General features: G+C 31.1%; 1 protein-coding gene across 1 annotated transcript; it reads left to right on the top strand.

Annotated features, from left to right (window-relative positions):
• The first annotated feature begins 26,834 nt into the window (after positions 1-26,834).
• On the top strand, positions 26,835-55,674 carry LOC115891562. The gene is made up of 2 exons (XM_030912049.1): positions 26,835-28,339; positions 55,617-55,674. Exons 1-2 carry the CDS (start codon positions 26,835-26,837, stop codon positions 55,672-55,674), a joined length of 1,563 nt encoding a protein of 520 aa, XP_030767909.1.
• Positions 55,675-72,089: the final 16,415 nt, after the last annotated feature.

Genomic DNA, 72,089 nt, shown 5'->3' with positions numbered 1-72,089 from the left:
CAGAATTTGGATGACTTGAGATTTGCATAACAATGAAAACTTTAACGAAACTTTCAAAATAAATTTTAATTTTAGTCCTTTCATGAACAATTGGTAATTAGCAGAAATGCTACTATTAATTATTTTCCAAATACTGCTGAATTTGGGTTTGTTTATAAAATACAGACAGCGTTAAACAAGTAAATATAGTGTGCATACATTTATAGCAGAATATATTTTTATTTGTGTAATTTTTTTTACTGACGAATGTTCTATTTTTACTGACAGTTCGACAAGCAAAACGATCCTTTAAGGTAGCCGTTTTCGAAACGCTTACCGCACTCAGTAAAGACGCTAAACGCATCAGATTAGAATACCCAAATCGGTAGATCAGTGCGCGCTAAGAGAAAATTAACGTCATATACGCTAAGCGTTACACAAACAGCGTTAGTATAAAATGTTATTGTGTTTTAGAATTTAGTATTAGGAAATCGCGGTAGATTGAAAATGGAACCAAGAGATTAAAAACTGCTCTCACGGCGAGGTTGATACTATTCTATTTTGGTTATAAATGATATGATTTATCTAACCAAGTTGGTAGATATTTTAAAGACAAATGGACTATTTTCCCGTAACATCAATTATTTTGGCCTCTATCTGAAGAAACGGCTGCTATTGTAGGTGACTGCTATACCAGGTGACTAAAAATTGTATCTTAAAAAATTTAAAAGGATCTTTTTAAATATTATTTTTTTGGAAAATTTATTTAGTAAATCCTAGAATAAATTTAGTTAATATTTTTTTTCATAGCAACTGTTAAAATTGCCTTATATCTATCAAAAATAGTAGATAAAATAGTACTTTAACGGCAAGGGTAGATTAAATGATACTTTAACAACGAGGATAGGTTAAACACTTTATTTCTTCTCGCACATTTTTTAATTGCTTTTCCATTTTTGAAACTTTTTGTATTCCTTTTCATAAGTTATTCGGGATTTAAATGGAAGTAGTTTGGATATGGCGTTTGTCGCCTCAGCCTGAATATTTGTTGGTAATTTACTTATTTCATTTTGAGCCATTTCTGACTCCAATCCAATCAGCAATCGACACGAAAGGGAATAAAAAAATATTGACTCAAAACTGACAACTACCGACACATCTTTATTTATTTGTCAAATTACAATAGAAACCAACGCCAACCCAGCACAATATTTTTTCTACTCGTAATAAATTCCTCGAAATAATAATTTCTGAATATTTTTTAAAAGGTAATTCGCTATGGAAAAAAAAATATTGTTTTATACACGACGATATATAAAATTGCATTATTGCCTCCCGAAATTAGTTCACTCATGATAATAGTTATTTCTCTTAAATATCTAATTTCAAAAAATTGTATTGAAGCTGATTTGATTTAACCGAAGATAATATGCCACTTTATAGAATAAAAAATATTATCATTTGATGCCGACTTATCACACACAATTTTTCATAATTTTGAGTTTTATGATTGTTACTTCTTACAACATATTAAATTTGTTTTTTGTCGAATGGGTAATTAACCTATTCCAGATAGGGTTGCCCTGTTTATAACTCACTTTTTCCAGTATATTACTCTTCTGTTATTCCCCCGTCGACCTAGTTTGAGGTTCAGACAAAATTCGTTTAAAATATACAGAAGTATCCGTACCACATGAACATAAGTTTAATTAGACCCTCGTTTAGACCTGTCATAACTTTATGCCTTTTGACCTACAGCTGAAATTTAATATTAATTAGAAGACCGAGCTTTAAATAATGACTTTTCTAGGGATATTTAGCATGTAATGGATATGTTAGTATTAATGAATAGGGATATTACACAAGTAAATATACAATATGTCTCCAGATTGTCTTAACAAGAGGAAAAACTTTTTTATTATTGACATTATGAGAAAAATACATGTTTATAGAAAATTTTACTTGTTTTAGAATGGTTAATTTCATTTATACTTTTCTAAATTTCCATACCGTTTTAGAGAAAATTAAAAAAACATGAAAACAGTTGAATTTTTTGAATGCCCAATCAATCCTAATTTATGGCAGATACCAACATACCAAATCTCGGTAATATATTTTGTTTTCCTTCTTTCATAGATTGTCGTTGATTGAATTTTAATTAACGTCATATTCAAACGTCATATTCCTTGCTGTTTTAAAATGTTAAAGGGTGATAATAGTTATCGAAAAATATGATACTTTAAAAATAGCAAAAAATATGACGTTAATCAAAATTAATAATAAATATCTATCAAGAATTAAATCGAATTTATATTACCATAGAAACGCCCTCTGATTTTTAGGACTTATTTAGTTATATCTAAATACAAAATTAAAAGCGGTCCTTTTAATTCTTCATCTATAAATGTTGTATCTATAGATGAAGAATTAAAAGGACCGCTTTTAATAATCTTTGATATGTCTCTGATTGGATAACAGAATGGCTATTAGTATATATCGGAAAAAATCACGGTAATAAAATTATTCAAAAATGAAATTAAATTTAGTTAGTATATGACAAATCGAATTGATTGAGATATTCAATTAGTCTCTCCTACTTCCGGTTTTACAGCAAATGATTACATTATTTTTTACCTTATTTGATATAAAATTATATGAATAGAATGACATCAATTAAAAAAATAATATTTTACGTTTCAATCTAGAGAGCTATGGCTGTGTTAAAACCACTCATTTTTAATCAAGGGGCCGAAAAAAATAGATCTGAGCGTCGTATGGATGGCACTGGTTTACATAAATAAAATTCTTTGTATAACAAAAAGGTATTTTGATACATAGAAGACGTGTATCAAGTTTCATAATGATATCTATAATAAAATCAGAGTTATTATGAAAAAGAGTTTTTTTAGAAAACTTTATCAGCTCAGCCTGTATCTCAGAAGTTAAGACGTTTAGGACATATATGAAGTTTTTCTATTAGAATAAGTCCAAGAATCATCTCCTTATCTATTAGAATGTCATTAACACCCTGTATAGAATGAAAAAGTAATCCGAATTATGAAGAACAAATAAAACAAAGTGAAGAAGAAAAGGACAATCGGAATTATCTAAATGTAATATAAATTAATAAATATTAATATAATTATCGTCTCTAATAAGAATCTAAAACTAATTATTTATAAAGTACTTATTAATGGTTTTAAACTTATTCGAATACAAAACCGAAGTTAATGTTTTCAGCACTGCCCTATTTCATTTCTTTTCCTGCCTTAATTGATAAAAACTGCATGCACGCTTGCACTGTATATCCCGCCGATAACTCCCTCCACCATTAATCACTTTAATGGTTTTGATTTACCTGGCGTTGCCGATATACGCGCAGGAATCGGTTTGCTTTCCTGCAACGGTAATTTATAACCGACCGTGCCTCTGTTTTATCTCTTGAGGAGCAAAAAGTGGATTTCAGCCCGGTTCAATATTTAATGAAGCGAAAAAATGTGGAGGACCGTCCCTTCGCCGGTTATCCTGCCGAGGTGAAAAAAGCACGTAAAGTTGATCTAACGGTTTAGTTTGGCAAGAAAAAATTTACGATCTTTTACATAGATCAATTTAAATGTAAAAATGTGAAAAAAATTGAATAATTGAAGATTTGAAAAAGGAAAGATATAGCTATAAAAGAATTTATAATATACTAGTAGTTTTGTGGTAAGGATGACTGATTGGCCAATTGGTCTGGTTAGGATCTGATTCAGATCATTCGATTTGACAGTTGTTGTTATGTGTTTTCTATAGTTTTGTTTACATTTCGATTCAAATACGAAAAACGGCCTTTTTAAAAAAAAATTATGTATTTCAAAGTTTTTTTATATATTTTCTTCTAGTGGACCGATTTTGATGATTTTTTCAGCAATTTGTAGCTAAGTAATTTGAATTTTTAATATCTCTTTCTAAATTAAAAATAAAAATTACCATCTTTGTCAATTATTCGAGGGAAAACAAAATGTTAGTATTTTGTTGAAAGTTTGAAACATTCTGGGGGGAGTATCTTAACAAAGCAAGGAATTTAAAAATAATTTTATCATCTACATATATCTTTTCTCGATAGTTTATTTTTTGGTTCATCTAAATAGCTATATTTTTTTGCAGATATTCGCTTTTGAAGAAGACACTGACATTTTTTTGTAATTTTTACATAAAAACTATGCCCTTGCTTTTGGTCGCAGTGAACAGACCTACTAGATAATGTTTATGATTTATGTAATGCCACCGTTATTGAAAATTCATATTATTATTGCCTGTTGGGCAGTTAGCAGAGATGGTTTTAAGTTCAGAAGTTTTAGGTTTGAAGATGATAGAGATCAAAATTATGTTGCTGACAGATTTAGCTGTGCACAAAGTACAGTGCAGTCGCTTCCTCGAGACAAGTTCATATACTAGACGTCCAGGAACCTACGTATAAGAACTTCGAACCTAGACGATCGACTTATTGTAAGTTTATCGCTAAAGATTCATTCAGAACCTCGAAATCAGTGGAATAAATTAATAGTTTCGATTAGCTGTAGAAGTTTTTTCATCTAATTTTAATGTAAGCATTCAGAACGTCATAATTAGTGGTAGCAATTTTCAATTAGTGGTAAAAGTTAACAAACTAATTATACTTTAAAATTTGCGAGGAATGTCATTTTGGTCTTTTTGGAAAGAAAAATTTTGGTTAGAAATCAAAAGTTTATTGTTTTATAAGCTAAATATTATGCATTCTCTATGGATACAACAGACTATCGGAAGCTGTTGCTAGGATATTCTATTAATCTTAATTGTGTTTTTTAGACATTGTGAAGGATCGTAAAACTAAAAAGTATAAAGTGTAATTGAAACCACTAATTTATTCCACAAATTGGGAGGTTCTGTATGAAGCTTAAGAACCGCCGCGGCCGATTGCCAGCTTTTCAAATTTATAATGAATTACACCTAAGGAACATACATTAACCGAACGGAGTGTAAGAAGAAGATTAAACGAAGCAAATGTTATATCAAGAAGGACTGATTCGGGTCCACAACTTGGTCTGTTAACTAGGACCAAAAGCAAAGGCATGGTTTGAAAGTAAATATTACTATAAAATGCTATGTTAAGCTTTTGAGATGAACTAAAAAATAAACCATCGAGAGAGGGGGATAAAATTTTAAAATAAGGGGATAAAATTTTAAAATAAGATTTTTAAATTTCTTACTGTCTTAACATATTCCACAGGGTGTTTCAAACTTTCCTATACAGACGGGAACTTTGATTTTTAATTTAGAAAGTAATACTAAAATGTGAAATAATTTAGCTACAAATTGCTTAAACAATCATAACAATTGGCCCAGTAGAACAAAAAATATTAAACTGTAAAATATATCAAAATTTTAATGTGTCCGTTTTGTGAGTGTATATCACAGGCAACATGAAGCAAAAACATACATTTTTGCGACTTACCTACAGCTTATACTAATGGGTATTCCAATAAGAGGTTTTGGATGTTGATAACGACCCAAGTAGCATTTTCACGACTTGCGACCACATGTTTACTAAACACAACGTTGGATTAGTTACAAAAAATAGTTAGCTGCGTACCTTGGGTATTAAAATAAATGTAAACGTTGTTGTAACGTTGTGCCGACGTTGAACTAGTACTACAACAAAGTAAAAGCTTCTGCGACGTCGAATAAACTTTGTCTTGTAACCTTTTTTGCTTAAGTGATCTTTAGGTGATTCGGACAACGTAGTTACAATGTTGGGCAATAAAGAGTTTTCCGACGTCACTTTCAGGACCTATTCCAACGTTATGCAAACGTCGTCTGTTTTACTAATTCCAACGTTCTTTAAATTTCCTTATTTTTACGTTGGTAGGACGTCGAGCCGATACCTTTTTGCAACTGTATTGAATCATAACCCTAAATCTTAAATTTTCACTTCATTGTTCTGTTCAATCAGACAGTTCAGTGCTGTTTTTGTTTTTATAAAAAAAAACTTAATCAAAATGGGACGTAAGAAAGGCACATATAAAACTAAATTTAAATATACATCGACATATTACCGATACTTTAGCGGCACAAGCTAGACTCTAGGATGACTAAATTAGGCAATCTTGCGACTAGTATACTACCTGTTAAGGCTGAACTGCGACTTTATTAGTCCAGGTATGCGACTACTCGAACTACTCCATCTTAATCTCCAAAACAACAAAGTGAAAGCCGCCATGTTGTTGAATAAAAAAATGTTTCGTTCCTAAAATAGCAATTCCTGCTTTTTGAATACATTAACTTGAAATATTTGACCCTAAACAACACGCGGAAACAATTTTTTTTCGACTGCGAATAAATTATTCTCATTTTACTAAAAAAAAATCAAGATTGTTTTAAAACTTCTTTAATTTTAAGGCCGATTAGTATTTTTCAAAGTAGAAACAATACATTTATCAAAAAAATGGTTTGCGTTTAACTTTTTTGCCTTGGGTAACGAGTTACAGAGTTGGTTAAAGTGTTTCAATAATTATGATCTTCAAACATCCTCCACACTTAAATACTTTTGTTTTATTTTATATGTCTCTAACTAAATCATAAAAATAATATTTTTACTATAATTATCCCACTTTAGGATTAGACGCCATATTATTATAGTTTTGTATTTCTGTGAATTAGAATTTTAAACAACGTTGCAGTTTGTACTAAATTAGGCTCCTAGCCAACGTAGGTATCCAAAGTCGTTTCGACCCAAAAATTATTCTCCAAACTAGTGCAGACTAGTGTTGGCACGAGGTTGTGCCGACGTTGCGCCCCGACGTTTGGTCGCGTGACACAACGTTGTCCCGACGTCCAAATGCTGCTTGGGGAACAAAATAAGAGTTTCATAACATACCTAAAAGTTATTTATGGCAGTACGTAGCTGAACACTAAGAAGAAACTAGCGAATAATTCGCGACATACCTCCAGAAATGTGTTTAGCAGTAATGGAAAATTTCAACAAAAGAATTGTATGCTGCCAGAGAAGTCGTAGTGGCTGTCGTGATTGCGAAGTCGCTGTCCAGCTACGCACTGCTATAAATAACTTTTAGGTATGTTATGAAACTTTTATTCTATTCGTTATCAACACCCGATACCTCTTATTGGAATACCCTTACAATAAAATGGTATCCTCCGCATATCAGATATTAAGTATGGACCTATCCTTGGCCTTAATTAATGCAATATTTACAAGCAAACGAAATCGTTTTGCCACATTAGAGCTGCGGTAAAGAGCGTATCTTGAAAGATTTCCGCCGCAGCGCCCGGCTCGCGGTTCGTTAGCGTCGGCCGGTCCAAATTGGAATCGTTATTTGGGGCGGCCGACCACCGCCCCCGGGGGCGGCTATGAGACTACCGCAGGGACCTGCGACGTAGCAATTAAGAAACGCGGGAAATAATTACTCGCTCGCTAAAATGTAAAATATCCGTCGGAAACGCGTTATTGCTGTAAGTGAGAGATAAAAGTAATTGAGACAATTAGTAGAAGGGGGGAAGGATATGGGTGTAAGAAAAGTGGGACTAATGGGAACTCAAATGGTGTGTTTGGATTTATAGCTTCGCTAAGAGTCATATATGTTTACGATGATAATTGTTCACAAAGTTTAGTTATCAACAAACAAAAATAATTTCTCATTTTTAGTGAAGGAAGCATTTAAAACATACAGGGTCCTGTAATGGTGCGTCAGGCTATCTGTAGGTCCTATAAAATAGAATTTAAACATTTTGTTTAAGTGCATACCTAAAGTATTGGGTCTATTTCAGGAAACTGAAATTGAACTTTTTAACTTTTGCAGGGTGGCTAAAAAGTGTCACTGGATGGGGATATTTATTTTAATGGAAGATTTCTGTATATTATTAAATTTTTGGTTGGAAACCAAAAATCTTAATCTCTTTCCATAGTGCTAAGGTATTATTAAGTTTGTTTTTATAACTTCAGATATATAAATAAATAATTTAAAAAATATATATTTTTCAGCGAAAGTATTTAAAAAATATTAAAAAATAAAATGTTACCTGAAATTAAAACTATATTATAGGTATTTACTACAGTTATAGACCGTACTTATTATAAAAGTAAATATTTTGATATCTTCAGAAGGTTTAACTTGTATAATAATTTATTATTGAAGCTAATAAAAGATGAGCTCAACTTCGGTAGTGAGCATAGTTTTGCGTATATCGGTTTTGCTAGTGGGGACATAACTTGGGCTATTTTGGCTATACCGAAATTGTTTGAAGCTACATAATTATAATTTTAGAAAATATTCATAAAAAAAATTAAGCACTAGTTAATTAAAAGAGTACCTATGGCTATTTAATTTTTTGATTATGTAATAGGCACTTTGTTTACTCACTTGTTTCGTCGAAAATGCTTGAATCCATTTTTGCTGCGGTTTGAGAGGATGCGAAACTATAAAATGTTGTTTCGGGATGGTTGAGTTATTGAATGTTATTAGATCCAACAACCACGTAATTACGCCTCCTTTTCGCGTTACCATATTTTCGGCAATTTTATTAACATTTTAAATTGTCAAAACACAACGCGATGCCCAGTTCGAGTTCGTTTTACTTAATTTTTACTACCCAAAACAACGTTACATCACACAAACCTCGTACCTGAGTGTTTTACAGTTTCAGTAACTGCACTAGCAAAAAACTAAAATAATTAAATATTATACAAAGCCACGATTTCAATATTATTTTAATGTGATCAATATGAACTGTAACCGGGACGGCGTACAATGGTTCAGATTTTGAAAAAGCTTTTTTTATTTAGTACATTTAACACATTTATTATTGATACCAGACCTTAATCTACCTTCACTTAAAATGGTTGTGACCAATAATGCATAAAAATATATTTACAGCGTTTTGCTTATCTTGTTTTGTGACCTATTTTAAAGATGTGTGAAATGCAGTGTTGAGAAGTGGATTAATTCGATAGTACCGCATTGGAAACAAAATACTTTTCTGTGTAGTATATACCAGTATGGTAAGTGTTCATTTTTATATTTTATTCTTTGCAATACATATGTACCGGCAATAATATATTGAATAAAAGAACATGTTATAATTTTTTCAAATTTTAAATTTAAATTCATAAAACTTTAGAGGTTTGCGAGGACCCACGTTAATTTTTTCACAGAAATATTCTGTTCACTAAAATTAATAATTATTAAAAGTAATAAAGTCAAGTATTTTATTTAGTAACTGTTCCAAAACTATTATGAAACTGTAAATACTCTGTGTTAAAATACCTACTATTCTCTTTGTTCCACTTCTAGGCTTACCTTTTTGACTTTCAGGTGTAATGACACGCCAAACCGTTTGCGCCAAGTTTCTAAAAAATGCATTTCAAAATAGAAAGGAAATCGATATAGCAAATAACATTTGTGTTTTTTTAAACGAACGAAAGAGTGGTTCGGCACAGCTAGGTAAGATCAAATCATTTTTAAGTGGTTGAGCACACAGATGGCGAAGCAGCAATTATTATTGGGATAAATTTTTGGCAAGAAATAATGTCTGTTATTATTACCTACCAAACCGACTATTGAAGAGGAAGTAGAGTTCATGGATTTTGAAGAGTCTGGTCCATCCGCAAAAAAACAATTTGTTGAGTTATCCGTTTCCCAAAAAACGAAAGCCTAACGAAACTCGTGAATACGAGGATACAATATAATATTTCAATATTGTAATTTTGAATATATAACTTCATAATAATTTATTTCGCACTTAATTACTATGAATTTTCTTGAGTACATGATTGTTTAATTATTAATTCTTATTAAATCCCTTTTTGTAAAATGTAAAATGAACGTTATGTAGTTCTTTATTTTTTTCAAAGGGTTTTATAATATTTCATGTATTACAAGTTGCCAAATTTATTAAAAATCTAACTTTTCGTTGTTTTGCCATAAGTCTGATTACACAAAAATTTTTTGTACGTAAAAAGTTGTTTTAAGAAAGTTTTGACAGATTTCAAAAATTTTCATAAATAATGAAATTACAGGGTGTTTTCAAAAATGCCTCTTTTGAGGTTTTACAAAATATCTCAAAAACCAAAAGTGATAGAAATAGGAACACAAACATAAAAATTACAAACAGACTTGTCTGAAAACGTTCCCTATTTAACCATTTTTTTACCTCTATCAGTTTTCGAGATCGCAATATATTAATCAATTTCGGACACTGTATAAATAAAAATTAGTTAAGTATAGGCTAAAATATCTTTTTGATACCTACTTTTATAATAAATTATAGTACCTAAATATTCATAAATTTGCATACTATCTTCAAAAATTCCCAATTTAATCAATAAAATATCCAATGAGCAGCTTTTTCAAATTCTGAACCACCGTGCGGCGTGAAATACAGAGCGAAAATTTTTTATTTCTGCCGTAGAGGGCGCTGCAGTCGGAGTTTTTTAAAAAATTTTGTTATACTTTAAATACAAAAAATGTTCATTTTTTAATTCATTTATTAAAGAGTAATATACAGAGTGTTTCCCTTAAAAAAGGTGTTTTATTGTTCTCTTCAAAATAAATACAGACCAACTATAGTTTTGATTTCAAGACATTTCTTGTATTTTTAATATTTTTTTAAATACTGCTGAAAAATATTTATTTATTTATTAATCCCTCTGAAACTATCAAAACATTTTCAGTAATATCTTAGGATTATGTAATGTAATCAGAAAGGAAGCCAACAATTCAATAATATAGGTACAGTGAGTTTTATTTAAAGAATAGTCCTTATCCACTTATACTTTTTTGAGCCACCCTCTAGAAGTTAAAATATTTTTTTTTCTGAAATAGGCGCTAGTACATACTTTATAGTACGATAGCTAGCAACGTCGGAAAAACAAGTATTTTAAGACGTCTGGCTCTTTGATATATCTTTTACTATGCTCTCTAGAACAGCATGCAGCCCGTCTGGCTGTCGGTACACGTTGCGTTCCCTACTGCACATTGAAAGAAGATCCTATATTTTTATTAGTCCATTAAATTCTAGTATTGAATATAAACCGACCAAATCTCCATAGCTCAGCGTGTATATGTGGGTTTCGCCTATCAAGCGAGGAGTCAGAGTTCGAATCCGGGTCAGGGCAAAACATTTTTTATTTTATTTTCGTTTATATTCTGATAGTAAAGTATTAAATATTTGTTTTTTTTTTAATCACCAGAATTATTTAATACTTTATTATCAGACTATAAACGAAAATAAAATAAAAAAAGTACCTATTTGCCCTGATTCGGATTCGAACTCTGAATCCTCGGTTCGTAGTCGAAAACTCTTCGCACTGCGCTATGGAGACATGTTCGGTTTATATTAAATACTAGAATTTATAGGCCTAATTTATTAAAAAAAGAATATAGGATCTTCTTCCGATGCGCAGTAGTGAACACAGCCAGGGGTGTCGGCAGCCAGACGGGCCGCATACTGTTCCAGAGAGCATAGTAAAAGATATATCAGCCCAAGGACTGTATATATTCTAAAGGACTGTTCGATCGCGTCAAATAGTCGCCGTGGATGCTTACGTCACGCAGGGACCAGTTCTAGCTGGACTAAATCTCAAGAGCGATGTTTGGGACTTAAAATCTAAGAACGTAGCAAATGGTCTAATAAATAGCAACCATATGGTTATATTTATTTATTTATTAACAACTTAATTTATTAATAAATAAATAAATAAATACAAGATAATAAAACTATGATATTATTCGTACATGACACACAAAAACCGTACTGTAAACTATTGCCAAATACATAAAATTATATCAGGTGAAATACTTACAAAAAACTCTTTAGCAGTTATTTTTTAATTACTTTGTAATCTTGTGACACCCTGTATATATTATTTTAAAAAATTCTATTTTATTTTGAAAATAGTAAATAAGATAGATATTTTAATTTTAACACTCGGTAATTGTAAATTCATATATAGTAAGTATCTAAGACATTTTTTTAAACTCAGTGCTTTTTGATGGAGTTGTTTTGTTTTTATACTATTCGATTGAAATGAAACTTTTTGGACATTCACCTGTTATCCTTGAACTCCCTGTGACTGTGACTACCTGTGTTGGTAACTGTTTGGTTTGGTAACTCAAAAAATCTACATTATTCAATATATCGATATTTGAAAAAAAGTGAAAGTTAAAAAAGGCACGAAGGGAGTTTAACAAATAATATACGTACAGTAGAAAAGTACATACCTTTGGCAATCTTCAACATAATTTGGCTTTGGAATAAAATGTATAAGCACTTGTAAATATTTTGTTTTCGTATGATCTCTGCCTTCCTGAGCAGAAAACGACCAAATTTGGTTGATAAAAATGTATCGAAATACAAAGAATATTCATGCATTTTTATATCAATTGGAATGTCTACTATTTATTCTTATCAGTACACATTTATTGGCTTATTTCTAACCAAACGCTTATGTCCCGCTAAATTTATCTTCCAACGCACTGTGTGCTCGTCCGTCAAATGCAAAAATAACTGTCACTGTCTAAAATCTTTAGCGCCAACTTCAACTCGGTCCCTAGATGACGTAAAAAAACTGACAGTGCAGGAAGATAGGAATCGAACTATCCTTATCTCTCCTTGATATCAGCCAGCTTTCTTAATAAAATACTTTCTCGAAAACGTTGCTAGCTCTTAGACTATTAGGGATGCACTTAAACGAAATTCTTTTTTATAGGAGCTACACCTGCTCGACTCACTCTTTCCAGGACCCTGTATAAAAATATAGATCTAAAATATCTGATTGAAATTAACCAGAGTATTTCGCAGAATTAATGGAACGCTGAAAAACTTTTCGAAAATAATTTGTAACGGCAAGTCTGGAAGGAACTGAAAAAATACAGCAGCGGCGGCTCGCCTTAAACTTTATCCATTTACGTTTAATTATTTTTCCTTTGGGAAAGATGGATGGGTCAGGCCGATAAAGCCATTTCAATTAGAAAAGCCAAATCCCCAATTATAGGTTGCTCGTCGAACGCGCGCCCTTGACGTAAAAAAGGAAAGTAGGTAATCTTTTTCTCATAAACACGGATATTTCATAATTTAATTTGGATGTCAATATACAAAGATAGAGAGAGGTAGAGAAAGCGGAGTAGAGAAAAAAGGAAAGGGAGAGTATTATGGATTATCAATCGAACAACTTTTAATTGTTTTTTGTGGTTGCTGGATTTTGTGACATTTTTTATTGTGCGAGATCGATTAAATGGAGGCAAAGTTGCGTAATTCGTTTATGTTGAAAATTCCACCTTAAGGTTGATTCTCACTATACCTTCCGTATCAACTACCTTCCGTTTACATAAAATATTATATCATGTAAATGAATAGGACAATGCACACTATCAAAGCTTCCTACAGTTATAAGCTATGAACTATGAAATCTGGCAACATGTCGTGTGGTTCGCGATTTTAGACTTTTAGGTTATGTTTAGTATTGATTATTTGTGTTTCCATGTCGGCATATTTCTGCATTTATTACTGTTTTCCACCTGTTTTGTTAGCGAATTGTTGGTTTAATATGGTTTAATAGAAACAGAACAGTTTTCGTGTACTTACTACAGTGGGAATTTCTTGAAATTCGAGGTAAGACAGTCGGTAAATGAAAGTTAATCAGTGTAGTCAACAGCATAAAAATCCAAGCGGATTTTGTTAATATTCATTCATTTAGTTTATGTTTATTAATAAAATTTCCATAATAATACATTTAGGTTTTATTTCAGATGCCAAGGCTATGCTGCGTACCTGGTTGTAAATCAAATTATCGAAGTACTCTGAAAAATGAAGAGCTTCAAACGACCTTATCGTTTCCCAGTAAAGCAGAGCTTCGCCAGATGTGGCTTAGAGCAATACATAGAGAATATTTCAACATTACCAAAAATTCTGTTGTGTGTTCCAAACACTTTGACGATAGTGAAATACAACGGGTTGAAGTGTATAAAAATAACGAGGGAGTTTTATGTGAATTTCCTATGAAGCGACCGAAATTAAAACCTGGAGCTGTGCCTCATATATTTGATAACCAACCAAAGTACTTTACCGCTCCTTTGCCACCTAGCCGGAAAAATCCTGAAGCATTTCTAATAGACTTTAGTGGAATTTCTCAGTGTGGGACACCTCTTAAAAAAATGTATACATTTGTAGCATTGATTATGGCTAATATACCGTATGATCGAATAAAAACGGCGCCAGCGATGGCTATGAAATGAAGATCGCTGTCATTTTATATGGGAAATGTCATCGATAGCCATTTCCAAGCCAACTGGACGCCGTTTTTTTCGATCATAAGCTAATAACTGTAAAAAAAGAAAACTTATGACATACCAATAATGGTAAAAAACGCCCCAGAATCTAATAATTTTGTTAAATTAGCTATCTTATTAGATAAAACTTATTTATTTGCCTCATTCCGTGAGTATAGTGCCATTACTACCTATATTATTTCAACTTGTTTTTTAAACTTGAATGTAATAGGTATAATAAAAATGTAACATGTAATTAATTTTCTTAATAAACTGTTTGTACCCGATTGAGTACCTGATGGATGTATGTATTAAAATTGAAAATAAATTCCTAATGTTACTTATCTAACACGTTTTTATTTCTTTTAAGTTAAAACTGCACTTGCTTCATGCCGTACATAATTATGCTAACAAAATAAGCAATAGAGAATAGACCCACTCGCGAGAAGAAATGCGGTGTTGCCTTTTTAACTTCACAGCTTATTACTGTAGGAAGCTTTGACACTATCCGTTCCCTTTCCCTTCCGTTCCATATCCTTTCCTTTCATACATTTTTTTGGTGGACGGACTGAAGCGTATCGGAAACAGCGTTGTCAAGTTCTCAGATTTGCACCAGCTCTGTTAACATTTTGCTGATATTTATTTATCCTTTCACCTTTTAATTAAATGCAATACCTTTTTCAAAAGATCCAAATTTTTAAAATAAAACTTTCGTAATGATAAAAATTGTACAGGGTGGTCGAAATTGGTCTGTTTTAACAGAGAAAACCTATTTCTTGACTAGATAGAGTAAAACCGACATACATGTCATGAGCTCGATTTCTGAGACACGTTTAATGACGTAAACCGCCTGTTGATATTTTCACTGCAAACTGAGATACAGGGTCTTTTTGAATTTTTTACCATTTGGAAAATTGCCCATAACCTTTGTATTTCGCGGAATATTAAAATTCCGTAAAAACGTTCTTAAGGCACTTTTTTAAGCACAATCCAGTGGCGTAGTCAGTTTTTTTTCTATACATGCTCTTTTTGTCAGAAATAATAAAAAATATAATGTTTGAAATGGAAATCATAGTTGGCTATGAACTTAAAAAAAGGCTGGCGTTTAACCCTTTCCAACGATATAAAAGTTATGTGTAATTATTTCTAAAAATGAGAGAAACATTAGGTTTTTTATCTTTGTATCGAAGCAGGCCTTGATTTTGTGTTGACCTAGTGGCCTAATTATTTTTTTTAACAATTTAATATTCTATATTATTATTTATCTGCATAATTAAAGACTTTTGAAAAGGTAAATCAACATTCTATATTAGTATTACCAATTACAATTAAAATGGCAGGTTTACATTATTAAATGGAGAATTTAGAGAGATTTGGATTAGAACAAGGGGCCCCATATCTTAGCCTGCTAGGTCCTGTGATTTAACTCCTTTCGGCTTTTTTATGGGGGAAATTAAAGGACCTTATATATATAAGGGAAGAGCCATTGGGACGAGAGAAGAATGATTGCAGAAGACTACTAAGCAAGCTTTTGGACTTATATCACCAGCTCACCTAATAAATCGTTGTAACTGTGTGCGCAAAAGATGTTTATTGTGTATTCAACAAGGAGGTGCTCAGTTTGAACATCTTTGATGATTTTTTTTAGATAACTATATTCGTCACTCAAAAATACGTTTTTTAAAGACCTTTTTACCTTTTCAAAAGTCTTTATACAGATATAATAATATAGAATATTAAATTGTGATATAAAATAATTAGGCAAATAGGTCAATGCAAAATCAAGGCCCTCTTCGATATAAAGATAAAAAACCCTAATATTTCTCTCATTCTTGGAAATAGATACCCATAACTTTATATTGTTGGAAAGGGTTAAACGCCAGCATTTTTTTCAGTTCATTGCCAACTATGATTTCCATTTAAAAAATTATATTTTTTATTATTTCTGACAAAAAGAGCAAGCATAGAATAAAACTGACTACGCCACTGGATAGTGCTTAAAAAAGTGCCTTAAGAACTTTTTTACAGAATTTTGCTAATATCTTCGGTTTGAAAGAAGATATCAAGATGCGGTTTTCGCTGACTTTTTAAGCTTTTACTACTCTTTACTATCAGCTAAAATTACATATACTATTGCATTTAATTTTTTGGAAAAAACACGCAATGTTTGTTAAATTGTAAGACAACGCCCCCTAGCGTCTACGTTCAAAAGCTTATTATTATTATTTATATGGCGCAATATAGAGTAAGAAACGCTCTTTTAAACGAGCCCTCGCTTGTTGGATTCCGATCATCCAGTCCAGAGTTATTAATATTTAAATAAAAACAGATCTAACCTTCCCCCACCACTTTATTTTGGTAGATAGGGGAAAATGGCTCTAACAAAAATTATTCAAAACTTACTGAAGATTATGAAGCTATTACTTATAGTACACCTTATCTAGGCAAAATTGTGTAAAATTCCATTTTCATATTTTTTGTTGCAGTTGCGCCCTCTAGCGGTCGTTCTATAAACTTGAAAATAATTTCCAGCAATTTCTCATAGCCCCTTTAGTTATAAATATTTTTTTCTGTAAACCCTACGGCTAATACTTTCCGAGATACAGCCGAGAGCTATTCTTAGTGGGACACCCGGTACAATAAAAAGTATGGAATTGATACGGAACGGAAGCTTATGTATAGCGTCAATACAATAAAAAATACGGAACAGGTATTGAGTGGAAACGGAAGGTATAGTGAGAATCAATCTTTAAGAGATTAAAAATTCGTTTCAAAAAGATTTTTAGAAGTTACCGAATATTTCCGATTTTGTTTAAATTTTGAAGTGAAACTTCTTTACGCGCGATAGAAATAAAAATAAAAATTCAAGGCCGTGACACACAACGCCAAAACTTACCTTTTTAATTTTTTTTTAGATTTTTTTACAAATTGCACTTACTACTACTTTTTAAATAATATTATAACTACTTTTTTGTCTACTCGCTATTTAAACCCGTGTATTTAATTAGTCGGCTATTTACGGTATTCTCCGATGGTGGCAGCATCGGTAGAGAATGCACCAATCTTATAGCGACGTTTTGGGTGGTAATAATTTGGATTTAAAAATAACAAAATCATCACTTTAAATACTTTTGATAGATACTTTTTCAAAGGATTTTAGTTACAGACACAGATAAACCAAATTTATTACGTTCTGCTAATTCATTAATTACAGTTGTATGTATTTTTAACTATTTAAATAGAAATATGTAAATTTATAACATTGTTTTTTTTTGTTTTAGGTAAGTCAACTGCTATGTCAAACGAACTAGAATAATAAAAACGTGTCTGGTAGGTACCTAGTTTTATACTATAGTTATGCAGGGTGAGTCTTAAATAAGTGCAAATATTCTTAGAGCTGGCATATTTCCTCTCCAGAAATATGTCAATGAGATTACAGTTGAGGGTTGGAACCTTTGGTGTTACACAGCAAAATAAAAACACTAAATCACCACAATACACCAAAACACTTTTACTTTTACACTGGACGCGCGTTTCGCTAACCATGTTAGCATCATCAGCAGATGATTATAAACTAAAGTACAATCTACAAGTTGAGCGTTTATATACACGCTCAGTGGGCAACGAGTGGGCGTGGCAAATCTAGCCAACCGAGTCAGAGACAACTGAGCGTAACAGTTAGATTTCCGCCACTAGAGTAGTAGGAACAAAGAACTTGAAGGAATTGGACCGTTGACTCTGTTCATACTATCTTTACATTTATTAATTCTGATGCTTTCATATGCATCTAGTTGCCTGTAATTTGAGACTTGCTTAATTAATTTTAAATTATTAAGATCTATACAATGTTCATTATCAACAATATGTTCAGCAAGGCAAGATTTATCCGGTCTACCATATCTTATCTGAGCTAAATGTTCTTTAAATCTAGTTAATATTGATCTTCTAGTTTACCTAACATATTTCTGATTACAATCTTTACAAGAAATTTCATAAATACCCGACCTTTCCAGTGGAGGTGTTTTATCTTTTGGATTACCTAATAATTGTTGTAATTTATTATTAGCACTATACACAAGTTTATAATTGACATTCTTAAAAATTCCTTTTAGACCACGGGATAACTCTCTATCAAACGGTATCGAAAAATATTTAGACGTATCTTTCTCCATTTGAAAAGTCGAATTTTCAGAAATTATTAACCTATACCTACGTTTTCTAATTAATTTATCAACTAGTGAAGGAGAATATCCATTACACTCAGCTACATTCCTAATGAGAGATTACATTAGGACTAGATTTAAAGAACATTTAGCTCAGATAAGATACGGTAGACCGGATAAATCTTGCGTTGCCGAACATATTGTTGATAATGAACATTGTATAGATCTTAATAATTTAAAATTAATTAAACAAGTCTCAAATTACAGGCAATTAGATGCATATGAAAGCATCAGAATTAATAAATGTAAAGATAGTATGAACAGAGTCAACGGTCCAATTCCTTCAAGTTCTTTGTTCCTACTACTCTAGTGGCGGAAATCTAACTGTTACGCTCAGTTGGCTCTGACTCGGTTGGCTAGATTTTGCCACGCCCACTCGTTGCCCACTGAGCGTGTATATAAACGCTCAACTTGTAGATTGTACTTTAGTTTATAATCATCTGCTGATGATGCTAACATGGTTAGCGAAACGCGCGTCCAGTGTAAAAGTAAAAGTGTTTTGGTGTATTGTGGTGATTTAGTGTTTTTATTTTGATGTCAATGAGGTTTTTTTCACAAAAAAGATGTTGAAAATCGTGCATATTCTTTTAAATTTTTCTGTATATTTTAGAAAAATTTTAGAACTGCCTGTTTGCCGCAAATTTTCCCCCACGGTATAATTTCTTAACCTCTGATATTACCATGCTTACGGCTTTACTCTATCGTTACGACACTAAATGGGAGGCAAATACAGAAAAAATCCAGTGGCTTTCAAAATTAAAATAAATAAGTTTCTTTTAAAAACCCCGTTTCCATGGAAATTTTAAATAAAATAGTTCCAGCCCCGGACGCTAGGTGGTAGTGCAATTAATTTTTAGGTTAGGAAGTTGCTACTAATTATTGCCAGATGGTATTAAATCAGATTTTTTTGTAGTTTCTATAGTTTCCGGCCATTGTCATACCATTGTCAAAGAATATTGACATTGTCATAACGCCAATCATATTATCCAAGCGATTTTTAAAGTATATTTTTTATTATATGTGTTTTAAATAGACAATTCTTTTTATTTGTGGCCCCTATTTTTTAGTCAGGCACTTTCCTTTCTTTTTCTTGGTATATTCTTTGGTCTAAGCACAAAAGTAAGGAAATATATTATTAAACTATTATTAAAAACATAAAGTGTCAAATTCAACGAGCGTAACCATAGTTAATAATATAACCTATAAATAATAATTGCACTAGGAACGTGTGCTTGTAATGTTGCGTGATTTAATTCACGCTATGAAGCAATAGGTGTAGAACCTATTTTTAACCTATAAAATAAGTGTAGATACGTCTTTTTACAGCATATATGTGTTGTTTTCTTGCCCCCAGAACATTAACTCCATAAATATTTATAGTAAAAAATAACACGATATATAATTTAATAGTAGCTCTATTTCTGAAGTTATAATAAGAACGAACTTTGTTCCTTTTAATTTATACAAGCTATTTTATAACAGTTTCAGTTTAAAAATTCATACAGACTGTAAACATTCGAAGTTAATTATAGCTTTTAATTCTGATTTTTTCCAGGCTCTAAACAACTGAGTTTTATTGAAATAAAGGGCTAAGTGTTGCTAAAGACGGCTGGGAAATGGCAATCGGTAATATTTTTGGCGAGGTCAAGCCCTAAACGCCATTAAACTCCCATCCTCTTCTTTATTTTTTAAAGGCCCTTATTGCCGGTTTAATCTTTCTTTAATTAGTGGTAATTTTTGACACTAATTAAAGATGCTTTGATCGCATTTTTTTTGATCATACGGTATAACAGTTTACTATTTTTCATGCATAGTTATGATTAAGAAAGTAATTTAAAATTAAATATCCTTTTGGTAGGTATCATAACACCTGAGTATCTAAACTATTAATCGTAAATGCGAGGTCTTAAATTATTTACCCTTTCAAACATCGCTTTATAGGTCTATACAACAGTTGTAAAACCTGTTAAAGATTCTAATACAAGCATAAAACAGCTCATGAAGGTTTACTAGCTACAAACCGCCACATTAAAAAATCATAAACCGTTTCAATAGCCTTTTTTATGGCTCCATCGGAAAATAGAACGTTACAATTATATCTATAAGCTTACTAAATGCAACATGCTATTTATAGGCATTATATAGGGCGGTTAGGATTCCCTGGACTGCCCGGCGAACCAATGAATCTATAATCCAAGAACTGAACATCACAGAACGTCTCTCAACTTCTATACAGTCACGTATGCTTAAATATTTTTTTCACGTTATGAGGAGGGATACTGACTGTGCGGAAAGACTCATACAGGGCAAGGTTCCAGAAAACAGACCAAGAGGCCGCTCGCCCTCCCGATGGCCTGCTTTCAAAGCTCACTCACAAGCCACTGCACATGCTTGTACATGAAGCACAAGACAGGGAAATATGGAGACAAACTGCACACATCACCTGACCACTACATTCCTTTTGTAGGAATAAAGACACAGATATAGGGCGATATGAAATACTTCAAACTTTCTGAGTTGCTTAAAGAGACTCTAAGAACAACTGTTAAAAAAATCTTGACGAATAAGCTCCAAAATATGAATAAGTTTTTAAAAATCTGAAAAATTTTGGGTTAAGGAATGTTTGTCCGGTTTTTTTATTATCATAAAGTATGACAAAATTCAAACAAGTTCCAAAGTGTAAATAATGTATAGCTGTTCAAAGTGTATAGCTGTTAATTATATTTTTTTAAATGAACTTTGAATCATCAAAAAATCTTTTAATCGAGTTATTAAACAATTTGTCCTATCAATCAATGATACGCGTATGAAATCTGTCTTTGGAGTGTTAAGACTTGGAGAGAGAGAAAATTCAGGGATCTGCGAGGCGGAATATCTCCAAAACTACTAATTCTACGTAGAAATGATAAGGACCGTTTTTGTAGGTAAATACCAAGAAAAATTTTGTAAGATATTTGACACATATTTGCGAAAAACTGATATTTGGGCCATATGGGACCTTTTTTTCGGCCAAAGCTAGCTGAGCACGGTGTCACAATTTTTAATACGGCCCAGAGAAAGGGACAATTAAAATACCAGCAAAAATATGATTTTGTCATTGTCAAATTCAATGTCACATTTTGTTTACAAATTGGTATAATAATCTACAAAATAATTAGTTGAGTTAAGAGTAGTATTTGTGGTGTATGACTTGTTTACTATTCTATCACTCTCATGGCCTCGCTCATTTGACATACACCCACAATATTTAAAAGGAACTTTATTAAACAACCATATTAATTAATAAAACGTTCAAATAATCCGCTATTTACAGCAAACAAAAGATCAGAGACCTGAATTAATGGTGTGATAAAGCCCAATTAAGTTTCCTTTGAACGCCTAGATCTCTTATCTTTATTGACGACTTCTTCTAAAGCCCACCCAGATTCTTTGTGAGTGTCCGAGGAATAATGATGTCATCTGGTCCTACTGCCTCACCCAGCAGACAGGAGCTAATGTTTTAAATTTTCTTCAACACGAAGAAGAATATTCGAATCATTGCTGTCCTCCTGTTCAATATTTTTATCTTCACACGTACATTTGTTCAGTGTGTGTCATTGTTTCAAATCTCTAGATTATACTTTGAACTGTTGATTATTCAGTAATGTCTGTTTAGAGACTGAGCCGCGAACATATCTAACACAGCAGGGATTGTATTTCGAGCAAAATACTATTTAACCAGCGTAACTTTTTCGGAAGTTGTGAAACTCATATTTTGTACAAAATTACTCTATTTGGTACTTTCAGAATGTGACGTCGAATTTGACAATGACGAAATTACATTTTTGGTGGTATTGTGACAAAAACTTTCCTTTTATTGAAAATTTAAGTCAAAATATTGCGAACAGCTACCCTTATATCGGAGGCGGTGGGAACAAGCTTTTGCTTCTGCACTTGGCTAAAAAATGATACCCGCCTATACTTTACACTGCATACAAAAGGGCGCCACTTATTTCAAAAAGATGCTGATACTTTACAAAGGATAGTACAAACTGAAATAAGAAAATTTGTACAAGTGTATTAATTGGATGGAAACTAAAATTACTATAGCTATTAAATATTTTGAGAAACTGGATCAACCAATGAAACAATTCAAATACCCAAAAAAAGATTAAGATTTATTTCTTGTTAGAAATTATTCAGTACCTATTCGGCACAGCAGTTATATACATTAATATACAAGAATTATATTTAAGAAACTCTATCTTAAAACTTGTTTAAAATCAAATTATATGTTTTCAAATAGTATTCAAACAATTATAATATAAAAGGAATACTTTTAGAGACGGTCTTGGTTATATTCGAATAATAAATATTTAAATTTGACTTGACTTATTACGAAGATTCATGAACCTTTTTGTTTAAAATCTGTACCCCAGATTGCCCTTACAGGTCAAAGATCGTAATGATATAAAATGTTAACATAAATAGATGTTAAATCCGAATAATCAATCAATATAACATGGTTACTTTAATAATCAAATACAAGTAAAATTTAAGCAATGCTGAAGGCGAATACTTAAAGTGTTAAAAGAAAATATAAAATATAACAGAACGTTAAATTTTATAAATTAAAGGTTAAAGTAATGCTGAAGGCAAGTACTTAACCGGTTAAATGTAAAATGTTAAGAATAGTTAATTTCTTAACACACTAATGATTATTTATAATCAAATTAATAAAAGTTTAGTTTACTATAAAAAAAATACCCTACCTTGGCCTTGTATGCCAAATTATACTAAAAAAGGATCTTCTTAATGATAAAAAACAGCAAGGCATCCAACTTCTCCTCAGAGGGGTGCAGCGCTGAAATCTAACCGAACAGGCTGCTACTGATCAACTCGATGATGGAAAAACTCGAAGAAAAACTGGTAGAAAAACTTGGCGAAAAACTTCTAGACACAAGTGTAGAAAAACTGTAGAGAAACGTCTAGAAAAATGTCTAGAAATACTTACAGAAAAATCCAAAGAAAAACGTCGAGAAAAACTTAAAAAGAAATGCACGGTATAAGTTAACCTTACATTTAAAAAAACTTGAAAAATTTACGACGGTATTAATTTACCTCATTGTGAAGGCACACAATCAATAATTTAATATTTCTTCTCAAATAAGGGCTGGATACACTTCTCATCAAAAAAACTAGAATCTAAAAGAAAGACATGTGAAGGTTTTTTCTAACGAATGGAATGTCAATGAAAATCTTACCAAAACTATAGATCCATTAATATCTCAACAAACAAAAACTATATGGGATCTCCATCCATCTATAGGACAACAAAATCACAATATTTTTCCCATATTGTAAAAAATACCAGCCAAATAAAATTTTCTCAAAAATGGCCCTGTGACCTCGGCAACCGCCAAATCCGAGGTGACAATTTTGACGTTTCCCGCCTTGTCAATACACCAGGGTACGATCCAATATTTTCGATAAAGAGCGTTCCGAAATTTATGTGTTGTAGAAATGTAAAAAGAATATCAATACAATCATAAAATACCGTCTATAATAAAACAAAGTAGCATTTGGAAAATGAAAATGCTACAGTATTTTGATTGTAGCTTTATCTGGGGCGTATTATAACATTTTAATAATTTGAAGATAGACTTTTGCTAATAACATTTAAATGCCAATTCCAAATATCTATCATTTGAGATAAAAAATTAATCACCCTGTTTAAATGTGTCGCCTTTGCATAAACTTTTATTGAATATACTGAGGTGCTTGAAAAGAGTTCGCCATTTCATATTTATTATTTAATTTTGCTCATAGCCGGAGTGAGGTAGAATGCAAATATTGTCTGGTCAGTTTAAACATGGACACAATTCGGTTAGGGAATGTTAAGGGGTGACTAATTGTTTCTGTATACCTTGTTGGGTTAGGATATCAATAGGGTTAGTTTGCTTTATCTTTCTATACGCTCATCGTGTTTCTGTAGGCGGTTTGCCCTAAATTCTGAAATAACAATGATGTTTACCGTTGGCACACTATTTGACCATCAATAAAATTATTTCTCTTGAACGATTTTTATATCTTTTTTGTGTTTCCAAATATATATCCAAGTACAATACCTATTCTAAATTAAAAATTCACAGTCCTTTACAAAGATGCAACCGGGGGGGCATTGAAAATGATGAATAAAAACGTAAAAATATGATTAGTGTTAATATGAGTGTATTACATACATATGTTTAAATAACGAACTTAACAAAAAACAACAGATTTAAAGATTCACTGAAAAAGTAGTAGTGTTAACATTAAATAAAACATTATCAATAATAATTATGCGATCGCACCTATCCGTAAAACAAGCAAGCAAATAAACCTCGAAAAAAACAAAATAACAAACAAAACATCAGGTTAACATGATGACAGATCATGATCAATGACAGATAAAGAATTCTTACGGAAAGTTACACTTTACGATATAATTTTTTAACTGTTAAAGGCAAACCCAATTTAAACACAAAACTTTTTAATACCTACTACTGTGTCTAGAAGACTTTTTTTTAAATTACTAAATTCTTAGCCACGCTTCTGTTTTTCTTGGCTGTTGTGCGTCACGTCACAGATTAACAGGCCCACGTTTGCACCACACGGCGATGCTGCAGACCACTAGGTAGACCGGTCGTAGAAATTTATGTTATACAACTTGTAGTCAATCTACACAAATATTATCAAAAACTTTTTTTCTTTTAAAATGTGTTCAGATTTTGTAAAAAGTATAAGTCAAAATCGCAAAACTTAAATTTGATATGAGTTTCTTAGTTTTTAACTAATATAGTGGCGAATTACAAAAATTCCTTTTCAATGAAAATTAATGAGTTAAATAAAATAATTTAATAAATTACTAGCTTTTTCTCGCAACTACGTTCGCGTTACACCTCGAATCGTTTATGCATTGATTTAAATGATTTTTTACTTCTTTATAGAGAGCTAGTGAACATATAGATGTTTTTTATTTTTCATCTTTTTTTTATTTATTAAGAGCACTAATACTCTCTTTATAGGTTATTTTTTATTCTTTGAAGGATAATTGAGGAAGATATATTTCCTTATGATGTCACTAAATAAACCCTTGTATAAAATTTTATACTGTCTGGTTTATAATGTTATAGTATTGCATTTTCGTACAGCAAACTTTCATTCCCTATTTTACTCCCTAAGGGTATAAATTTCATAAATTCGCTTTACCTTTGTGCCAATTTTTATGTGTATAATCCAGACGTCACCAAGTTTTATATAAATTTTTACTAACTTTACCCATTTGGTTGATGAATTTCAAAAATTTCTTCTAATTCTTTTTGTAGGATTTCATTCTTCTAGACGAAATAGTAAGGAATTTTCATACAACAAACTGTTCCGAGATAATTTTACTCTCTAAGAGGATGAATTTCCTAAAATCGCTTTGTGTAGCTAATTCACTAATGTCGTTTAAACGAACCTTTGTGCTAATATTTATGTATCTAAAGCTGGCGGCATGAACTCACTCCAAAATATCTAAAAACGTAATATATAATCTGACACACCACTGACAATGACAAATAATTTATTTCTGGAGGTATTTTGTGTAGGTGTTTTTCAGGTATGTTTTAGTATTTAGTCGTTTTTCACAAAGAAATAGCCATTAAGCACTATAAAAATACTTCATAACAAATCTACACATATACCTTTCATTTAAAAAAAGAATCATCAAAATTGGTAAAGCGGTTTCGGCGGGATGGATGCAACAAAAAAACCCTTTGAGCTTTTATATATGTAGGGTAGACTCGGGCAAAACCGATATATCGGGCAATAACGATCACTAATATATTTCTAACCCTGCAAAAAATTAAATTTCGCAACATTGCCATTTTAAAAGTGGTGCTTATATTCTGATAAATACCGGAAGTTTTTTGCTGAATTGGTAAGTAATATTAGTTTAATTCCTTTAAAACGTTATTGCAAGACGTAAAATACTTGGTTTTTTCCACATTAATGATGATTTTTAGCTTAAACTTCTTATTTCATATAGAATTTTTGGGTTGATCGAAAGGATATTGTTTCCTTTACACATAACCTTAAAAAATTTATATTCTAAAGTATTGTTGCCATATATTTAATAAAATAAGGAGATTTAGTTAATTCTAGGCAAGACCGATCAGGCAAAACCGATCATGATCAGTTTTGCCCTAACTAGCTACCTATTATTGTTGAATTGCCTATTTAATAATAATTGGATATAGTTAGATTCATTGCAAAATCGTCCGTTTATGTTTTTATTTGGAGCTTGGTTTTAATTTGTAGCATGGTAAAGATGGTTTTCAAATATAAGCGAATATCTTCCAGGGGAGATTCATGGAGTGAGCAGACAATGTCTTTAGCATTAAATGACTTAAAGCAAGGGAAGATATCTATTAGGGGGGCTTCAAAAAAATATGGAATTCCCTATTCTACTCTGGCCGACCACAAAAAATTAAATACTTCAAAAAAGAAGTTAGGAAGATATTCTAAAGTTTTTTCCGAGGCAGAAGAAAAAGAGCTTGTTGAATATCTGAAAGAATTAGATAAGCGATTCTATGGTTTAACCAAGAGAGATTTTTGTAAATTAGCTTACCAGTATGCGGAGGAAAAACATATTCACCATCCATTTACGAATAATGAAGCGGGTGAGCAGTGGTACGCTAATTTTATGCTGCGACATCAAGAGTTAAGTTTAAGAACTCCAGAACCTACTAGCGTAGCACGGGCTTGCGGATTCAACAGAGTTCAGGTCGAAATTTTCTTTAAAAATCTGTCTCAAATTCTGGAAAAGCATCATATTACTACGGACAATATATATAATGTCGATGAGACGGGGATCCAGACGTCAGCTAAAAAACCACCAAAAGTTTTATCCGTAAGAGGCAAGAAGCAAGTTGGCTCAATTTCGTCATCTGAACGCGGTACCCTGATAACGTCGTTATTTTGTTGTTCAGCAACCGGAAAATTTATTTCTCCAACTTTAGTATTTCCTCGAAAGAAGAAAAATCCCCGTTATCTTGAAGGAACCCCTCCAGGAACATTAATGTTAGTAACGGACAATGGCTGGATTAATTCTGATGCTTTTTTAGAATGGCTGAAGTTTTTTGTGGCGAGTGTAAGACCGACGGAACAGCATAAATGTCTTCTTATACTAGACAATCACGTGTCACATCGGTCCTTAAAGGTTTTACAGTATGCATCCGAAAATCATGTGGTCATTCTGTCAGTTCCGCCCCACTCGACCCACAAACTCCAGCCGTTGGACGTTGCTGTATACGGCCCATTCGGAAAATATTTTGAGAGAGCCCTGGATAAATGGCAAAAAGCTCATCCAGCCCAGAGAGTAACTTTTTTTGATATAGGCTCAATATTTACCGAAGCCTATTTAAATAGCGCTACTCCTGTTAATGCCATAAGTGGATTTAAAAAAACAGGAATCACAAATTGTGATATTTCCGTTTTTACAGACCTTGACTTCGCACCCTCAATCGTAACCGAAATAAACCCATTGGAATCAACGAAAACACCTAAAAATATTTACTGTACAGAAATTGCGGCCTCTAGAAGTACTGCCTCTGAAACGACTGATGGTGCTGGACCATCCAGAGTATTGAAAGAAAATTTAGTCCAGGTTACAGATGGCTTACAAATTATATCTGCCAGTAATATAGAGAAAGATCCAACAAATACGAATAAAAATATTATGACGCCTGAAAAAAAGATTACCGTTATTTCCGATATATTGATAGTACCAAAAGCTGACTCTAAACAAAACACACGAAGAAGAAAGTCACAGAAGTCGGAAATTTTGACTTCTACACCTGTTAAAGAAGAAATTTCTCAAAAAGGAAATACAAAAAAGGAGAGTGTTACAAGAAAAATAAAAATAGACGATGGACCAAGAATAAAAATTAAGAAAACCCTAAAAACTGACGAGAAAACAATAAAAGCTAGAACGAAAAAAACAAAACAGGAGCTTATTTATCCTAAGCCACCAAAAGAAGAATGTCCAGGGGAGGATGTTAAATGTTTAGAATGTTATGGATTATTCTCTAATTCACGTCCACGAGAAGTGTGGATACAGTGTAATATTTGCTGCAATTGGGCGCATAAATTATGCACATATTACATAACAGGGGTATACATTTGTGACCAATGCAAAGACACTATTGTGTCAAATAGACATTAATATTAAATTAACCCAACCCAAGTTGTTTCTACATGTTTCAAAATTACGTATTTTTTACATTTAAGTCACCAAAGTTTTGTTCGTTTGCTAATAAAGTGTTTTTGTGCTTATTAACCGTTTTATTTAAAAAAAGTACTTTAAAAGTAATTTGAAATTCCTGATCGCTTTTTCCCTAGTGACATAGTGATATGATCGGTTTTACCCTGGGGTACTGGGCAAAACCGATATTCCGCAAGTTTTTAATTTTAATTTTTGTCATCCTTATTTTTCACTATTTTGTTGTTAACGTTTTTAACACTTGTATATAACATGTTAATTTATTCACATTTCAAATCCCGATCAGATTGAAGTAAGTTTAAACATTTTATAATAGGTCAATATAAGGTGATCGGCGCTGCCCGAGTCTCCCCTATGGATTAATTATTTTTCCAACATATTTTACTTTGCAAATTTTTATAAATATTCAGACTCGCCAATATCGTACTCCACCGTGTCCAGCCTACGTTTTAGCCAAACGTAGGCCGATTCCTCTTCGGCGGCGTCGTGACCCTGGCCGAAGGAAGAGTCTTGAAGACGCTCATCCGCGCATAGGATTAAGTTGACTGCGTAGCGTATTGCGTATTAATCGATTCTGAAACTTTCTATCTCGTGTATAACATGTTACGCAAGTTTATTATTGTAATCTCGATTTTAATAGATAAATGTGTGAAATGCCACCTGAATATCTTCCGCCATGACATGTTTTTACTTTTTTGTTATGGTAAAGTGATTTGTATAAACTTTATTCAATAACGTATATTTTCCTCCATTTGTGATTTTTTAATTTTAAGCGAAAATTAAGTATAACATTTTAGGAAAAAGAAACACTGTAATATTTAAAAGAATAAGAAGAAATTAGTCTTATTTTGAAAGGAAAATATAGAAAAAACTCTTTCTATAGAAAAAGTCTTTATACTAACCAGAATCCGGTGACATATACGCGGTCTCACCGGAAACATTACTTATTACTTCGCATAACTTGAAGAATATCTACTTTTAATAATGAACACTTCAGAAATACACCAGTAAAAACATTTATTATTTGAGATTAAAACTCGAATTAAATTATAAATATTAGTTACCTATGTTGTTATAGCTTTTATAGGCCTGTTTAACGACTTAATAAGTTACCTAGCGAAAAAATCTGTGCGCGTACCTACCACTATTGTTACAGGTTAATTCGTTAAAGAAATATGTTACACAAGTTAAAAACGCTAAAATTTTAATGGTATTACTTGTGCATTATTGGCCTTATAATGTAATTTGTTGGAATTATATCTTCTTTAAATATAATTAGACTTTTTAACGACTTTTAAGTTACCTAGGAAAAAATCTGTGCACGTACCTACCAGTATTGTTACAGGTTAATTCGTGAAACAAATGTGTTACATATTATTCGTGGTATTAGTGGTATTATATTGGAATCAGCTTGGCATTAGTGGGGCATTATATGAGAAATTTTGGTATTTAATTTGTATTTTTGGCATTACTTTGGCATTAGTATACAGACATTTGTCAGCGGTTTACTCCTTGTAGATAATCAAAAAGTTTTTTGATAAAATTTGCTTTTCATGTCAGATCATTTCTATGAAAAATTACATTAGATTTTTATTAAAGACGCTGGGTAATTAAAACATTGACTAATAAACCTTGTCCACTTTAAATACGGGGTCACGAAATATCCTCCTTGGAGTGTTTGGGTTAAGGGGTGTATAATAAATTAATCGTTGTTTTATAATAAAAACCATAAAACATTTATTTGTGAGTAAAATAATGCAATGGTTGGATATCTCTCCTTTATAATTCGGTGACTAAAAATACACTAAAATAATTAGAAAAAAAATCTTGTACTTATTTAGTAATTACGTCAATATTAATTAATTGACTTTCTAGTCTATTTTATTTTATGTACAAATATATTATTAAATTTTAAGCATTAAGTAATAAAACACTTTGTGCCCTCTTATATCGTAAAAGGTTACGAAATATACTCCTGGTTACACCCCTTACAGAAAACAGTGTAAGGGGTGTAAATAAATTGTATAATCACTGTTTTTTATAATAAAAACTATAAAATATTTCTTATTTGTGAGATTAAAAAAACAAAACAATGCATTGGTTAAAATAAGTACATTCAATACTGTTTTCAATTGTTAATTCAATAATGTGTTATAACATAATATAGCCATTACTATTATACTATTATTATTAAAATAATATGTGTGTAACATATTTCTTTAACGAATTAACCTGTAACAGACATTTATATGCCCAGTATATTTTTGTTTAACAAACCAATCAGGAAAAATCCAAAACCTACCGTTATAGGAGGTATAAGACGATTAAACTTATATAATGACAACTACTTATCGGATAACAAATTAATTACTACTGTCAGCTAGTTCAGCTACTGTCTAGGTAGAATTTACCTAGAGTACCTACACCTACCTATGATGATGTAGGTAGATTAAAGCTTATTTTGACGTTACCTCTCACTTCGGTGTCACAAGCTGAATTTTTCAGGGATGGAAGTACAGTACATCACAGTACATGATATGGGGACCCTTATTCCGAAAGTAGTACAAAATTAAACAGGGTAAAAAGGCACTATCATCAAAAATCGATATATTAATACCACCGTATAGAGAAAACAAATACTTATTTTTTGATCCAGTACAGAATAAAGTCTTCGTAGGGAGTAATTTTTTATAATTATTTACAAAAAAACATTTCCATTAGCGCTTATGACCAAAAAAAAACTTTAAACATGAATAATCATTTCAATCATGCGAAAATTTGGTTTAAAAAAGATTTTTTAATATAACTTTCATTTAACGAAAAACGAAGGCCTAAATGAAAAAAAGAAACAATTTAAAAGTTTCGCTTATGTCTTGACAAGGTATCAAAGCAAACCTCATATTTTTTGCTTTTAAACTAATAAAGATATATCAATAAACAATTAGCGATGTAATGGTTTTTGCGCGCGCTGGCCGAACTGCCGCCGCTGCGCCGAGATTTCCTATACCCTTGTATATATGACGTCATGGTGTGGCAAATGTAGCATTTTAATTCGATTTGGGCTCCCTAATATAGGATAACAGAAACATTTTCAATGTTAAAATGGAAGTTCCCATCTGTCAGTTATACGAGGGAAAACAAAATGTTGATATTTTACTGAACGTTATGTAACGTTGGAATATATATTAACAAAGCAACAAATTTAAAAATAATTTTGTATGTCTTTTCTCGATAGCTTGTTTTTTGGTTCATCTCAATAGCTTTATTCTTTTGTTGAGATATTATCTTTTCAATAAGACAGTAACGGTTTACAGCAATTTTAGCATTGAAAGCATGCCTCTTATTTTCCTCATCAACACACTTCTAAAAAAGTGTTTATTGTTTTTTTTAATGTCACTCTCAATTGAAAACTCATTGTATTATTATTGTTTATTGACGTTTACTTTAGTAGAGTTTTAAGTTAGTTTTAATATATAAAAACGTATGGTTTTAATATATAAAATATTAAAAATATTAATGTCTTCTTCAAAAGCAAATATCTTCATCCAAATACATTTTGATGATGAAATGATTTTTAAATTCCTTGTTTTGTTATCAAAATCCACAGAGTGTTTCAAACTTTCACTAAAATATCAACATTTTGTTTTCCCTCGTATAATTGACAGACAGCAACTTTCAAATAAAAATCCGCCACATAAGTTGCACATTTTTTACAATTCAGTGGCGTTCAGTGTATATTTAATTATTTTTTTTTAATTCAAAACACTTAAATTACTGATATTTTTATACCTAAGATTAACCATCTTTATAAGATTTTTAATTTTCTTAAATATTACATTTTTGTAGGAACCACTAATTTTTGAATCAAATAATACAAAAAAACATTACCAAAAGACAATTATTGTATAACATATAATAAACACCAAAATACACCAAAAATTTAAATTTAAACTAAATATAACCAGATTTATTAAGACTTCTCTATATTGAAAATCCCCTGTTTCTATTTAAAAATTACTTCCTACTCTAAAAGCGTATTAGTGCTTTATAATATTATCTAATATTTATCAGTCTTTTGTCCACCTGTGTAACAGGATATATTCTCTGCTGCAACTAGTAATAATATATTAGATAAGAATTGACTTTTACTTTATACACGACATCACCGTCCTATGAAAATTTAATACCCTTCCTTTGTTCGACAACGTCATTATTTTAATACACTTGCGTGTTGCTGGAAAACCAGTTGTTATACAATTGATATCTTCATAATTCGTGGACGAAAATATATATTGACGCTATAAATAGTCGGAGTTATTGAAATAATATTTAAAAATTGTAAAAATATCTTTTTTATATAAGTACAAAAAAGAAAAGGCTGTTTTGTTATATTTTATTTTTCTTGGTAATTTTAAGAATTTAAATATAATTAGTATAACTAACTGTAATAATTAGTTTGACTAATAAAATAAAGTTCATTGAATAACAGATGAATATTTCACCACCAAAATATAAATCAAGAAAATAAAAATATTTATTTTTAGAATATGTCACTGAATTTAGAATTTAATAAAAACCAGCTAATTTAACAACAATTTTAACAACAACTCGGGATCTGTAGTACCAGAAATCAACAGAAGAATTAAGTTAGCATGGAGTACTTATGGAAGAAACTCAATCATATTCAAATCTAGAATGCCACTCTATCTAAAGAAGAAAACATTGGACCAATGTATACTGCCAGTCATGCATGCGAAATATGAAGACTTAAAACGGACATCATAAGGAAGCTGCATGTCGCACAATGCTCAATTGAAGGAAATATACTGAAAATAACCCAAGAGAGACCGTAAAAGAATAGAGTGAATACGACGAAAGACCCAGGTAATAGATGTCATCCACAGAGTCACATTCCTCAAGTGGCCGGATACCTGGCAGGAAGAATGGACAACAGATGGATTACAAAAATTACAGCATGGTACCCACGAGGTCTTAAGAGACCTAGAGGAAGACCGAACCTGAGATGGGACCGTGATATTACGAAATCAGCAGGGATAACTTGAGCCCGCATACCTAACAATAAACAACAATGGGCCCAGCTAAAAAGAGAGTATGTGAAGGAGACTACACCATAATTGTAAATGGTTGAATAAGCTGAAAATGATGGTGACGATGATGAAAAACCACCTGCTTACAGTGGTTCTTTACTAGAAGATTTTTTTCTAAACAACAAAACAACATCGAAAACACTCTTGAAATTTTACCTTGACACCTTAGTTTTATTCACTGACGTTTTGATGTATTGTCATTTGAGAAAGTAAAATATGATAAAATATTACTATATAAAAATTTATTACTATACAGGGTGCTACAAATTCGAGGTACGAGCATTAGTATCTCGGTCACCGTAATAGATACGAAGATGGTTAAATTGGGGCAAAGTTGCCGCCTTGGAATGTTCACCAAAATGCCAAAAAAAGTTTTAAAAATTTCAAGGATTGCTGAGTTTTTTGGAAAAAACTCATTTTTTTGAAATACGATTTTATTTTTTCCTGTCGTTAGTTTTTAGAAAATCAAAAAACTAATTGCACATTCTCATAGCCACTTTATTAGGGCTATCTGATAGTATTGTTAGATTTTCAAATTAGCTGATAATTTGTGATTGAGATACAGAGGCTGATTTTTTTGAAATACGGACCTGCATATTTTATTTCAGATTTTGGAAGAACTCGGTCACCTAAGTACAATGATATGCCACACTTTATACTTTTTTTGTTTCGGACATTTGAACACAAAATTTATTTTAACTAATTTCAAGTCCGGCTCTGTTTTTTAAATATTTAAATTATTCATCGTTACAATATTGATAAGCCTTCAAACTTAACTGTGACGTGGGGTAAAACATTGAATACGAAAAATTAAATTCAGTAAAAAAATAATTGCATTACTTGACGTCATTTGTAAAAGTTAAATCAATATTTTTCAACATTTACAATAAAGAGTACAAAATGCATTCGGAAGTATAAGAAGACGATATGTTCAAAGAGCTATAAATAAAATTGAAAGAATAATAAATTTGTGCAATAAGCAAGGTGGTAACCCTTTCGATCATGTAAAGCATTAGAAACTAGTTTGTAGAAGGTGATTTATTTATAATAACTACGATTAATATTATGCATATTGTTAGATCGTACACTGAGAATTTCAAATTCACAATAAAAAAAGTTAAAAATAGTATCTTTAAATTGCTGAGCTGGATAATATTTATTTGAATCTTTCAATTGGCTCGATTTTCCTTATTCAATGTTAAATAGCGCTGATTAATATTGTTGCAATGAATATAATCAGATTAAATATTTTAAGAAACCAGGGTCGGACTACAAATATTTTAAATAATAATTAAATAGTTTTGTTGTTGTTAAGGTACTCAAAACAAAAAAAAAGTATAAACTGTGGCATATCGTTATAGTCAGGAGACCGAGTTCTTTGAAAAACTGAAATAAAAAATGCAGGTCTGTATTTAAAAAAATGAAGTCGGCCTCTGTATCTCACAAATTATCAGCTAATTTGAAAATCTAAAAATACTGTCAGATAGCCCTAATAAAGTGGCTATGAGTATATGCAATTAGTTTTTTGATTTTCTGAAAAGTAACGACAGGAAAAAATAAAACTGATTTTCAAAAAAAGTCGCAACCAAACTCAGCAATCCTTGAAATTTTAAAAACTTTTTTGATAGCGTCTTGGTGAACATCCCAAGGCGCAACTTTGCCCCAATCTTCGTATCTATTACGGTTTCCGAGATAGCAATGCTCGTACCTCGAATTTGTAGCACCCTGTATAAACATATAAAGCAAAATAAAATAATAATAACGTAATTTCAACTATTCACGTTCAATGTGCAAGAAGTGTGGTTGCAGAATGTGTGGTGGTTATGAATTAAAATTTTACTTTTTTTTGTTTGCTCTAATTTATGGCTTATTTTCAACAAGAACGTTATTATAGGCAATAATATTTTGATAAATGAACATTAATAAATAAACATTTTCTTAGACGAATTGTTTTGACTTTAAACAAACAGTTTTGCTTTTAGCATACTTGGTTTTTAAAATATTTGTAGTAATAGTTATAAAAATGTGGTATTTTGAATAAAAAGGCAGTTTCAAATATTTCTAACATTTATAATTGAATATAGTGAGTTTTCTACAATGTTCTCTATGAGCATCTTGGAAACTACTGGAGCTAGAAAGTTGGTTAAATGGGGAAAGAATTGCAGTTTTATGAGGAGAAATACATGCACTTCTCGGATTTTTGAAAAAGTTTATGGCTTACTGGATATTTTGAGAAAAACAAATTTCGGCTATTATAAAAATGCTCTCTAATTCCATTATAATCTACTTGACAAAACGTTTTTCGATAGAAGTTCAAGATAATCACATCCTTAATGAGATTGTTTTCTCCGTTTTTTTTTAAATCTAACTTATGACATATTTTCAATAAGAAGGTTATCATAGGCATTAATATTATGATAAATAAACATTAAAATGAAAAAGAGCAAACAACTGCAAGTTTAAACTGAAAAATTACAATGTATACATTTTATTTTGTTTTTACTTGTTCGGCTATGTGATAAATTGTTTTGAAGCTATTTGATAAGAGAGGGAAATACTCACCAGCACACATACGTACCGAATACAAATCTTATTATTTTGGGGTGGTGTTTTGCCATTGTTAGTTGATTGCGAATTGATATTCATTGTTACTTGATTGCATTAATTTATACGCTTCTTAATTAGTTCTTATGAATAAAACAGTTTACGAGATCTGTCTAAATTTCTCTGATGTTCTTTTATTTTTTGCTAAAATTAACATTTATCTTGTTTAATGTTCTGTTTTTTAATTAAACTTTATTGTATACTATCATTACTAACGTTTATAAAACACCAATTACTGGACGAACTGCTATTTGATTGTTATTATCAAATAAATATGGAACTTGAAACAGAACATAGTTTGTCATCTTTAATTTTCTTTTAATAAAAGCGTTCTTTTACATCTATTCATGTTCTAGGATATATTAATAAAAGTATGCTTCTATTTTATAATTAAAAGTATAATAAAACAATAATTCACTACATACACCAAAACACTTTTGGTGTATTGTGGTGTACACTGGACGCGCGTTTCGCTAACCTTGTTTTAATCATCAGCAGATGATTAAAACTTATATTTAATAATCTGCTGATGATGCTAACATTAGCGAAACGAGCGTCAAGTGCAGAAGTAAACTGTTTTGGAAAAATTAGTGGTTTTATTTTACTGCTGTAACACCAAAGATTCCAACACCCAAGTGTGCAATTAAAAATATATTATTTTTTGTATATAGATTTTAAAACATCACTTTTCACATTAATTAATTTTTTAATTTACTTTATAATATTTATTTTTCATTATTATTTTTTTATTTATGGTATATTTAACTTTTACCTTCTTTCTTATTGACCTACCTTGTTTCTTATTTCTTTAATGTTTTATTGTTTCCTTTTTTTATTATGAACATTACATTTGAGTATTGAAATAAAATCAAAAATAATTTTCTACTAAATTTGTAAACGTTAGCGTTTATAATTAAATTTGGTTTATAGAACAAAAATTGCAGAATTTGTTTTATCGGCTTACTCTTTTAATGCCGTTCAGAATTTTAATATTGTTCTGTTCACAACAATGTTTAATTTTAACAAAGCATACCAAATTCTATTAACCAAATATTGATTCTCCTTTATTTCATTGCAGATGAAAATCAAACGTTTTATTTTTTGGAGGCAATCACAACGAAATAAAATAGAGAAAAAAGAACGGACATTTTTGAACTAACCAAATCAAATTCTGTTCGTCGTATCTCAGTTAGGTATCATTCGCTTGATATTTTTATCTCTTTGTTTTATATATGCCCGATAAACATTTTTTGCATTGTTGATGCTTACTGATAAAAAAAAACATGTACAAGCCTAACGTTTGAAATATAAAAACAATTCACTTTTAAGCATTCTTTTAAAGGGTGTTTAACGTGCAACAAAGGTCATTAAAGTAGCCCTTATAAAAATTCCTTTGACTTTGACGATTTACTTTGACTGGAAACAAACAGTTTTGCTTTTAGCATACTTGGTTTTTGAAATATTTGTAGTAGTAGCTACAACAATGTGGTATTTCTGGATATGTCAGTTTAAAATATTTGTAACAATGATTGTTGAGTGTAAAAAATTATTAAAAATAATTATTTGTTACAAAAATTGGTTTTCAAGTCAAGAAAGAATGAGAAATACGTATCAGGCTTTAGATTTTTACCTTTTTTTTATAAAGCGAAGGAAGAAAATCTAGATATAGATATTAAAAAAATGAAAATCATCTGTTTATGTAAATAAAAACTGTGATAGATACATTGTCCAATGTTTTATGCTTTGTTGTTGTTTGACGGACGCTTAATTTTGGCAATGTACAGGGTGAGTTTATAGTTAAATATGTTTAAATTCTTTGGTTTTTGAGATATTTAAAGATATTTAAATATGCATGCTACAAGAGAATTGATTATCAACACCCTGTACATTACTTTTCAGAATTAATTCTTGTGCTGAGTTTAAAGGTAAAGAAATAAACTTTACTGAAAAATATTATTGTTTCCTTAAATTTATACAGGGGTACCAAAAATTAGTGATCTATTTTACGGATTTATTTTACATAAAAACTTTGTTATTTCAAATGCAACACCCTGTATTTTTTTAAATAAATTGAAGCAGATTCAAATGCTCTTTCAGACTATATTAGGGTTTCCTATACCTATCTATCTCAGATTTTAAATCAAAAGCGATTTTTAAATAAAATGGCAATCAAGATGGCTGGTATCGCCATGGCAATTTTTTAGTGACAGTTAGTAACTATTTTCAAAATCGACATTAGTGTATGGACATTATTATTAAAACAGTTTACTAAAATTTACCCACAATAGTTTAATAAGTAAGTATTCTTTATTTTATGAAGAAAAATAAAGCCATATCTGTTGGTGGAACGAATGGATATGTTACTAGTGATTTTATTTTGTGAGAAAAAATATTTCTTGGCCTCAAGAGCAAGAGCTAATGCTCAAAGATATCCAAATAGGAATCTTCCTGATAAGCGTTCCTTTGAAAAACTACTTGTCCTATTTCCTATTTCGTAGAATTGGTAGTGTAGTTTATAAAAAACCTATTAGGCAGAAACCTGTCGTTGGAAGTGAAGAAATTGAATTTGCCGTAATTGACTCCTTTATAAAAAAATCATATATCTACAAGTTATCGTAAAATAAAACAAAGAACTACTTCTTCATTTTTCTTGATAGAATAATAAATACATATTAATAAATATTATTTATTAAACTATTGTAGGTCAAATAAATAAAAGTAAACTGGTATATATTTAAATAAAGTCTATATACTAATGTCGATTTTGAAAATAGTTACTAACTGTCACTAGAAAATTGTCATGGCGATACCAGCCATATTGATTGCCATTTTATTTAAAAATCGCTTTTTATTCAAAATCTGAGCCAGATAAGTATAGGAAACATTAATATAGTTTGAAAGAGCATTTGAATGTGCTTCGGTTTATTTAAAAAAAAACAGGATGTTGCATTTGAAATAACAAAGTTTTTATGTAAAATAAATCCTTAAAACAGATCACCAATTTTTGGTACCCCTGTATAAATTTAAGCAAGCAATAATATTTTTCAGTAGAGTTTATTTCTTTACCTTTAAACTCAGCACAAGAATTAATTCTGAAAAGTAATATACAGGCTGTTAATAATCCATTCTTTTGTAGCATGCATATTTAAATATATTTAAATATCTCAAAAACCAAAGAATTTAAACATATTTAACCCCTATAATAAATGCCTTTTTTTGGACCCAAGAATCCAAAAATGAAATAAAATACCGGGAGTTCCATAAGAAAAAAAATAACTTTGGTATGGATGTTAGTTTTGAGACACCCTGTATATTTCAAAATAATTTTAAATTGTGCACATTGCCTCCCCACATATACCCATAAAATATTTTGTTTCTACATCTTTCCGTTTTCGTATAATCAACCGAGGCGAATGAGGTGCGCCTCTTTCCTCAATCCTCAAATCTTTTTGTGTCATTTCATACTAATAATCTGTCATGTCTAATTCCACGTATATCATGTAATGTTTTGTACTATATCTGTGTCTTTTTTACTATGACTTTCTTAGTTTTGTATAATTTTATTAGTGTAAGTGTCTGGGGATTATGTCAAACACATTCTCTAAACGGAAAAATACCTTTTCCAAGAAAATAGTGTCATTGTAAGTCTGAAATTTTCCACACCCTGTATATTTCAAAATAATTTTAAATTGTGCACATTGCCTCCCCACATATACCCATAAAATATTTTGTTTCTACATCTTTCCGTTTTCGTATAATCAACCGAGGCGAATGAGGTGCGCCACCCTGTATAGACAATGAAAACAGTGGCTTGTTTATGGAACACCGACACAATGCGCACATATCTTACACCTGTATTTGCCAGATTTAGTTCCCAGACACTTATTTTTATTCCTCAAGGAAGAATTTTGCTTCAGATTTTAATTTGCTAGCATAGAAGGCAATTATTTCGACTTGGTGACCATGTAGAAACATGTAAGGAGATTATGTCATATTTGCAGTATTCAAGTATCCCATATCCGGATAAATGCCTGCCATTCTGTATGTTCTGTCCTTTTTTTTTCATCTTTTTGTGTCATTTCATACTAATAATCTGTCATGTCTAATTCCACGTATATCATGTAATGTTTTGTACTATATCTGTGTCTTTTTTACTATGACTTTCTTAGTTTTGTATAATTTTATTAGTGTAAGTGTCTGGGGATTATGTCAAACACATTCTCTAAACAGAAAAATACCTTTTCCAAGAAAATAGTGTCATTGTAAGTCTGAAACTTTCCACTATCTGCATATAATATTGTAAACATTAACTTAACATAATTCAATTATTAAAACACATTAAATGAAACTTTAAAGCTTCATTCAGAACCTCGCAATTAGCGAAATAAATTAGTGGTTTCAATTAGGGTAGAAGTTTGTTCCTCTTATTTCAATGTAAGCATTCACATTGTTAAAATTAGTGGTAGTCATTTTAATTCGTAGAAACAGTTAACAAACTTTTGACTTTTCCACTAATTATACTTCAAAATTTGCGAAAAATGCCATTTTGGACTTTGATTATCACCCGTCAAGTGAAATTGTGGTTCGAAATCATAAGTTGATTGTTTTATAAGCTAAATATTAGGCTTTCTCCATGGATTCAACTGACTATCGCAAGCTGTCGCTAGGATATTTTATTAATTTTAATTGTGTTTTTTAGACATTGTGAATGATCATAATCTAAAAAGTATAAAGTGAAATTGAAACCACTAATTTATTACACTAATTGAGACGTTCTGAATGATGCTTTAGGTAAATTATTTTTGCGATCTCTCAAGTCCAAACTCTAAATGTCGGATGCAATTGATTAAACTATCATTTTAAACTGGCAAAAATGGTATTTGTTCAGGATTATGAGGCATACCCTTAATGAATGTGCGTAACTTAATTATATAAGATTATCCACCGCTAAATTTAACAACGCTCTAAACAAACACACTAATCAAACGCATACTATTTATTTAGGTTTAGCGCGGCAAAATGCGCCTATCAAAGGACATATTTCGACCCTTTTAGTGTTGTTATAGCTGGCTGACTCTACGTCATTAGCGAATTCGTCGACTATGTTGACCTACGCACGCGTTAATTTTTGGGCCGCTATTGACGGTTAATTAGTTAATTTTATTTTAAATGATGGAGTGGCGTAATTAGAACTTTGCGAAAACAAGTTAAACTAAGTATAATTTTTAAAAACTTATAGAAATGCTTCTCTTTAAGCAATAGTATAGGATCCGGGCAGAGTTTATTACGCTCGTCGTATTCTAATCAAAACACGGTTCAAAGTTTTTCCTACGAACCCGGCAACAGTGCGTCGGGCATCTGTAGCTTCTATAATAAAAAACTTAGTAATTTTATATAAAGGCCAACCTGAAGTATACGTTAGGTTTTGTGTATTTCAGGAAAATATTTTAACTTCTACAGGGTGGCTCAAAAAAGTGTGAGTAGATTGGGATGATTTTTTTTAAATGGAACATCCTGTATATTATTACATTTTTGGCTGCTTTTCTGGTCATTTTACATATCCTAAGATATTATTAAATATGTTTTGATATTTTCAAAAATATTAATAAATAAATAAAAAAAGAAGGGTTTTCAGGCTTTTTTAAGAATATTATTAAAAATACAAGAAATGTTCTGAAATCAAAACTATACTAAATATTTACTATTGTTGGTCTTTACTTACTTTGTCATAAATATCGTAAATCTTAAACCATACAAGGTGTTCAAAATTCTATGCCAAACTTTATAAAATATAAAATAAATTTTCTTTGTTTTTTGAAGTTAAAATAGTTTCCTGAAATACATTCTAATATATACTTTAGGTTGGCATTTATAGTATAAGCATACTGTAGAGAGTATAAAATTATTATATACAATCATTAGAGCCAATCTTAATAAGAATTCAGCATGCTGGGCATTTTGAAATGTGTATTTCTATTATTAGGCTGTAGCATCAGAAATTAGAATTTGTTTATTTTTTATTTTATGCTTACATTATTTCCGATCTCCGATCCATCTTACATCATACCAATCATTATTTTTTCACTTTTACCAGTACAATTAACGATTATTAAAAGACTAAACAAATATGTTAAACTAACTAAACTGACTTCTAATTACTAAATTATTACACATAAAAGACTAAAAGTAGTTTACAAAAACACAAAAGTTAATAATCTGGGTATTGCTATTTCGCCACTTTAGAAAAAATCTAAAAAAATAAAAAAGTTTTATTTTTGTAAAATACCACTGCATAGAATCAAAACAAAGACTGCATTGTCATTGGCTTTATGCTTGTAAAGAAAATTTGCCTACTCGACAAAAAATGCTTAACATTTTACGAGGTACATCATCCCTGAAGCGAGGAGCAAAAAACAAATATAAAAATAAAAAAAAATTATTTAAAATGTCTAAATATAACTACAGACAGAGAAATTTTTAGTGTTCTGCAACTGATACCGAATAAAGTTGAAGTAAAAATTCTATTAATAAATTGATAGTAATATGCGATTAGATAGACCATCCGCGCTATTCGTCCGCGTGTTTTGTTCAAGATAGCAGTCGGACGAAATCATCCGGATGGAGCAAACGCGACCCATGTGAAATTGTTCATATAAACTTATGGTACTTGCTCGAAGTCGCGGACGGTCCGCTCCATCTGAAAGCGCTGTAAATATTTACTCAGATAAGATATACATTGCCGCGTTCAGATGAATTAAAAAATATAATAGCTAAATCACAGGTTTCACAACCACATATCTATAATTACCATTGTTATTGGCCAATTATTAACGGTTTTTAGGCCACTAAATTAATTAATTTTTCAATATCTGCGCCGCGCTTGCATTTTGACAATGGTCCGTTCAGGCTTTTCAGATTGATTTTTCTCTTTATTCCAATAATGCCTAGTGCGAAATTTCGGTTTTAAATAAATGATAAATCGTATATTTAGCGTTAAACTCAATTTAATTGGCAAAATAAAACAGAGATGACGGTCAGTTAAGGTGGGAATCCGAAAACAATTTGCAAATGTCAGTTAATTTAGCTGACCATTATTCGACATTGATTTTATATTTATTGTACGTGTAAGTAACTAACTAAAGACATTATTTTTTTTTGTTATTTATAACCCGTTATATACAAATTCGAGGTACGAGCATTGGCCTCTCAATAACCGTAATAGATACGAAGATGATTAAATTCGGGCAAAGTTGCAAGTTGCGCCTTGGGATGTTCACCAAGATGCCATCAAAAAAGTTTTAAAAATTTCAAGGTTTGCTGAGTTTAAAAAAACGGATTTTTTTGAAAATCAATTTTATTTTTTTTTTCTGTCGTTACTTTTTATGAAATCAAAAAACTAATTCGACATTCTCATAGCCACTTTATTAGAGCTATCTAATAGTATTTTATATTTTTAAATTAGCTGATAATTTGTGAGATACAGAGGCCAACTTATTTTTTTAAATACTGACCTGCATTTTTTATTTCAGGTTATGAAAGAACTCGGTCTCCTGAGTACAATGATATGCCAGACTTAATTTTTTTTTTGTTTCGGAAATTTCAACACAAGTTATTTAAACTATTTTCAACTCCGGCTCTTTTTTTTTAATATTTAATCTATTCATCGTTACAATATTGATAAGCTTTCAAACTTAACAATGACGTGGGGTAAAACATTGAATACGGAAAATCAAATACAATAAAGTAATATAAAATAAATAATATGTGTGTGTGCAATAAATACCTCTGAGCATTTACAATAAACAGTACAAAATGCATTCGGAAGTATAAGAAGATATGTTCCAAGAGGTATAAATAAAATTGAATGAAAAATAAATTTGTGCAATAGGTAGGGTGGTAACCCTTTCGAACATGTAGAGCATTATAAACTAGTTTGTAAAAGTTAATTTATTTATAATAATTATGATTAATATTATGCAAATTATTAGATCGTACACTGAGATTTCAAATTTATAATAAAAAAATTAAAATAATATCTTTAAGTTGCTGACCTGGATATTATTTATTTGAATCTTTCAATTGGCTCGATTTTTCTTATTCAATGTTAATTAGCGCTGATCAATATTGTTGTGATGAATATAAGCAGATTAAATAATTTAAAACAAAAACAGAGTCGGACTAGAAATTATTTTAAATAATAATTAAATAGTTTTGTTGTTGTTAAGGTACCCAAAACAAAAAAAAAAGTTTAAGTGTGGCATATCATTGTAGGTACACAGGAGACCGAGTTCTTTCAAAACCTCTTTTTAAATTTGGCGCTGGGGACTCAGGTGGCAGCTTAAATGTCAGGTTCCCACATGTATTTATTTATTTTCCGACATTGTCATTTGTTTTGACACTTTAGTTGTATATTACGAGTTTTTGGTTTAAGTCAATTGTGTTGTGATACTTAATACTTAACTTGTGTTAACCCTTAAGTACTAACACCCCGTCTCACAGACGCAACGGACTAGCTGGACATATGACATCTCCACTCCTCTCCGTTTCTAATTATCATCCAACTATGTAATTTCAATACGCATCAAAACAAGTTAAAAGCCGGCAGGGCAATTTGCAAAAGTGTGTAGTTTTAAAAATATTTTAGTTTAAACTGTCGATGCCGTCTGACAGACGGAGTGTTAGTGTTAACGTAAGTTTTTTTTCTAATTTGTGGAATGAATCAAGCACCTAATAGCCCCAAACATGTGAAGTATGGCTAGCAAAATTACAAGGTTACTCTTCTAAAGTGGTTTGAAGAGATTGGCAGCGATAATAGCAAAATAGTGACATAGAATCCGAATGTGGCGAAAATTTTGCTATAGACAGCGATCATAATTCTGAATTCGAATTAGAAGGTAAAAAAACGGGTTTTAACTAATATCTAAAGGTATGTAGCTGTCTATGTTTTGTTATATATGACGAAAATATGGATGTAAACGATCAGGAGACTAATATCGAATAAAATGAAGAGAACAATTTGTTTGGAATGCGCAAAAAAGTGTCTAGGGAACAAGCCCATCTTTAGGCATTGTCATTTTTTTATCCTTTATATTTTCTTTTGCTTTTTTTGTGCTTAATAGATGGGTTTTTATATGCTAAATATAATAATAAATATAATTTTTCATTTTCCTTTCGTTTTTTTTTCTATCTCGATGAGAAACAAAAATATGTCAAAAATCCAAAACTAGTACTGTTATTTCAAAAATATAAAACATGTTTGCATAATATAAGCATTACATATTTTTTTCCTGTAGTTTTAATGCTAATGATTCACTCCACTTACAAAAAAATTGTTAGACACAAACAAAATATGAATTTTTTAAAAGCGTCTCTCAGACGGTCTGTTAGTATAGGCGCGACTATTTCAATATGTTAGTACTTAAGGGTTAAGCTTAAAAATATTTACTAGCACACCTTGCTGTCGAACATTGTTCTTTATAGAACCACTTTTAGTGCAAAGTGTACCAGATGCCGAAGCAGCTTAATAGCCGTTACAAAAAAATCATCTCAACCTTATTAAAATATTTTGAACTGGAAAGCGGTAGTCTTTTAGGGCCCTTAAGTGCTGTGAAGGAGGTTAGTTTTGTTGCTGTAAATAAAAACTGTCCATATATTTATGATGAATTCATTTAGACACTAGCCAAGTTGGTAGGTCATTTACAATGATATGGTCGAGTACCGCGGCTTGGGACCGCGTAAACGAAGTAGGCCTTGTCCAGATTAGCCTTAGCGGAAAAAATGAGTTATTACCCAAAAACTACCCTTTTAACACTTAAAAAACTAACTCTTACAAAGTAACGGATATATTAATAAAATATTTGAAAAATATGTTACTAACGTCTTATAAAATTTGCCGAAAATAATTATAAAAATCCCTCCTTTAAATTCTATTAAGCCAAAATATTCCTTTATCCTTAACCATAACGATACCGAAAAATAAAACCTCCGATAAAACTTGATATTTGTAAACTGTAAGCCGAATTAAAATGGAAGCCGTTCGTTCCCTTTAGTTCGGCTGCTTTGCACTTTAACAAACTTTTAACAAACAACGTGATGGATTTATTGAATTTTAAGAGGCCATTTGGGTGCGCGCGAAGTCGGATTAATCTTTATAGAAGTTTTTCGTGAGCCGGTTTTTCCAGCTTTTCCTCTTGTCCCCGGGAAATATATGGGTGTGGGGTAGGGAGGGACGGCAAGATGGCAGTTTCTCTTTTGTTTCGCGCGGCGGGGGATTTTTCGCGGCAATTTATTTTTGGAGATCGAACAAGCTTGTGTATGCTCTTTATTTTTTCACGTTATTCTTTTATTTTTTCTTAGTGTAACATAGGGTGTCCCATATTTTTGAAATAAAAATATTATGATCAATGATGAAAAAATTATATTCTATAATTTGTAATCAAAATAAATTCATTAGACACAAAAGTGCTTCGTTTGTCCACTAGAGGGCATCAAACTTTAAAAAAATAAACAGATTTTTTAAGATATTTTAAGAACCGTTATCCCGGTTTGTATGGGATTTGGGATGCCTATGTTTTGCTAAGTGCAATTGACCTTCACAAAGTGCATTTGTCCTTCACAAAAATTAAAAAAAGTACGAGGAAGGTTAAAACTACCTCCTCCCCTACATAAATTTTAGTATAAATAGTTTCTAACTCAACCGACACGCGACGACCCATTTTATTTCGTAAAATGGCTCCTTTAGTATTTACTACATTTTTTACCTCTTGTAAAACAACGCTACGTCGCATAGTTTTTGAGAAAAAATGATTTGAAGAATTTATTTTTCCATAGCAGACCTACAAAATATATAAGGAGTTTCACTATTTCGTGGGCATAGAACAAGTACGATTTTTTTGAATCAGAACACTGCTTGAATCAAATACCTTTACACAAAACTTCTTCGTTTGTTCGTTAGAGGGCATCAATAAAAAATAAACCCCAATGTTAATTAATTTAGAATTAATTAACTTTTTTAAGCTTTTTATAAAGCTTATTGTCAAATATAATTTGTGGTACTAATATAAAATTCCATATTTTTGCCAACTAGATTATTAGAGCATAATAAGTTTTATTTGCCTCCATTGCTTGAGTGACAAAAAATATTTTTTGGCAGTTACCTTCGGAATTTTTTTTTCCTTAAAAAATATGCGCGGTAGCGTTTTTTTTATGAAAAAAAATGGTAGTAAATACTAGAAGAAACATTTTACGAAAAAAAAAATCGGAAAGTTTGAAAATATTTATAATAAAATTTATGTTGAGGTGGAGATAGTTTTCACACTTCCCATACTTTTTTGATTTTTGTGAAAGTCAAAAGTTAAAGCACTTAGAAAATATAGACCTTTTTTGCGTTTTTTAATGTAGACGACAAATGTGTACGGATAAAAAATATACAGAAAATAACTATATATTGTTCGAAATATATTTAATTTTCAAATTTTCTTCATAATTCTTAAGTATCTGATAAACCTTTCTTAATAAAAGATTTGCATTCTGCACTTGTGTTATGCACAGCGTTTCTTTTATTTATTTATTTTTTGAATCAGTTCAACTATTTATATGGTTTAATTATAAATCAGTAATTTCTTAAAATATGTATAGATTTAATACCCATTATTGTTTAGTTTGACTTAATGAGTTATTTTTAATTTACTTTTAGTTTACTACGAATAAAATATACATCAATTAGTAGGAAAAATGAATAGAGTCTTGCATCGTATAAACTTGCATTTCGTATTTCACTCGTGAAAAACGGCATTCTAAACATCGCGTCGCAAAATTTATCTGTAAACTGGAGGAACAATAACCCTTGAAATATTATACATTCGGTCTCGGCTCGAGATACTATAAATAAATTTTCAAAGAGGCGATTAAGTGAATTCAGTAGATTTATTTCTTAATTAAAAGCACTAATTCGGGACCATTTTCTCAAGCGGACGTTCTTTCTGCGACGTATTCATTACTGTCAATTGAAAGCGAAGCGGAACTGATAAAAAAAGCGACAAGCGAAGAAATTTAATTGACAACCTTAGACTATTGGGTTGAGAATAGACATTTTTGGTAGTTGTCGTTAGAATATCAATCATAAAAGCAATAAATAGCTTATTTACCCATTTATTGCTATTTTTCCCTAGCAACTGTTAAAATTGCCTTATTATATCTATCAAAAATAGTAGATAAAATAGTACTTTAACCGCAAGGGTAGATTAAATGATACTTTAACAGCGAGGATAGGTTAAAAACTTTATTTCTTGCACGTTTTTTAATTGCTTCCATTTTTGAAAATTTTTGTATTCCTTTTCATAAGTTATTCGGGATTTAAATGGATGTAGTTTGGATATGGCGTTTGTCGCCTCAGCCTGAGTATCTGTTGGTAATTTACTTATTTCGTTTTGAGCCATTTCTGGCTCCAATTCAATCAGCAATCGACGCGAAAGAGAATTAAAAATTATTTACTCAAAACTGACAACTAAAGAGACAGTTTTATTTATTTCTCAAATACATAGAAACTAATGCCAACCCAGCACAATATTTTTCTACTCGTAATAAATTCTTCGAAATAATAATTTCTGAATATTTTTTATAACGTAACTCGCTATGAAAAAAATATTGTTTTATACACGACGATAAAATTGCATTATCGTCTCCCGAAATTAATCCACTCGCGATTTCAACGCTCGTGAATTAATCTTTTCGGTTCTAAAATTAAAAATTAAGTTTTAAGACGAGAGAATAAAGTATTAAATAACATATATGGCAGCATATTTATATTTATTAAGACTTATTCTACTAAGCGAAGTAAATGAATAATAATTTTAATAAACCAACTGATCACCAAGGAGCAGTAATATGAATATCATCTCTTCTAAAAAACGATCTACTGTGTTAGATTAAGTATTTGATTCTCTAGTAAGTAGTATAAAATACGTAAAGGTGAGTTTTATTATATTAGCACGGATATGACAAGGACATTTCAACGAAAACCAAGAAGCTATTTTGGATTCTGTATTTAATAAAACGACGGAAGAGTATCTTTCAAATTTTATGGATGCTATCATCAACAGAATCTGAGTTTAACCAGATATTCTTAGGCCCGGCTGTACAGTATAAACCAATTGTTTCTATCTTATTTTTTTATTAGAATTGTCATAATCAAGAGGGCTACTGATACCGTGTTATAAAAATAAGGTAATTAAGGGCTTATTTTACTGGAGTCTAAGCCATGTTTGTACAACTGGACCTTAGACCCGGTTGTGCAAACATGGCTTAAATTCGGGTTCATGTGAACTGTAAAAAACACTAAACTCAACAATTTTATCTAGGTATATTTTATTTATTTTATTGTAGTACCTATAAGATGATTATAGGGCGCGAAAAGCGCTAGCTCAACAATAAGGAAATATTATATAGATTAACTTTTGGTTTTTTGGTTTTAACTCCTATCTTTTAATTATAAAGAACTAATTAGTTTTAACGTTGATACCAAAAATAAATTGGCTGGATTTTTTGGCATCTTCAAATTATTATATACAGGGTGGCCCATCGAAAACGTTCCGCAAGACATAACGGCCAGGATATTTTTTTTTAAAATCCAAAAACACGTCAATTTTGTTTGTGAGGGGGACAACTTTTGCCCCAAAAATGATTGCAAAATCTTTAACCCTCTAAGCGGGGGTGTCATCCCCCAACTTTTTTCAAATGGGAAGGGGGGTCAAGTGGCACCGCAATGAAAAGAGCTTTCTATTCTCTATATTTCCCCGCTTCGTTTTTGAAAATCGGTCGAGTCATTGAGAAAATATGAAGGATTGAAATTTGAAACATTTATTTAAACATTTATCGGACTAAATGATAAGGATAAATTCCTTCGACCAATTTGCTGTTTTTTCTTATTATTTCTAGACGTTTACGCATTTTTTCACTTGCCACAAGGTTGAACGATCCGGTGCGGTCTCAATATCGTTAAACTGACCTACAATAGAATTTCCAAAAACACCAGCCCGCGACGATCAAACTCGTCTTCGTTGAGTTCTTGTACCAATTGAATTTTGTACGGGTGGAACTTGTGTTTTTTTAATATCGTTTGGACACTTGTACGATTCACGCCGGTCGCGGTCTCATTGGCTAATTTTCTTGTACTCAGCGTACTATCCATGGCAACTTGGCCCAATACGAATACCTCCGTAGCTTCATTTACTACAGGATTCTCTGCCTCTTTTTATTCATAACGGAACCAGTTTCGTGAAATTTTGCTACTAAGTCCCGAACAATTTTGCCATAAAGGTGTTTGTCAGGATGGCGTTCATTGAATATCTGCGCAAACCGATCGCCACATTCATTATTTTTCAAAATAAGTTCGATTATATCCACTTTTTCTGCAAGTGAGTACACCATAATTGTTAAAAAGTTTAACGATATTGAGAAGAACTTCAACGCACAAGTCACAGAACAGCTATCTAGCAACTACTGCACCTGATCGTTCAACCTTGTGGCAAGTAAAAAAATGCGTAAACATCTAGAAATAATAAGGAAAAACAGCAAATTGGTCGAAGGAATTTATCCTTATCATTTACTCTGATAAATGTTTAAATAAACTTTTCAAATTTCAATCCTTCATATTTTCTCAATGACTAGACCGATTTTCAAAAACGAAGCGGGGAAATATAGAGAATAGAAAGCTCTTTTCATTGCGGTGCCACTTGACCCCCCTTCCCATTTGAAAAAAGTTGAGGGATGACACCCCCGCTTAGAGGGTTGAAGATTTTGCAATCATTTTTGGGGCAAAAGTCCCCCTCACAAACAAAATTGACGTGATTTTGGAAGTGATTGCGGAACGTTTTCGATGGGCTACCCTGTATAATATATAAGTTCAAGGAATAGACATTATTGAATAACTGATTAAAATTTTGAAGTTGATTTAAAGTTGAGTATGTACCGGAGCTGTAGATCTTGCGGGAAAAATATTTAAGACTAAAAAGGCCATGGGAAATTGTTGGAAGTCATTTTCTAGTTTATAGAACGGCCGCTAGAAGGCGTAGTTACCAAGGCAAATAAAAGTAAATGGAATTTTTACAAAATTTTGCATAGATAAAGCGTTCTATAGATCATGGCGTCATAATCTCCAGCGATTTTTTTCTTTCGCCCGTTTTAACCTATCTGCTAAATTAAAATGGTGGGGGAAGGGTAGATCTGTTTTTATTTAAATGTCAATAATTCCGGACTGGGTAATCCGAATCCAGACTAGCCTCGTTTAAAAGAGAATTCCTCACTCTATATTGTACCATATAAAAAATAATAATATTCATTTGACAGTATACTGCATTAAATATATTTGTATGTGCAATTTTAGCTGATAGTAAAGAGGTATAAAAGCTTCAAAGGTCAATGAAAACCGCATCTTGTATTTTTTTTCAAACCGAAGCTATTAGCAAAAATATAATGAGTACGAAAAAATAAGCCGTTAACTAGCTCTAATTTTTATAATACGGTATCAGTATTCCTCTTGATTGAATGGTAATGAATAGAAACGATTAACTTATTTTAATAGCAATAATATACCAGAACACCATAATGCCACATGTATTAATATCTAATAATTAAATTGCCAACGTCAGTGAACAAGAAAGGTGTCTCTACAACGAAGTCATGGCAGGATTTGAAAAAAATATACTTTTGAAGTAATATTTTAAACGCCAAAGTTCAACATTTTGATAGTCTCAGCAGCAAATAATTTTTAGTTATTTTAAAATGAATTATCTAATATAGATAAAAAAAAACGTTAGAAATCCTCATATATTTAATTTAGTAGATTTACAGACTATAAACGACCTATTAAATAAAAATTAAACCAACGTTACATGTAAAATTACGCAAAAAATATACAAACATAACCAAATAATCTATTTTCGATTCATTCGAAACCGAATACAGTTCGATCGGTATTTATTAACTGCATTTTTATTTTGCACTGTGCAAAAACGCAATTTAATCAAAAACGCAGGCCGCGAACTACATTACATTTATTTATTCGACATGAGTTATTTAATTAATTAGCAGCAAAAGAGTCCCTTTAGCAAAAATTGAATTAACATTGTTTATACGCAGATATACATACATACACAGAACGTTTATTTAAATTAAATGGACGTTTCGAATAAAGCAACTAACAAAATCGTCGACCATAAATGTTTGTTGTACGGGTATCTGTTGCAGCTTTCATAAATAACTTTAAACATATTGCGTTACACTTTATAGTTAACATTTCATTTCTGAGCCATGGAGTTTCTGTTTTTATCGCACGTGTGACATAAAAACATACGCGGTTTTTTATGTTATCCGGCATGCAATACTAGATAGATGTAGTTAAATTATTTTGTTTAAAACCTTTTTTGATTTATATCTGTGGTTTGTTTATAAGTTGTTTATTTTCTTTATTAAAAAAGTAACGATTGAAATTGCTGTAGTTGCAATAAATTTATTTTTGCATCCAGATTTTTTACTTACAAATTAAACATTTTAAAAAATGTCTATACCTCTGTGGCAGATTTATCTCTTCAAAAAAAGTCCTATGTGTATTTCGCCACTTTAAGAAAATCTACATAATAAAATATTTATTTTTGTGTAAACACTGTTGCGTTAATCCAACGGAGATTAATTGTCAGCAATGGTTTACTAATAAATAAATTTGCCTAACGGACAAAAAATCTTTAGCGTTTCGGGAAGTATATCTCTTCCCGTCGTCGGAAGCAAAAAAATATATAGAATAAAGAAAAAAACTATTTAAAATACATATCTAAATGCAACTATTCGATTAGATATTTTAAATACTTTTTTTTTGCAATTATTTGAGAACACTTTAGTTTTTTTTAAACAAATACGTCTATAACAACCGTTGACATTCTGTTTAAATGAACACACATTTTTATATAAACATTATACATGTAGAAATGTGTTATATTAACATTTTTTGAGATAATGTCATTTTAACAGAACGTCAACGGTTTTTATAGAGATATCTGTTTAAAAAAAAATAAAGTGTTCTCGAATAGTTAATTTAGATATTTTAAATAGTTTTTTTTGCTCTTTGTGTTTTTTGGTACTACTTAGACTGGTATAAATGATGGTCTCCTTTAGGTATTCAGGATAGATACCGCTCTTTAGCGTGCTATTAATTAATTTATTTAGTGACGGAATTAGAAATATTTTTTATTCAAATATCGACGTTAGTTGTAGTTATCGTAGAAATTATTTAGAAGAAAACGAAATAAAAATGAAATATTTACACCCTATGTCTCCGAAATATATAATTTTAGCACTTAAACTTATACGAACTTTTTACTTATTTTTATCTGCAGCGAATACGCTAGCGAAGTTTTCCCAATCGAATTCGGACCACCCTGTGTAGTATAATTAATATTTTTATAAATTGTCTCAAGACTTATTAAATCTCAAGAACTTTAAATCTCTAACTACATAAGTTATCTGTAAGTTATTTTTTCAATTTTATATCGATTTAAAATTTGGGCTCCCATAGTGACACTAACATTCTGAATGAGACGAGCCACCTCTGGACACTAAAGAGGAATATATAGGAGTCTTAAATTAGTGCAAATATTTTTAGGGGTGGTATATTTCGACACCAGGAGCAAGTCTATGTTTTTTCGCAAGAAATGATGTTCAATGAAAAATGTAGCGTATATTTTAGAAAACTTTTTAGGACTGCCTGTTCATCGAAAATTTTCCCACGGTATAGTTCTTTAATCTCTGATATTACCATGGTTTTGGTTTTACTCTATGGTTACGGCACTTGTACCTCACTTAACTCACCCTGTATAAAATAAGATTTTTATTGAATTTCATAACTTGACTGTTCTCTTTATGAGAGAACATTAAAATAGAAAAAAATAAATTATATACACCGCACGTAATGTCCATCGCAATTCATATTATTTTTAGAATTCCAGCGGAATATCGAATTTTATAGATGAATTTTATTAGCCGAATAATATTCAACGGTAGTTATGCGGTTGTCCTCGGTCTATGGTTAATTATTTGGTTTCTCGGAAATAAATTTAGTTTTAATGGATGCGCGTTATTATTGTCGGTCGCAAATAATAGATTTTATTAAAATGAAAATAGCATTTTTATCGTCGCGGTTCTTTGAAAATTTATATCGCTCTTTTTACTATTTTCCGTTGTAGAATTTTAATAATTTTACATATTAAAATTCTGCAGTCTGGGATATTTTATGGGCGCCATAAATTCTTAATAGAAATATTTTTGTAATGGTTTAGTGCAGTCGTACTTTGTGAAAGAGGAGTTTGTTAGTCATTGTAGAATTAATATTTGAAGTCATATATTAAATATAAGTGTAGTAAGGAATTTTCTTTTACAGACAAAAACAAAAGTCTTGGAATGTCACCAGAGCACGTTATCTGTTTATTGAGACGTGAAGGCTTGTCTTTTTCACGAAGATTTTGTGTGTTGATGTAAATCAATAAACAAATTAGAAGATTGCAGAAAAATATAGAGGAACGTAGAGACGTCAAAGAGCTTTTAATATTTAATTAATTAAATATTAAATAATATAAATATAAATATATTAAATATTAATAAAATTTTACACATTTTTTATTGATATGAAATCAACAGTAGAAACTGTATTTCACCCACAATCTATGTTTCAAAAATATCGATTGATTTTAGATTATAAAATAACATAAATAGCTACAAAAACGAGTAAAACAATAACACGAATTAACCAAATATGAGTTAGAACCAACAAAAATTTTCTATTTCTGTTTTTTTTTTGGCACCGTAACTTTATATATCATATTTCTTTAGATATTTCAATTCTGTGCGTAACCAGTCAACTATCGTAGTAAAATGGACAAAAAAAAACACAAAGAACGACAACGATTTATAACAAAACGAATCTGTTAACACGTCGCTCGTCGGTTTACAAGCATAACATACTAAGTCCAAAAACGAATACATTTTTAATGAACTAATATAGCGCCATTATGAACTTAATGAATATGAAAGTAATTTAAATATTAAACTAATATAATTCTTATTCTTGCAGGTATAGTGGATTTTTCTTGGATATAGATCTAGATTCTGGAAGAAATCTAATCAAATGATATACGAGCCCTAACAACTAAATGTTCGGACAAACAAAAATTTATTAAAAAATGTTATTTTCATCAACTGAATTATTTACATTTAAGAAATACTTTTAAATATATTAAAATCTAACATTTGTAATGAGTATTTAAATAGTTTAGTTTCTATAAACATTAAAATAAACTGTAGGCCAATAAATAAACAAAAAGATTGCACAAAATCGTGACAACTAAATGTTCGGACACTGTAAAAAATAACTGTTCTGATATGGCGTTACATCGGCATGAACTTTTGCAACCACTGCAAGCCTGTTTGGCATTGTTTTTATTAATGGTTGACATACCCCATCCGTGCCATTTGCGATTGGAATTATTACCGTCGGATTGGGAAATAAGTAATTTTTTTACCTTAATGTCATTTTTGTAGTTTCTGACATTAGAAGTTCCAATCCGACGCTGTTAATTCTAAACGCAAACTGCAAGTTCAAGGATTACATCTGCATGCATGCATGATCTTTATGAAAGTTGGACAGTGGAATTTCCTAAAGACATTATGCTTTTAGAGTTTATGCACGCAATGGGTCTAGGAAGGTATGAGGTGTTAGAAAAGCACAACTAATGTGTCAAAATATCAAGAAATTTTGAAAAACAGTCTTGTGCCAAGTGCGAGAGACCTTTACCAGGATATGAATTTTATATTTCAACAGGATGGCGGGACATGCCATATGGCTAAAACTACTAAAAATGGTTTAAGGACATGAACATCAAGGTTCCCTCATGGCCCTCGCACAGTCCGGACCTTAATGTTATCGAGACATATGGCATAAAACAAAACAAAAATTATGCCACAATTCCCAAGAAACCGTTGCCCATTTGACGATGGTATTAAGTGAATTATGGCAAAATTTTTACTCTGGCGTATGTCAATCATTAATAAAAACAATGCCAAACAGGCATGCATTGGTTGCAAAAGTTCATGCCGATGTAACGCCATATGAGAACAGTTATTTTTTAAAGTGTCCGAACATTTAGTTGTCACGATATTTTTGTTTATTTATTGGCCTACAGTTTATTTTAATGTTTATAGAAACTAAACTATTTAAATACTCATTACAAATGTTAGATTTTAATATATTTTTAATATATTTCTTAAATGTAAAAAAATCAGTTTATGAAAATAAAGGTTTTTAATAAATTTTTGTTTGTCCGAACATTTAGTTGTTAGGGCTCGTAAATAAATCAAAATTAAAATAATTGGACTTAGTGTGTTTTGCTTGTAAACCGACGAACATTTGTTTTTATATTTGTTAACACAGACGTCTATTATAAACCGTTTGCGTGAGAAGATATGCCTTCTGAAACGTTAAGTTTTTTGTACGTTAGGAAAATTTGTTTTATTAGTAAAATATTACTGATAAACAGTTCTCCGCTGATCCACGCAGAGAATTTTACAAAAAACAACTATAGTAATAACTATAACTTTTTTCTATCGGCTAAAAACCTAGAGTCTTTTTTGAAAGTATGAAATATTGTTATCATTTTGTTTTACCTTCAAATTTTATATTTATCATTAAATTTAACCAATATAATTTCAAAGACCATATTTTCAAATGACATAAAATATACATAAATTTTCAAGTATCAAAAATGAAATGAGGACAATTATTTATTAACAAATTTTTATCAAGTTTTAGTGAGAAACAAATTATTAAAGCTTTTGGACTTATACAGTACACAAGCAGATCTACCCTTCACATTCTCAATGTAGTTGATGGATTTGGCAATTAAAGGGCAAAAGGGACCTTTTGCCGGCTTGTTTTTTTTATCTTATTTTCTGTTATTTCACGTGGGCAGGTGGCAATCAAAATTACTCGTGAAATTTATTCTAACCGCGTTAAAAATACGTTTTCATGGAGAGTTAATTGCCAAATTATTAATGATTATTTTTTTATTTTCTTGTTTTTTTTATTCTGTCTGGAGGTTAGTGTGAGTATTATTGTCTAAATATATAGGATGGTGACAATTTCGATGCTTAAAATTGGCATTTCGGAAACTACAATGTCGAAAACCCCGGTATCTTGATTAGTTTTGGATTTATGTCAAAAAAATGAAAATAATACATTTATTTTAAATGACAATGTCTTCAGAACTATTGTATCTATTGCGACGTAAGTTGGTAGTTTTATATTTTTGACCTCGGCCTTCTAGATTTTGCATTCTAGATTTTGCACAATAACAGTCAACTTTTTGTTTTATTATAGCCGCCATTTTGAATTTTTATTAGATAGAGCGAAAAAAAGTATATACGGCCGCGGCGGTATCTAATTTTTATCCATTATTGTGTAAATTTCCTAAAAAATATATTTTTTAAAAATTGGCCTGAGATCAAGTCTGCCTTGGAAGTCCAATTGACACTTTATATGTCAGTAAGTTATTTTTTGTTTATTCTATTAAGTGTCTGTTATTCTATTAAATCTGGATGCACAAAAATTGTATAATAGAGGTCAATACAGAACCTTAATTTACAATATAAATTTTTTTACAATATAAATCAGTAAGTCATAAAATAATGACCTACAAAATTTCTGTATTTTTACAACATGTATGGTAATCGCAAAACAATTTCCGATGCACGTGATCAACTTTGAGTGACAAGCAGCGCTGCCAGATTGTGATGGATTTATGAGATGAATCTTTTTTTTTTATTTATTATATCATTTTTTAAAGAGTTCTACGTTTTATTTTTAATTTAATAACTAATATTTTAGTGGTTAATTGATTTATTTATTTTATAGCTTATTTTACTTATTACATATTGGCAAAAACTAGTCCATTATGAAGATTAAGCATTATTATGGGTTATTTATTGATTGATGTACATCTTACAACGCTATAAGTGTTTATAACATGTACGAGGGTGCTATTAATGCCTATTAATGCACAAACTAATAATCACAGAATTTAATAAATACTAACTAATAATCTAAATAAAAAAATCTGTTACAATCATTTGCTCTATAAAGTAAAATAAAGAGCTGCTCGGTATCTTAAATTATACAACAAATTGAAACATTTTTGCCAAAATCTCATATAGTCAGGTTTATATACTTTAGTATCAATGTCAATACGATTGATGACGTACATCAGAAAATGTTTTGCGATTACAATACCTAGTTAACTAGATGATAAAATAACAAAGTAAGTATCAAAGCCTGTTAAATTATGAAAAATATATGTTATCGGAAAAAGATTTGTAAACAATTTTAATCAATGCCGGATGCGTTGCTAATTTTTATCCATTAATTCCGGCAAACGCAAAAACGATGAAAAATAATTTTGACAAACGACATCCCATCGCAGTCCATAATGGATTGTTAACGTTGCTGCGAGCCAAAATCCAACGATCAATTTTATCAATAAAGTGTTCGACCGTAAATGAATATGGCTGATTTATGATTACATTGAATGAAATTAACTGGACCGTGATAATTCTTTATTACCGTTTGTTACGGATTAGATGATTTGTCTCGTAATGAAATTGCATCCGTTATCGCAATTTGTGTGGTGGGTATCCCTGAAAATATAGGCTAATTATATTTTCATTTTATGTACCACGTTTATTTAGAAATTATTTTTTATTATATACGCAGCGTTGTTTTACCAAAAAATAATTTAATTTTTAGGTTACTCTTCGAATGGCATTTATTCAAGGAATCATGGCATATTCTTATAAATACGCTTTGAAGTCGAGGGCCCATAGTCGCTTACATTTGGCTAACGAACCTCTTTCAAAACTGACTTGTTATTGTTTGACATTTTGGCATGAATCGTGATATCATCTTCTCCGTAATCTGTAACATAAAACCAGAATTGGGTCTTACTGAGTCATGAGTATACGAAGCAAATGTAATATATACCTGACTGATCTAGATTTCCATTGTATAACTCCGCGTCATCTTCATTAAGAACGACAGGCGAGATGTCATCATCATCGGGCGCATTTGAGCATGAATGTCCTTACTTGTTTCTGGGGAGCCTGAATGTCTTTCTGGTCCCCTACTGGTTGTAGACACAACAACAATATAACTGCCGCGACCTCGGCATTCCGTAGAAAACTTGTAGGACAGTACGCTGTTGAGTACTTCTGGAGGTTCTCCCTTCATAGTGGGTATGGGTAGCAAGCCGTATTTTGTTGTATTTCATCCCCATTGGGGAAGATTTTTAGCATATCCCAACCACGTCTGGACTTGGTGATCGTCTGGCAATCATATATCAGCATTTTCCTCTGCTACTTTTACAATAAATCCTTCATCATCTAGCTTTTTATGGAGCATGCTAATTAGACGTTTTTTTATTAGGGTCGTTGGATAAGAAATATTCTTTTGAGGTGGTAAATCTGGTAAAAATAACTATTTTAAGCATCAGTTTTAGCTATGCTTGTGATCCGAGTTGAACGAATTGATACTCATTCTACGCAGAATTGTTGGACGACGGAACGCAAAAAATATTTATTTTCTCGGTATGTATTACTTGATGTAAAATGCTAATTTGATGCTCTGTAACTTTTAGTGTATGGTTTATTATTATAATAATAATAGCTCCCGTATATAGCGTTTAACGCCTTGGGAGTAGCAAGGTACAGCTTGCCATACTAGAGCCGTTCGGTATACAAGGAAGGTAATGTGGCTAGCACTACGCTTCAACCGCCTATTATTACCTCAGAATTGTAAATCCCAAGTACTCATTTAAGGCTGAGTCGACCTAGGTACCCAAACTATTTTTATTTTAATAAAAATAGTCGGCTGATGAAATGCCGGGTCTGGGATCCGAAACCACTACCTTGAGATTGGTAGACGAGAGCCTGTACCTCTACGCCACCGGGCACCTTAGTTTATTATTTAGAATGATGGAATTATGGTTTATTATTTAGAATGATTATTTCCATGCGACGGACGTTTGAATAGCATTTTAATGCCTTTATCAGCATAATAGGTAAATATCACCTTTGCTCATCTTTCGATTTCTGGCATAGTTCTGCACCGAACTGAAGAAAATGACACTGATTGTACGCAGAATTTAATGGTCTTCAATTTTTGTTAGTAAAATATTAGCTAGAACGCAACATTTTGGAACTATAGGCGAAAATCTGAAAAAAGTCCAAGAATTTTACCATCTTTTGGCTCTCCTGACCCGAGCGGCGCGGCGGCGGCGCGGCGATCGAGCAACCGTGCAAAACTAGGATACTTATCTTTCGTGTCAACTGAACAAATCAAGGCCATAATTTGCTTTCCAACACTTTTTTCCAAGTTGACCCTCTAATTTGATTGGCCTAAAAGTGAATTAATTTAAATCATAAAACTAAGCCTATATTCACCACATACGACACGGAATATTGTAGCTAAACGATTAGATTTTTACAAATTGTAAGTTTTGGGTTTGTTGAAGGTCTATTAGAGCTACAATTTAAAAATAATTTTCCAAGATACAGAGTGTCCCATATAAGTAAAAAATATTATAGTTGTATTTTTTTAAATGGAACACCCTGTATATTATTCTATTTTTAAATTCTGCGATTGAAATAAAGGTAACTTTGATTAAGGTTTATCACACTTAAACCTTACCGTTTTTTGAAATATTTTCAATTTTGTAAAATTGCAGTAAAAAAATTTTTAATACTAAATATTTACTGTAGATTATTTATTGATCGGTTATTGTGTTGCAATAATAAAAATTATACTACCTTATACCGAGTGTCCAAAAATTTATATTAAATAATTACTAGCTTTAAACGCCAATAACTTGTTTAATTTAAATGGAATACCCTGTATATTTTAAGCGAATCAGATACACAATTTAATTGTCTATCAAATTGTATTATACCATTCGTTACCTATATCTTCAAGTTTTCGTAGAAAATGCATTTTCTTATAATTTAGATCTCATTTATCACTATACTCATCGAATATTGACATTATTTGGGACACTCTGTATCTTATAAAAATATTTTTAAATTGTAGCTCTAATAATCCTTCAACGAACCCAAAACTTACAATTTATTAAAATCTAATCGTTTAGCTACAATACTGCGTGTCGTCTGTAGTGAACAACCCTGTATAGTAGAGCAAAACATTCACCCGTGAAAAAGTTGGGAGCAGTCAAACATGACGTTATGCATTTACATAATAGCCGCCAATAGGGATCACCAGTTCTCCATAAGCGTCTAAAATGCCATAGTCGTGAATCACCCTGTATACTATTTTACTTTTTTCTTGGGAAAAATCGGGGGAAAAATAAACAATTTTTTGGCTGATGCGGAGAAAAATAAGTTATTTTGTACTCAAGAAATTTCGTATTAATTATATTAAGTGTTTCCATATTGTGAGTTCCCAGGTCATTAAAAATATCAAATTTCAGGCAATATTAAAACAATAGCCCAAAAAGTCCAATTTCCAGGATCAATTCGAATAGAGAAACGCAGTTTCCGTCAAAAGGAGCTGTGCGGTGAGAGCGGGAGGACGGGAAAAGTCTCCCGTTTCCGCCGTGAATTTCCACTTTCCTCGGAGACAACGCCATCCATTTCTATGTATTCTATATGGAAAACTCTTGTTGCGCACGTACCTCTGCTCAATAATTCACGTGCCGCCGCGCCCCTGAATTAGAGAGAACATATTCGTCGTTTGGCCTCAGAAATTACCTCGGCAGACGTACAAGCGATGTTCGGTGTGGTGGAAAATTTGGGGTGAATACAGTGCCAAAGATATAGTTCGCATCAGGAGTGTTAGTTTGTAAATTGAATATGATTTAACATTGCAAAAAAACTAAAGAAATAAATGATCTAAATCTAAACTGAAATAAATCTAAACATCATCTAAAGAAATAAATGAGACAAATAATTGCATTTTTGTAGAAAACTTTATTGAACAAGCTATTTTAATTTTAATTTTACGTTCGTATAGTGGCCAAACATTTATTTAAATGTATTAACTCGATTAATTTTTGAATAATATTAAACATATAGTAGTAAAATACAGGGTGTTCCTTAATGCCATCCTAATATTTGAGACGGTGATTCTTGGACTTATTCTAAGAAAAAAAACTTCATATGAATGTATATCCTAAAAATCTCAACTTTTACAAGGCGATAAAAGTTTTTATTTTTTTTTTAAATAACTCTCATGTTATTATAGATATTTTTTATGAAATTTGAAACAGGTCTCCTACTCGTATATGCATCAAACTGCAGAAAAAATATTTTGTTGCATCAGATTTTTAGCGATTTGACCTTGAAGTAAAATGACTTTAATTTTTTTATGCAAAAACCATTTGAAAAACCAATTGAATCCAAAAATTTTTTGAGTTTTTCAAAAACAGTGGGGAGGGGGCATACGAATTTTCGAATTTAAGCTTTTCCAGTGGACCACTTACGACTGGCAAAGTATGAGAGCGGGATTAATTTGATGGGAGTTAAAGTGGCAGATTGACTGTACTATAAAACCAGAGACTCTTGTATTTACCAGGTATCTTGTGACTGCGGTGATTTGTATATTGAAGAGACGAAACACGTGTTATCCACAAAGAGCCTCATTCAAAAAGCATTAATTTAAAGAAGCCGTATTATACAGGGTCCGGCAATAGTGCGCCGGGCATCTGCTCTTACAATAAAAAAGTTAAAAATTTGGAAAAATTGATCGAATATTATAATATTAATACAAGAAAATGTAAAATTTCCTTTATAATAATATTATACAGGAAAATATTTTAACTTCAGAGTGGCTCAAAAAAGTGTAAGTGGATCGAGAAGGTTTTTTTTTAAATGGAATACCCTGTAAATTATTTCCTTGACGTAATATTTTCCTGAACACAAAATTCCTATTCCTAAGCTTTTTATTACAGGAGGTACAGATGCCCGACGCACTATTGTCGGACCCTGTATATAAGTATTCATATCTTACACTAATAACATCTTTAGTCATCCAAATGTAGAAATTTCCATAATAAGGTATCCATTATAAAACGAATACAACAATTATAAAACAGGAGAACTGATTGATTATTTAGATTTTTACATAAAGACACCTGCTCCATCTGTCTAAATTATTTTCATCATTACAGTGTTGGTGCTTTATACTAAAAGTGGTAAACATCTTTGTTATTTTAAATGGAACACCCCGTATATGGTAATATTTTCCGAATTTACCTTCCATATCTACCAAAATTTTTTATTATACTAACCTATACCAATCTTTAATAGTTTTCGAGATAAAAAAATAAAAAATGTGTAAAATTGACAATAACATGATCTTGAATAAGCATTGGATAAATCATGAATTTGGCATATTCAAAGCTAAAGTTTGGTTTGTAGGTTAAATAAAGACGATATATTCGATCTGTCTAAATCAGCTGATTGGATATCAAACAGGAAGGCTAGAAAAAATAATTATTTCCGATTGTTATAAAATTGTTCAAATTATTGTTATTTTAAATTCAAGCCTATGTATATTATTTAAAAAATCGAAACCCAAATAAAATTGATTTTCAACGATATATTATGTTCCTACACCTAAACATTCTGGTTTCTTTAGTAAAGACATATTAAAGATAATAATTGTATTATAATTGTTTCGTTTAAGGAAAATCATTACCCTGACAAATATTCAAAGTTTATAAGTATCAATAATAATTAAAACAAATCTTAAATATTCAGACTTAATAAGTATCAATTTATATAATTTCATTCGGTTCTTAGGCGAACATTTTCTTATTTAATTGATACATTTAATAATTTTAATATTATAAAGTTATTGATGTGCATTTTATGTAATCATTTCTGTATTTACATAAAAGAAATATGTAATTTGATTAAGGCGAAAAAAATATTTCTTAAATCAGATAGATATAGAGAGCAACAGAACTGTAAAAAGAACACATATCCAATAACAAACCATAGAAAATTAGTGATTCTATCTGAAGGCTTATTCAATTATCAAGCCAAATTATAACTTATTATTTATAAGGAATAAATAAAGTTGTTTTAGTGATATATTTGATTATATTCCGTTTATAAAATAAAGTACAAAAGATCTTCTGCTGGTAAACGTTTACAGGATTAATTAGATTTAGTAATCTTACCAAACCAGTTAACTAGATGAGCATATTTACTTAATAAATTGGAAATCTCCCATAGCCGCACATAATGGTTAAATTAATTGAAACAGATTTGATGTCGGCAAACAGCATTGAAGAGGACAATATTCTGGTTGTATATTATCACGGACAGCCGGAGTACAATACTGAGCAAACCTCAAGTAGAATTATAATCAGCTTTATTGCTAACAAACCGAGAGGTAAAGCATTTACACTATACATGTATATTTGTATATGGTGTTTAATATATATATTTCTTACATTACCGTTATAAATTTGTACCAGGTTTTTAACCACTTATCTAATAAAAACTTTTTTGAACAATTTTTTGGATTTTTTTTTAGTTTTTAGTTAAAAAACAGAATTTCTTGATAATATGGCAACATAGGTTGTAGATTAAATTTACAAGATAGAAAACCTAGAAAAAATCAAGTGGTTCTCAAAATTTAAAAAAAAAAATGATTTTTTTTTAATTTTTAAAGTAAAATAACTCGATTATTTTGGACTTGTTTGAAAAACGGTAAAGAGAAAATATGTTTTTTTTGTCGAGATCTAACCAGCTCTGAAAATATTTGCACTTATTTAAGATTTACCCTGTATATTACAGCCTTGAAAATGATGAATCCTGACTGAAATATCGAGAAAATTGGAAAACCCACAATTTGTGAAAAAAGGCCATTAAAAACAAGTTCGTTATTTATCCATCTATTATGAATAATTTTGCTAACATCTGATTTTTTTTTTCAAAACCAAACTAAAGTTAGTTCGATGAAAAATTTATAGAATATTCGCAATTGGCAGATAAATATTGAAATCTTTCCCATCAATAAACCAAACATAACAAGCAACGACCCAGCTACGTCGAAAAACCGGTTCCCGAAGTTAATCGACGTTAGATGATGCGAGTGGATAGACGGGTGACCGTCTAGAAACTTTTTCCAGACTAGAGTGTAAAATCCAACAATGTTTGTAACCAAGTTCCATAGCAAGAGTGTAAAATCTATTGAAACACATTGCTCATTCACGCCGCGCCGGTTTGAAGCCGGATAAGATTGGGTATATCTTGTGAGTAAGAGTCGATTTAAGCACTCGCCAAGTGGGTAGGTCATTGGCAGTGATATGGCCAAGGACAGCAGTAGACTATGTAGGCTCACGTTAAGATTAGCTTAGCAGCAAAAAGGAGATGTTAACTTAAAATACTTTTTTCTAAACATGATAAACATATCTCTTGCCGATTCCTATTTAAATCAATTGAATTGCACCTTGTATAAAAGTAGCATTATAACCCGATAAATGTCATCTGAAAGTAAATAGGGTTATTGTTAGTTCCCAGTAATTAGTACGTAAAAAAAGCGTGGGTATTTGGGAAGGCTCGAAAGAAAACAATTATGTTTTTTGTGACGTTTTGCGATTTTATTGTCTCTTTTTCAGGCACTAAAACATATAGTAATCCAAGTGCCTACAAATTGATTCATGGTAATTACAACCGCCAACACTATAAGACACATACAGACGAGCGAACAGAAACTTGGGATATGTTTTGTCGGATGTTCGATATGTTTGTTTGTTCAGTACTCAGTACGGCTAACATCGGTGTGCTTCGGGCAAAAAATACAAAAGTTTCTGTTCGTTCGTCTGTAATGTGTCTTAATGTGTTGGCGGTTATAAAGTTATGTAAAAATAAGATTTATTATTCATATCAACATAGGTCCGACTCTGCTATGTTTCGAAGCTACATGGGGCTAAAGTCTTCATTGTTTTTATTTACTACAATTTTCTTCCAAATGCGAGGATATGCAAAATTTTGAAGTTAAAAGTTACTATAAGTGCTACGATAAATATACGCTAAAAAGTGTCGACAAATTCATCAGGGACGTGCATATGGAATATTTTTTTTAAAACAGATATGTACGCCACTGAGTTTTTCTGTTTTGATATCAAAATTGTGTAGGCCGTTTAATGCCAATTAAAAGTTGTATCTTGATATTTTGTCGATTTCGATCTCCTTTAATGAAACAAACGCATTTTTATGGGGCGTACATGCTCTTTTTTAGAAAAATATTCAAGTGATAAACATACACGTCCGTGGTGAATATGCCGACACGTTTTTAGCATTAACTTTAATTTATATAGTAACTTTTAAGTTTTTATAGTAACTTTTAACCTCAACACTTCATTCGAATCTCTAAAAGTATTTTTAAGAAAATTATAATAAATCGAAAAAATATTAAGACTTATTAACACCCAGTAGCTACGAAACAAAGCAGAATTGGAATTATGTTGATATGAAAAATCAGTCTTATATTTACGTGAGGAATCTCTCCACGAAAGATGGCACAGGTTTTCTTAAACACCCTGTATAATTCCGTACGTGACGACTTATAACCCGATTCCAGGTTTCGGTATAATTTATGATAAACAATGCGATCACGCGGCGTATGTACGCAGTCGGTCGGAATAGAACAGACGCAATCCCAGCCTCTTATCTCCTAATGGGATTTTGCAGGAAATTGGCGATGGCGGTATTACCGGTTTCGAACAGATCATAGCTAATTTCCGAGGTTACCTTTGTCGTGCAACACTACAGGGGCCGCGTAGTCCCATTATCTTTTTCACGTCAAATGCCAGTGCCGATCTTCGCTACAACGACGTCTCAATTTACCCGAGGCAAAACTAAATCCCAAACATGTAGTTTGCGGCGGAAAATAAACAAAATAAAGCGGATGTTAATAATGTAACCCAATTCTGAAATGTCAGAAATTCGCGATAGGGAGATAAAAAGGAAAAACATATATGTATGCGGTATATTAGTCGTTTAATTTAAAATATGCGGGGTTTTGAGAGATGATTAGTGCGATACCTGTAGAGGAGTACTTATTGGAGGTTGTAAAAAACTGTTAATCAGAAACTTAAGTGAAACCTCTTTACGCGCACTAGGAGTAAAAATTCAAAGCCGTGACACGACACGCGACATGACACGCGAGAGGCAAGTGGTAAGGACAGCCTACGACTTATTAAAAAATTGTCCGATTTAAGGTTGATTCTCACTATACCTGCCATATCAGCTCCCTTCCGTTTCCCTTCCGTTTCCCTTACGTTTACATAAATTATTATGTCATGTAAATGAATAGGACAATGCATACTATACGTTCCGTTTCCCTTCCGTTCCATATCCTTTCCGTACTTTTTTTCGTCGGACCAACTGAAGCGTATCGGAAACAGCGTTGTCAAGTTCTTACATTTGTACCAGCTGTGTTAAAATTAAATCTCTCTTAATTAAATCTATTACCTTTTTCAAAAAACACAAATTTTTAAAATAAAACTTTTGTAATGGTATAAATTGTACAATAAAAAGTATGGAACTGATACGGAACGAAAGCTTACGTATAGCTTCAATGCAATAAAAATACGGAACGAATATGGAATGGATATGGAATAGAAACGGAAGGTATAGTGAGAATCAACCTTTAAATGGAATTTCGGTATGTTGATAGATTGGACCAAAGCCAACTTGACCGTGTACGACATGTGGCACTGTGACAGTTAGTTTTGACGTAAGAAACCTCAAAAGTTGATGTCGTCCGATCGCGATCAAATTTGTTGGATTTTTTCACATACCTTGTGAGCGACGGTGCACGCGATCCCACCCTGCAAAGTTGGATATGACGTTTCGTTTACATCTTCATCAGGGTGAAACTAAGAATTTGATATTGAAGAAAAAGTGGGACGCGCTATAGAACGTTTCGAACCAATGCCTCTAAATGGTCGAAATCATCAGGGTTTTTTTTTAACTAAACTCGGCACGTGAAGGCGGACAAATAGACAGGCAGTCATTTTAATACAAATTTTGTGAAAGTGAATCACATAATATATTAATTTTTAATTTATTACTTTTCAACATCTCAAACTACACTTTTTAAAACATATCCTTCAAATCTTTTAATTTTATAGCTGTTAGTAAGAAGTGGTATATTTTGACCCCAGGAACTATGAGGTTTTTTCGTCTATGAGGTTTTTCCGCAAAAAGGTGTTGAAAATCGTACATTTTTTTAAATTTTCTTGTATATTTTAGAAAATTTTTAGGACAGCCTGTTCACTGCAAATTTTCTCTCGGTATATTTTCTTAATCTCTGATATTATTACCATGGTTACAGCACTAAAAGGGTTGCTAATACAGAAAAAATCCGGTGGCTCTCAAAATTAAATATTTTTTTTTTTAATTTTCAAACTTGAATGACTCGGTTATTTTAGACTTATTTGAAAAAATGACATAAGACTCACCCTGTAGTTTGTCTGTATTTGCGTCAACCGTTTTTAAATTTGCTTGCTTCATCTACGTTACCGTAGATGGAGCTCAAGGCTTGGTAGGGTTTGTATATATAAAATTTTTAATATGTTTTTAAATTATTTAAATTTAATCAGTGTATTAAAAAGTGTATTTCTATAAAATTGTAGACATTTTTTTAGTATATACAGAATTTTCAGAGATATTTTGTGCTATAAATAATGAAGCTATCCATTTTTCTTAGCTTTTTGATCGTCTTATTTATTTTTATTTAACTTTCTGGGGGGCAATTTTTGGCTATTCGTTTCCTTGCAAATTGTTCGCAACTTTTCGATCAACACTAAAATCCAATTTTTAAGTGTTCGTATTTTTGCGTATTAGCAAATTTCCCTGCGTTCTCTTGCGAGCGGATCGACAGCATCGTAAGGGTATGTTTTCTAAGTGCGCTTATTAGATTTGATAGTTCCAAGTTTGTAGTTGGGTTTAGGTGTATCAATAATAGTAGTGATAATGAATGTTTTGGCCATTCGAAACCTAGAAAATGCAGAACTGCAATACCGCCCTAATGTTTTGCGCAATCCGGGGAATGCGTTCATAGAACTGAGTGAAAGGTAATTTATTAAAAATAAAAATATTTCGGTTATCCAAAGACTTGTGCCGTTTTTTAATTCAGTTACTTGAGCCGTACATGCGACCACAAAGAAGACTGATTGGGATGTGCAAAGCCGGGTAACATTTTTCTCTATTATTGTATATCTATGAAGTAACATTAAATTTCAGATTTTAGCTTTAGCTGCTTTGAAATTTTACGGAAGTGGTTGTTACCAGCCCGGATATTGCTTTAAATAAATACATCGATATGTACCAAGCCTCGGTTTCTCATTCAATTGATGAAGTTACCAACGGTCTAAACCATCCAGAGATATCCGATCAATGGGTTGAATTTACAAATAATTTTGAAAAACTCAACAGAATAGAGAACAGTATGGTTTTGCAATACGGGTATTTATTGCATTGCCTATTGCAATTGCAATTTCTTTACAAATATTAACGTTACTTTTTGCTTTTCTCTAACATTAGTTCCACGTTTTTTTTCCATTATTAACCCACTTGACCAACAACACAACAAACCTCGATTATCGATACCAAGTAATGAAAAGTAAATAAACAGTAAAAAATACGGTTAAACTGAGAGAATTTAGTTTTTCACTGTGATTTGCGACGTTGCCACAGTTCCGGCTCGTAATTTTGCGTACGCTCACGACGATCGCAAATTAAGATGCGAAGATGGCTGAAAAATTGAATTTTTAAAACGCATTCGTTTTCTAACACTCGCAAAGTTGCGCGTTCGCATGTAAACGATCAATTCCAAAAATTGCCCCCCTGGCGTTTCAGATGAAATATTACGTCTAAGTTTTTTCCATCTTCAACGGGTTAGCCTGCAGGTATCGCAGACTTATTTATATCTTTGAAAACACTATAAATATATTTACTGATTCAAATATACTCGTAATATACAGGGTGAGTCTTAAATAAGTGCAAATTTCAGCCCTGAAAATGTGTTTTTCAGGGCTGGCAATAAAAGAAACATATTTTCTCTTTACCCTTTTTCAAATATGTCCAAATTTCCAAAAAAAAATGATTAAATTTTGAGAACCTCTTGATCTTTTCTGTTTTTTTTTCTTGTAAATGCAAATTTAATTTAATACCTGTGTAGTGTCATATTATCAAGAAATTAAGTTTCAAACCAAACCAAAAAATTCCAAACTCTTATTTTTTGGCAAGGAAATAAAATCAATGTTCTACCACTAAAAATATTTGGCTTTATTTAGACTCCCAAGTAATGTAACAACATAAAAAATACAAACTACTTAGTAATTTAAACTTTAACTTATTCCTCAACCCAAGATTTTAATAATCAGAAAATATAACATTTTTAATACCAAAAAGGCACATATGATAGTTTTACAGACAGTTTTATCAAATTAAATATTGTTATTCGATACTGGAAGAACTGAAATAAATGTTTGTAAAAGTATTTCAGTTATGTTGCACATTCCGACACTATTCCCTTTTCGAGCGCATTCCTATCCGAAAAGGTTATTTATAGTTTATCTAAATTGAGCAAACATTCGAGACGTTAGTCTGTTCGAGAAAATATTAGTATTGCCGCCGTTCAGCACACAAGACCATGCACTGTGCCAATAACAAGGTAAATACAAGTTCCTATTTCGGAAAGCAACGTGCTGGCGTGAAGTACTCGTCAGAAAAACATAATATAGAGATTTATGATTCGCGTTTCTTTTCCAATCGAATTCTGACGATCTATTTGATTCAGAAAATTCCTTTTATTTTTATTTAAATCGAATATTGTAGCGCGAATAAGAATTAAATTAAATTACTAGAATTTCATAAAAAAGATTTAATCCCAGAGAATTATCATAAAAAAATATGAAATATCTTTCTTTGCCTAATGATTAATAAGTTTATTTATAAATTTCATATTATGGAATAAAAATAAGAAAATGTCGTATGCCTTTTCTTATACCTATACCGGGCGCGTCTCGAAAGTGACTCACTCCTATAACTTTTTTTTTTCAGATAAAAATAAGATTTGGTATGTTATTATATGACATAAATTAGGATTAATTTATCTAATTCAATTGTTTTTGGTCACTTCTTGTTTCACCGGAAACGACTACAACTTTTGATTTTTAAATGGCACCCCCGGTGTTTATTTACTTTATTCGATAGAAAATGACACTCTGAATAGAATGACATATCATATGTCAACTTTTGACATTTTCGCCATAGCTGTGCTAAAAATACTAATTTTTAATTAAAGAGTCTTGGAAAAATAGTTTTGATCATCTAATGTTATATTTTTCGTGTCCTGTGCTGGCCGGTTAAAAAATTATATGACTAAAAATTAAAATACTGAAAACATTAATCATATCTCAAATGGAACGCGGGTGGCTTATTAGCATATTTGGAAAAAGCGATA

Source organism: Sitophilus oryzae, unplaced genomic scaffold, assembly GCF_002938485.1.
Source record: "Sitophilus oryzae breed Bouriz unplaced genomic scaffold, Soryzae_2.0 scaffold_1185_pilon_pilon, whole genome shotgun sequence".
NCBI classification, from domain to species: domain Eukaryota; kingdom Metazoa; phylum Arthropoda; class Insecta; order Coleoptera; family Curculionidae; genus Sitophilus; species Sitophilus oryzae.
The sequence above is the reverse complement of the archived record's forward strand: the minus strand, read 5'-3'. Positions and strand labels throughout refer to the sequence as shown.

Coding starts and splice junctions, on each gene's coding strand:
- LOC115891562 (XM_030912049.1), top strand. CDS start 26,835: ATGGTTTTCAAATATAAGCGAATATCTTCCAGGGGAGATTCATGGAGT. Junction 28,340..55,616: donor CGAAGAAGAAAGTCACAGAA/GTCGGAAATTTT, acceptor TTATTCTTGCAG/GTATAGTGGATTTTTCTTGG.